This window comes from Gymnogyps californianus, chromosome 3 (genome assembly GCF_018139145.2).
Source record: "Gymnogyps californianus isolate 813 chromosome 3, ASM1813914v2, whole genome shotgun sequence".
NCBI lineage: Eukaryota > Metazoa > Chordata > Aves > Accipitriformes > Cathartidae > Gymnogyps > Gymnogyps californianus.
In genome coordinates this window covers 54,005,381-54,066,328 of record NC_059473.1, presented here as the reverse complement: position 1 = coordinate 54,066,328, position 60,948 = coordinate 54,005,381, and the positions used below count along the sequence as shown (strand labels likewise).

General features: G+C 37.5%; 1 protein-coding gene across 3 annotated transcripts; it reads left to right on the top strand.

Moving 5' to 3' along the window:
- Nucleotides 1-1,853: 1,853 nt before the first annotated feature.
- SHPRH (SNF2 histone linker PHD RING helicase) lies at nucleotides 1,854-57,926 on the top strand. Of its 3 annotated transcripts, none has more exons than XM_050893148.1 (30): nucleotides 1,854-1,961; nucleotides 3,546-4,218; nucleotides 4,619-4,748; nucleotides 10,195-10,410; nucleotides 10,736-10,814; nucleotides 11,605-11,755; nucleotides 14,266-14,371; nucleotides 14,866-15,122; nucleotides 15,557-16,252; nucleotides 18,917-19,168; nucleotides 19,969-20,047; nucleotides 22,022-22,185; nucleotides 22,275-22,531; nucleotides 25,368-25,489; nucleotides 28,220-28,308; nucleotides 30,068-30,160; nucleotides 32,579-32,686; nucleotides 33,693-33,835; nucleotides 36,670-36,843; nucleotides 37,179-37,241; nucleotides 38,383-38,608; nucleotides 41,773-41,916; nucleotides 43,212-43,313; nucleotides 44,166-44,237; nucleotides 46,010-46,198; nucleotides 51,538-51,630; nucleotides 52,192-52,278; nucleotides 52,740-52,918; nucleotides 55,011-55,091; nucleotides 56,332-57,926. In XM_050893148.1, the coding sequence occupies exons 2-30, from the start codon at nucleotides 3,577-3,579 to the stop codon at nucleotides 56,426-56,428; spliced, it is 5,091 nt and encodes a 1,696-aa protein (XP_050749105.1). In that variant the 5' UTR covers nucleotides 1,854-1,961; nucleotides 3,546-3,576; the 3' UTR covers nucleotides 56,429-57,926. The 3 variants fall into 3 exon arrangements, with proteins under 3 accessions (XP_050749105.1, XP_050749103.1, XP_050749106.1); XM_050893146.1 differs by having other exon boundaries at nucleotides 10,195-10,413; XM_050893149.1 differs by lacking the exons at nucleotides 51,538-51,630; nucleotides 52,192-52,278; nucleotides 52,740-52,918; nucleotides 55,011-55,091; nucleotides 56,332-57,926 and having other exon boundaries at nucleotides 10,195-10,413; nucleotides 46,120-46,192.
- Nucleotides 57,927-60,948: the final 3,022 nt, after the last annotated feature.

Sequence of the window (60,948 nt, the reverse complement as noted above, 5' to 3'; positions counted from 1 at the left end):
TACACCATGATTTTGAGCAGCACCACTGAACCCACAGGGGCCTTAACCTTCCAAAAGGGCTGAAAACGGTGGAAAATCAGACACAGACAAGTAATTAATTCATTTGTAAAGACTAATATTAACAAACGGTTGAAAGGATTGCTATAAGATAAAAACCTTCTTATTGTAAATGGCTTACCACTTTGTGTATTTACAGCTGTTTTAAGTCCCCAAGTGTGGATCTGCATACTTCACAAGAAGATAAAATGTTTTCATACTTTGTATTGAAGTGGTATTTGTCATTAAAAATTCATTGGACTAATTTTGCCTTTTTGCAGTGCTCATGGCCCAGAAATCCACTCTTTAAAAAAATCACTCATCACGTGACTTAACGGACCTTTGCGTGCCTCTCTTTTCTCTCGACAGTGTTTCACCTCATGGATTGCATCAAGGTTTCCACGATCACCACTGCTTTGAGAAATCATTTCTCAGTGTTACCGTTCCCCTGTGTGTGACTGGCCACGGAAACAAGATGGCACCTCCTCTGCTCCGCGACAGTTTCTAAACCCGACAGACTTTTTAAAGCAAGGACGCAGGCACTGTCGGCACACGCGCTCATGCTTAAAATCACTCGAGCCAAAAGGTTTTCATTAGTTTCCTCCCAAGTGGACTTTCTTCCATCACCCGTTACACAAACACCTGTTGGGGAAACCTGAAACACCTCACAAACCCAATGTGGGGCTTTAACCTACCCAATACCCTCCAGCCTCGTTCTTCACGGGTGTAACCCAGACCATTCCCCCCCCCGCCTGCCTGCCTCGTTACGTCAGACGGCTTTGCCTAGGGAAGACGGACCGACCCCCGAGGCCGCAGGCGGACACACAGACCCGCCACGCCACCCCCTCTCCCACAGCCTGCTGCCGCTGCGCCTGCGCACGCCGCCAATGGCGTTCCAGCCTCGTTCTTGATCCTCCCTCAGCCACGCCCCACTGAGGGCGAACACCGGTTTCCCCGCCCCCTTGCCCAGGAGGCCACGTCTGCGCCTGCGCCGCTCCCGTTGCTTTTTCCGCTGGCCTGCGGGGCGGGGAGAACTGTCACCTTCCTCGGATCCCATTGGTCGCCGGCCGGGCCAGGGCGGGTGCGCGCGCATCCCCGTGCCCGCCTACCCCTCCACTGCCCGGGAGGTCCTTCCGACTTTGCCAGCGGCGGAGGGGTCGCGAGCCCCCTCCCGCCGCCGCCGCCGCGCGGGGGGGCCTGCCCCGAGCCGGGAAGGAGCCGCGGCCGCGAGGGCAGCCGCAGCGGCGTTCCCCCTTCGGTACGTTGGTGGCGCTTGGCTCTGCGCCCCCTTCCCCTCACACCCCCCACCCCCGGGGCCGCAGCGGGGGGCCGCCCCCCGGGCTCGGGAGGGCGGCGGCCGGCCAGTCTGCCTGCCCGCTCGCCCTCCCCGCCCGGCGACCTACTGGGCGTAGCGCGGCGGGGCGGCCTTGCGTTGCCGCGGCCGGCTGCGGGGTGACGGTACGGCCGCGGCGGGGCTGGGCGGCCCGGGGGCCTGTGCGAGTGCCCCGAGGGAGCGGTGGGTGCCCCCGGCCGGCTGCTCGTTTCTCGCCTGGCCTCACGGGCCGCGTGGTAACCGGGGGGTTGCGGCGGTGGGTAGGCAAGCGGCAGCCTCTTTGACCTCTCCGGGTAGCAGGTGTCGCGGGAGGTAAAATACTGATTGCCGAGGAGCGCGCTCATGCGCTGCTCGCGTCTCCTTTCCGAGTTTCAAGTAACTTTCCTCGTTAGGGACGAGGAGACCTGTCCGCGTCCCGGCGGCGGGCGGACGACGACGGGGAGGCAGCGGCACCGAGGGGGTCACGGCCGCGGGCTGCTTGGTGTGGCGTTTGCAGGTGGGCCGTTACGCAGGCCCCAGGGCCGGCGCTGGCATCGGCGCCGCGTTACCTCTCCGGACCGCCAGAGGTTACTTCGCGTGCTTCTGTTCGCAGGTTTGTTGCTTCACGCTGTGGACACAGTCGTCTCCTGGCCACGGGAGTTTTAAACAGATCTACTCCAACAGAGCGGTTCTCTCTAGTTTGTGCATCAGAGTGTGATGCTGAAGTTGGTGTGCTCATGCAGACCTGGTGATGCAGGGATCCTTCTTTCTTTGGTTTAAGTGCAGTGTTATGATATGTGTGCTCGCCGGTGGGGTTTGCTTCGTTTACTGTCAGCAGCGCTCTGTGTGCATGAGTATTATTTTGAAAAACTCATGTTTCCTTTCCTTAATGCTGTTGTGTTTGAAATTCAAACACAGCAAGATTTGTATATTCCTGGATGTTTCTTTTGACTTTAATGAATTATAAAATTCAGGGTTTGTTTGGTTTTTTTCATAAGACCCTTTTAAAATTATTCAGAATTCTAGGAATTCTGCCCTGTTCCAGCATAAACCCCTTTAACATTAGGATGTGGGATACTGGATTTAGTACCTTAGAATATTTGCCTCTCATCTTCCTACATTTCTTTAAAAGTTGTATGCAGAAGATGAATTGACATGGATATCTAAATATTTTCCTGTGTTTGCTGACAAAGACAGTGCTGTAATATGAGGTCATAAATCGATTGCTGTGTTCAGGCTCCTTATAAAAACAGTATCTTTTTTTAAAAAAAAGGTTACTACTTGTTTGAGTATTTAAGTATGAGTATGTAGTTATTAGTTTCCCAGATGGGTCTAATATTCCATAATCTGCTTCTTCATGTGTATTGTTTAGCACGTGTACTTTATTTTCTAGTATTTTATCCACAAAATCTGTTTACTGCCCAGGTTCAGTCAAGGAGTTGGACACGTATCTTGACTTAGTTTTGCAGTTAGTTAAAATCAGTAAGATTACACATTTAGTTTGCTGATTGGTCCCACTGAAACGCACAATAGAATAAGTAAGGGCTTCTCTGCAAGCAATTTGTATATCCAGGTCCCAGGATGCACAGTTTCCTGGGAAAATAAAGTATTCAATACTAGTAGGAAGGTCATTAGGGACTTCTAAGGACAGAACTTGATAGCTTAGGCTCTAAACCATATTTTATGTCGTGGCAGCTTCAGACTAGCCCTGTGTCAAGTTTGCTTAAAGTTTCATCTCAAAGTAGGCTTTGAAAGGAAGGAAGAATTTTGTGTGTGTATTTTCCCCACACCTGCCCCCAAATCTCCTGTACCTCCTGCGCTTTTGTTTGTGGAGTTTGTTTTGCCATCTCCCTCCACCCCTGCCTTTGAGGGATTCCACTGCTGCTCGTTTTAGATCTGTCCCACAAGATTCTGAATAACAGCTGTGAAACGTAGCATTCTTGTTGATCTGTCTGTAGCTGTCTGGCAAAATGATAAGATATAGTACAAGGCAAACGCTTCATGTCCGGCTTTGTGTGATAGCACAGGGACAGGAGGGGCTCTGTAAAACTACGTCTCTTTTGAACAGTTAGATTTCTTAGTGCATATGTCTGTGTCTAAACCTTTTGCAAGTTTAGCAGCTACTGCACAGTGAAATTTCAGTGTGGGCATTTGATTTTTTAATACTTATTGCTGACTAATTTACTTCATCTCGCAGAGACTGAAAATACTGTTGAGAAAACGACAAAATGAGTAGTCGTCGAAAACGTGCACCTCCGTCAAAAATAGATGAGGAGAAGAAGAAAAAGCTCTGCTGGAATATGCATGAAGACCGGAGAAATGAGATGATAACATTAGATGATAAAATGACTAATGAGGACCATGTTCCAGGTCCAAGCACTTCTTCTGCATCCTTCATCGTTATAAATGATGATAGCACTGACGAAGATCTCATTCAGAAAGAAAGCAGTGGCTCAAAGTCTGTTAAGTTTTTGACAGTTAACGATGAAGAAGACTCTAATTCCATCTTGACTCCTGTGTCAGTACAGCTAAATATTATAGTCTTGCCATACCGTGCAGATGGGTCCTGGAAAGCTTTGTTGGGAGAATTTGCTCTTCATCTTCTTTCTGAGCAAATTCTAACTGACGAATTCCATGAAAGGAGCTTTACTTTGATGAGAGGAGACTCTGATGATCAGCTGCAGGTCTGTGTTCATGAAAGAAGTGAAGAAGAGTACAGTAATGAAACAAAAGAATACCTCGGTGCTTATGAACAACGTATTTTGGTGGAACCAACTTTAGATGGTGAAATATTGGAAGGCTTGAGATGGTTGCAAAAGAAAAAGATAATTGGACTTTACCAAAGACCTGGAGAGGCTCAAGCTTTAAAGGTATGGTTTCATATATTTGTTTTGCATTTTAAAAGTTTATTTTTGTTTGAAATATAAAATAAAAACCTCTGAACAATGAAGTCTGGCACCTACCATATATTTTTATAATGTGATGAAAATATATAGCTTCTGCATGCTTTTGTAAATGTTTTCAGTGTGTTTTTTCCCTAAAGATTTCTTTTTACTGTTGCACCATTAGTAATGCATTACCCGAAGGAATCACAGACGCTTTTAGCTGCAATGTATTGTATCCTCTATATGGTGATTTTAGTAGATTTATTATGCCTATCTACATCTGCTAATTTTCAAAGCACTGTTGTTATTTTCATACTCTTCTGTTTATAATATTCTTGTCACTCTAACAGTTAATTAAATGATTAACTGTATAACCGTTTCACAGGTTGGAATTTACCTTCTGGAAGCTGGGCTAAGTAAACCAGAGTTTCTCAGTGATGGAGGTGGAAGACCCAAAAAAGCTAATCAGCTGATTCAAAAACTCATGGAAAAGTTCTACAGTTTTTTAATTCCAGGTACTGCGATTCAGTTGAATGTTGAATAATTTTTGTTATTAAAGTGTGTCTTTTTCTATTAGTTTTAAATGTAAGGGAAAATAGCGAGTTATTCCTGCCATCCAGAGCAACTTTATTTTCAAGGTGATATTATTAGGTAATTCTCTCCATATTATTATCTGACCATTAATCATATGCTAATTAGTTTATGGTCAAATTACAGGTGATAATGTTCCTTCTCTACAGATAAAGCACTGAGGCACAAAGAAGTCTGAGTCCTTACCTTTTTGGGAGTAAATACAGTTTTTACTGATTCGTGTGGGTTGTTTGAACAGATCTACAGTAGCTTGTCCGAGTTACACGAGAACTGTTTAAAAGAACCAGGAATTAAATTTGGAAAGCTTTTGTTCCTAGTTTGGTGCCTAACACACAACTGTGGCAACAGAATTTCTGTTTGGTTTATATTGTAAAACAGTTATAATGTAAACTACTACAAAATGCACCTTTATGACAGTTTTAAGAATACACCAATGCAAATTTACAAACATGGGCCTTGTCATCATTTTGGAATTGAAGATACATTTGCCAGATTATACTCAGTAGTGATACAGCTTTTTAGGGTGATCAATGACGACTTCATGGTGTTATGGCTTAGGAAACTCTTAAAAAAACCAACCTTGGTCTTGTTCCGGAGTGTAGGATGGATTCAAAATATTAGTTGAAAACTGACTCAGTAACAGTGACCGTAATATACTGAGTTTCAGTGTTTTCGCAGAAGCAACAGAAGCCTAGCACCCCCTGTATAATTGTACTTAATTTCAAAAGGCAGAATTGTATAAAAAATTAGGCAACTTGCTAAAGAGAAGCTAAAAGGAAGAGCTAACAGAGTAAAATCTGTGCATCCATGCCTGCTGCAAAGAACAAACGTGCCACTGTCAGAAAAGACTTGAGAGATATCAGGAGAAGGGCCAGTATAACTAAGTATGTGGGGAAGGGAAGATATTGCACATAAGAAGTCACCCTTCAAAAAACTGAAGTAATCTGACTGAAGCAAATTTGTCAGTTTAGGTTTAAAAGCACAATAAAGCACATCCAAAAAGAAGTCTGAAGAATAACTGGTTAAAGATGTAGAAATGAATAGTAATGTTTTTAAATGCATTAGGAGAAATACATTATCATAAATGCATTAGAAGCAGAATATCTGCCAGAGAATTCATAGACTTGAGATGACTTAAGGTACGAAAGAGTTCTCAAATAAAGTAATGCTATAGCAGGAAGCACAATTTTCTTCTCTGCATATCTTCTTATTGTGGAAGAGTTGGGGAAAGAGATGACAAAATGAACAGTGACCTGTTTTGAGATCCAAAATAATTTTCTGCAAGAACTTGGGGCATTTGTCCTCAGTACGCTGAAGGATAGATTTTTATGGACTACATGGTTCAGTGTAGCTTACAGGTGAAGAGGCAATATAGCTTCTGAAAGGGAAGACATGCCACTCAAAAGTTACTGGAGCAAGAATGTGGACCTGAGTGATTGGGTTGCTATGCCTTAACTTACCTTTTCAGAAGCCATGAAACCAGCTCAGGTTCATAAAGGAGCTGTGTTGCCAACTGGTAAATTTTCTGACTATTTTTCAGCATGTACATTTTGATGTGGTGTAAAATAATAATATAGTCTTGATTCTACGCCAATGAATGCCATGTAAATGACTAAGTAAAACAGAGGGTGCAGAGAATAAAAATAAAAGGTTGTTAATGTGTATGAGGATCACCAGTCAAGTCCTACAAAGGCATGTGCAGCTTAATGTATTCCTAATGCTTTGGGAAATAATGATTGGTGAGATGGTATCATCAACAAACTTCATCTCTATTATGCTGAATAATACATTTAAAGAACAACTGAAAGCTTGCAAGCAGACTAGGCAGTGGAGATTCAGTATAAATTCAATATAGATAAATATAAAACAATGCAGAAGAAAAAAATTCTTATTTTACATTAGAGAAGAATGGTAGCCTCCTTGCTAACTGTTGCAGCTAGGGTTGTAGTTCAGTAGATAGGTGTATAGCTCAGTAAATGCATAAACTTAGTGTTCAGTGTCAGTCAAACCAAATCAAAGGTAAAGAATTGTCCTGAAAGTATTAGAGAACAAAACAGGCTCATTAAACTACTGTATAAGTCCATAGTGTGTGTTATGCTATGCTCCAAATTCAGAAATAAAGCATGTCACAGAAATGGAAAAGATTTGGGAGGGAAGACCCCAGGCAGTTACACACTGTGAAACTGGTTACATTTTCTAACAGTTTTTAAGCACGTACTTTTTGATGTAGCATAAAATAATATAGCCTTGATGCTATGCTGATGAATGCATTCCTCTTAAGCGTAAATTGATTCCCATTTCTAACAACTTAATCTGTGTTTGAATTTCACCTGTTTTTAAACAGAATTAATTGAAATTTTTGTAGAACTGCATGTAAGTATGTATTTTAACAATTGTCAATATCCATCTAAAATGAACTCTACGCAACGATGTTCCAAGATGAGTCCTCTTGTTCTCCCTATTGATGAGCAAATTCTTGTGTTGATGGAGGTTGCGCACAAAGATTTACACCAACAAGGGACATGACCTCTCTATCCCTACATTTAACTTTTATATATTTGTTTTCCTCAATGTATTTATCCCGTTAATGTCCTTCTAAATGGTTTTGAGACTTTGTGGCAGGAATTCCATCTCCAGTTATGGCAAGCATAGGATAGATACATTAATGAATTTGCAATAGAGTGACAAAATATTTAATATGCAGAAGCTTCATGAGTTTTGAACATTAATTTCAGAGCTAACCACTTTTCTGAGAAATTTGTTTACAGAGATTTCTTTTGCTTGCTTTAATAAATTGCTGGTTTTATAACAGCTTGTATCCTCTATCTGCTGTATAATATTACATGTCACTTCTTGTTGCTTCAGTGAACACATAGGCATAGATCACTTATCCAGCTAGCTGCTTTCTTAATATGACAAAACCCATAGTCTTTATAATTAAAAAAAAATATGTCTGTTTAATTGCTGTTTGTTCTAGTGAATAGTAAATGTTTCGGAGTTTATTACAGTAGCATGGCAATAGCATATACCATTTTCCTTCAATTTTCTTAAGAAGAATAAATTCTTTGTACAAAGAGGAGTTTTTTGGTCTTTGTGTGACATTTTTAAAATACATTTGGGTATGACATTTTAAAATACATTTCAAATATGAAGCAACAAGTTTTCCATTAATCTAGAATAAAGGGGGAAAAGATTACATTTTCATTGATGTAGATATTCTTATACAGCAATCTGGAAACTGCCCTACAGATAAGATGGAAAGATCCTACTGCAGAACTTTAGTTCAGTCATTGAAGGAATTAAGGAGAATACTTGATTATGAAACATATCAGAGAAACTGAATTTTTAGGTAGTACAATACCATCTGCTTCTCAAAGGTAAAAAGTATTAAGATGAAAGCTGTGTAGCTGAATTACATTTTGAAATGGTTGAAAGCATAATTAAATATTCACTGTTTAATAAGTAACTGAGAGAGGAGTAAACTTCCTTAGCACCCTTTTAAAAATCCCTGTGGTACATAGAACCATTTAATCAGAAAAAAAAAAAAAATCTTTGAGAGAATGAACAAAACAAGAAAGGTGTGGACAAAACATATCCAATTGTATGAAAAAAACATTTTAAAGTATATTGTAGTCTTTGCTCCCCTGTAAAATTCTGGTCAGACTTAGTTTATACAGAAGTCAATTTATTATGCTCTGAAATGTGAGATTTGAAAACTGTTATTTTAGCAATGATAGGTGTCATTATAGATGGGCTTCATTGATCAAAGTTATACTGTGCAATCACTCTAATTTCTCTGTTCTTTCCATGAAGTGAGGAATGTGTGTGAGAGGATCCCTTGGAACAGTTTTTGTAGTATATAAAGCTGCATGCTCTGCTTGGTGCTTTTCATTTGGCTGAAACACTAATAACCCCACATGTGCACTCTGGTTGCCTTCTTTACATTACAAGTCTTTATATATACAGTTTTCATGAATTTATAGAAACTTAATGTCTTTCAGAATTCTCTTTTCCCTTCTGAAGCACTCGAATTGTTCCATTGACTTAAAAGGATTAGGGGAGGGCACTGATGGCTGCCATACATAGGCACATCATTTCCTGCTGTCTGTTTTGGAAACCATTCTTCACCTTCACCATTCATTTGAATGAAAGAAGCTTTTGCTTTCCGTGAAAGGGAGTCCTAATAGCAGCCCCCAAACGTTATACTCTCTGGTGTTTGTGCCAGGTGCATCTCTTCTTTGTTAGTGCAAGGCATCGTAATTATAATTTGATTTAATTGTGCCTGCCATTACCTGTTTTCTCTTTTTATCAGTATATTATACTTTTTAAATACACCTTAAGGTCACTTTGTGCTGAAAATGCTGACCTTGACTTGCTTCTAAATTTTTTTTTTTTTTTTTTTTTGAGAAAAATTCTGCAGGGTGGCTTTATCTCCAATACTAGCTAGGGTTAGTATCTTTCTTTGAACTGTAGAGTTGTACAGCTGTTTTACTGGTGCCGATGTTTTTAATTTGAGACCTGAAACACTGTTAAAACTTGTCCGCTAAGTCTTTTGTTCCCTCATCTTATGTCAGTTTCCTAAAATGCTGACCCTTGAATTTTTCATGAATTTTTGTTCTACAGTGCTTAACTTCTGTGTATGCCCATATATCCAAATTATGTGAAAAATATATAAGTACAAGGCCTTCTGTCCTAGAGGGTAGAAAAGAAAGATAGGCCTTCTGTCCTAGAGGGTACATACTTCTCTTGAGGTGGGATTTTAATTTCTAAAGTATGCCTTGTCTGAATTTTTGCAATGATGCAAATGGTGAGAATTTCATGTTGTCCTACTGCTACAATTTTCTTATCCAGATGCATAATTTAAAATTAACATGAAAGGTCACTGAAGAGAATCTCCTGTTGTTTTTTTTAAATGTTATTTTATCAAGAAAGGCTTTATTTCATGAAAAGTGTGCAAATCCCTGACAACCCACTGTGTTTTTCCCCTTTCTATAAGATCATTGACCCATGTTAACATTTAAATCTGAAATGTGAGTTATTTGTGGTTCTGTATCAGTTGGAAATGTTAGTGGAAGGTCTTTATTATATAAATAAGGTCTGGTCATTCTATCCCTAAATTCTAAAGGAAGAGCTTTGCTGATTATGTATACCTCTGTGATCACCATAGCATGTTAATCTTAACATTCAGGAAAGTAGTGCTCATTGTTTCCTGCTCCTGCTAGCTGAGGCAGGTGCCTCATGACATATGTTTAAACAACGTTTTGCTTTGCTTGCTTTCACGTGTTAACTAAATAAGTTGCAGCAAAATTTACTGAAATGTTGACCAAAGTTGATTGATAATGCGTGTCTTGAATGACTTGGTGTATGCAGATGAGCTGGACGAAGATGAGGAAGAATCTGACATGGAACTAGAGCGACAAAATATTGAAGAGCTTTATGACTTTGTAAGGCACACCCATCAGCAGGATATCCAGTTACTGAGAGAGGATGTGCAGCATCCTGCATTAATTCCTATTCTGAGGCCGTACCAAAGTGAGGCTGTGAACTGGATGCTTCACCGAGAGAACCTCACAAGCACTCCAAGCAGTGGCAAGTATATGGGTCTGGAAAACTGGCGTAATTGGGGAAAGTGGCATTGTATTGTCAGCAGTAGTGTTTTCTTGCTGTTTGATTAGAAGCTTTGTTAATTATTTCATTACTATTTTTATAAAAGCTGTTGTTTGGGTAGTACACTAAATGATAAACTAAACTTTGCTGAACGGCAGTTGATTGTATCTTGTTGGTCATGAAGCACTGTGGAGATAGATGTCTGCTTTTTGTCTCTAAATATCACAATAAGGCTGAGCAATTCTAAGCAGTGTGCTGTTTATAGAGAAACTTCATAATAGTAACATGAACTCTTTCTCCGTAGAAAATGCACTGCACTTCTTATGGCGGGAGGTCATCACTCTGGATGGAGTAAAAATCTACTATAATCCATTTACTGGCTGGTATGTTTTTATAGTTATCTGAGAACACCTCAAGGTTGTACTTTGTGAAAACCTTATTGGCAAGTTTTACCTGGAGGATATAAGATAGCCCATAACTGTCATTTTTCAGTTAGCAACTAAAGAATTAGAACAGTGATATCTTTAATATGGAAAAAAAAGGCAAACTGGAGTATATAATGCACAGGTAAATATGTAAATATCGAGTTGAAGATATAGTTCTTCAAGCTTTTTTTTTTTATTTCAATGCAAATTTCTGGGTTTAAGATTAACATTTTTTTAAATTAGAGCATTGGGGGCTTCGACCTCCTGGTCCAATGTTTTTAAAATCTAAAGGAAGGAGGCAGTATAATGCTTTTTGTTAATGTTGGGTATTGCATTACTAGTTCTGTTGCACTTTTCTCATTAATTTGGTTAGAATAGAACCTTTTGATTGCTAGTTTGCTTTTTATTTTTTTTCCCTATATAACTTTCAGATCTTTAACACGTATGAATATAAATATGTTTCAATTTTTTGGAGACTAATGGTACGCTAAAATTAGCAAGGCAAGGCCTGTTAGGAGGGGAAAAAAAATCCAAAAACTTCTGGCATACATATTCATCTTGGTCAGGTTTGTACACCCAAAAAGCTTGGTAGCTTTTGTCAATCTCGGCTTATCTAATGAAAGATATTGCCTCACCTTATAAACTTTTCCTTGCTGAAGCTATGCTCTATGTGTCCCTGAACACGTGCTTCTCTGTCACACCATTCTATAGTTACTGACTTTCATTTGGGAATGTACTTGAATTTTAGTATTATCCGTGAATATCCAGTTGCTGGACCCCAGTGGCCTGGAGGTATTTTGGCAGATGAGATGGGTCTTGGAAAAACAGTAGAAGTGTTGGCTCTTATTCTGACTCATACTCGACCAGATGTTAAACCAGATGATCTGACATTACCTGAGGTAAGAAAACCAGGATAACATTTAGTACGAAGAAAATTTCAGAATTAATGGAAATGCACTTCTTCTCTTGAGTTTATTGCTTTCTGTTTTATAGAAGTCCAGATTTAAAGCTGGATTACAGTACAGTGAAAGTTTTTGCTTTGTAGGATGTGATACTTGGTGGCATAAGCACAAATACAGGCTGGGCGATGAGTGGATTGAGAGCAGCCCTGCAGAGAAGGACTTGGGGGTATTAGTGGATGAAAACTGAATATGAGCCAGCAATGTGCGCTCGCAGCCCAGAAAGCCAGTTGCATCTGGGCTGCATCAAAAGAAGTGTGGCTAGCAGGTCGAGGAAGGTGATTCTCCCCCTCTACTCCGGTCTCATGAGACCCCACGTGGAGTACTGCGTTCAGCTCTGGGGGCCCCAGTGTAAGAAAGGCATGGACTTGCTCAAGCGGGTCCAGAGGAGGGCCACAAAGATGACCAGGGGGCTGGAGCACCTCTCCTATGAGGACAGGCTGAAGGAGTTGGGGGTTGTTTAGCCTGGAGAAGAGAAGGCTTTGGGGAGACCTTATAGCAGCCCTTCAGTACTTAAAGGGGGCCTACAGGAAAGATGGGGAGGGACTCTTTATCAAGGAGTATAGTGATAGGACGAGGGGTAATGGTTTTAAACTGAAAGAGGGTAGATTTAGATTAGATATTAGGAAGAAATTCTTTACTGTGAGGGTGGTGAGGCACTGGAACAGGTTGCCCAGAGAAGTTGTGGATGCCCCCTCCCTGGAAGTGTTCAAGGCCAGGTTGGATGGGGCTTTGAGCAACCTGATCTAGTGGAAGGTGTCCCTGGCCATGGCAAGGGAGTTGGAACTAGGTGATCTTTAAGGTCCCTTCCAACCCAAACCATTCTGTGATTCTATAAATAGTGGAATGGTTTGCGGGAGAAGCAATTGATAATTTGCCATTGTTGGAGGGTGTTACCAGGCAACTGCGCTGTTAAATAGGCTGTTGGTAGTTTACACGCACTCCCGGAGTGTATAAATAAGTAATTTAGTCTACTATGTTGGAAATCATTCTCCCCTTCACTTCATTGTATTGGTGAGCGTCAAACATCCATTAGACATAGGTTCTGTGCTAAAATAGGGATGATTTAAACTCAGTGAACAAAGATTTCTGCTCCCCCTCTATTCTATATAATAAATGGGCTTATTTAGCAGCAGTTTTCCATCTTTTCACTTTCCTCATCATGTATCCTGTGAAAACTTAGCACGTTCACTAAAACCAAAAATTCTTTCTGAAGGGAGAGAACCTTTATCCTTGAGTAAACTCTTACCACTTCTGTGGGTTCCATCCTTTTGAATTCATGGCAGCCAGTTTCATTGTACATTTATTCATAACGATCTCCTGCTTGCTTGTAATTTTATCAGTTAAAAAGACCCAATTCTCAAAGAGAGAATAAGATTCTTGTTAAATGTGTCAGAGGGTCAGCACTGAGGAGTGTGAAGAGGGGAGTATTAGCACTAAAGCATGTGGACATCAACTGGCAACAATAGCTAGAGACCATAGCTTTTGGAGGGCTGGAGTTATGAAACTGTTTCATGATGAGTAGCTGGGACAGACATATTAGCTAATATTTTGGGATCTTTATGAACAGAATTATATGACATTGCCTGTGGTTAAAAGGCATTATTCTACTTATCCAGAAGGCCCCTTATCATCTGTATTTTTCTTGTCTTCAAATATAAAATGTCTTTGTATGATGTGCTGAAAAAAAACCAAAACAAAAGTGCTTTATTCCAACAGAGACTTTCTGGATGACTCCTGGCTTGTGTAAGCCAATGTCAGAGTTACTCCAAGTATTTCAGCTCACTGTAGGGCTCAAACAGTGTCTGGAGTTTCATTGCAGTTACTGTTAAGAACTCTGCAAAGCAACCAGTTGGACAGGGCAGAGTGAAGTGTCAATGAATACGGCTGTAAAACAGTTAATTATAGAAATATTGGCACTGCATTTGTTCCAGCTTTGGGATTCTTTTTTATATCCCTGTTCTTGAGTATACGTCTCCTTGAATTAAATCACTATTCCTGAATCACTAATAATAGAGTAAATTTTTGGGAGGCAATCCCTCAAGAGAGAAACTTACTTGTAATACAACTAACTAGGGCTTGTCAATCTATGTTGCTTACCTCCTTTTGTGTTTCTAGCTATATATTAAATATATATTTTCTTGCCCCCATCAGTAACCTAAGTCACTTACAGCTATAGATTCCTGCAACTTAATTCTGAGGTAGTGGAGGACCCAAGCAGCTTTCAGGGCTGCTCTTTCTGTTACCAGTGTAGGGTGCTGAACACCGTTTGCCGAGAAACTGAACTGAATGGGCTATCGCTCTGTACACTAAAAATGAGCTATCTGAGCAAATTAGTGAGATCAGAGTACACATCTATAGCAGCTGATGCTTATTTTCAAATGTGAAAAGATTAATGAAGTTCAGAATTGCTGTGAAGAAACATGACTATTAAATGTTGTCTGCATTAGGGTAAGCTCGTGAACTTCTTTGTTCCACCTCAACCTTTAGAAGGAAATAAAAAGAAAAAAACAAGGGAAATGGAACTTAAATTGAAGGAAAAAATACAATATCCCAGTAAGTATTTCTGATGACTTTTTTTAATACATTTTGCTTTTGGCATAAGTCTTATATTGGCCACTGACTGTGTTCAAGGCTGCTCTTCACTTTGGTAGAATGAAATGATTCTTTTGCTGAGCGCTGTGATGTAGGATTGCATGCTACAAACAAGTGATCCACACTTAAAGTTACCAACTCAGATCTCTGTGCTACAGAGCTCCATGTAACTAAAGGCTGTTGTAAGAGTTTATGCATTGAACTGAAATACACTGTCTTTTTATAAGCTTCAGTAAGAAAACTGAGTGACTTATTTCTATTGCTACTCAATATTTTCTTAGAACCACTGAAAAATAGTGAATTGTAGGGCTACCTCAAGTAAAGCATTGTCAAAACTGCTGCCTGTCTTTTTTTTTGCATTTTTTAGATGAACACGGTGTTTAGAGTTCCCTTAATATGCATTCTCCAAGGTAACTTTCATTTTCTGAGTTTTTTTGCTTTGATTCTACATATAGGCTTACGAGTGATGATATTAGCAGCTGTAAAGGAAATGAATGTGAAGAAAGGAGCATCCATTATTGCAATATTTAAGTACATCAGTGCTATATATAGGTATGACATACAGCGAAATAGACGGCTTCTCAAAAGAACTCTAGAAAAACTAATTGCAGAACAAGTAGTAGAGCAAGTCAAAGGACATGGTCTGGCTGGGTCTTTCAAGCTGGGAAAGAATTACAAGGAACAGAAGAGGCGAGAAAGAACCAAAGAGCAGGTAAAACATGCTGCCATAGTTACTTTAAAGAATGTTGCAAAGGCAGATCTTATTTCTACCAATTGTTTGCTACTCTCAGCTGTGTTGTCTGTGTGCACTAGTTCAGTGACGCTGGCTTATTGATAAAAATGAAGAAGACTGCGGCATTTGCTTTGACATTCATGAACAAAGAAGCAGAAATCATAAGTAGATCAAATTTGGGGCTAAAATATTAACTACATCTGTCATAAATCTTTCAAAATATTGCGGCGGGGGCTGGCAGATGTATTGTTTTTACTGTGAAGTTGTCTTTTAAACACTGGTAAACATTAACCAAATGCTCAAACTGGAAATTGATATAAAATCTTAGTAACTATGTCTCGATGTGTTTATACGATCCAAAAAAAAAAAAGTGAGGAGAAAGTCTGACATTCTTGGTTAATTTTACTTTGTAGATAGCAAGTACTTCAGAAAGCATTCAGAAGAAGCAGTTGACTGATGCTAAAACTCAAACCAAAGAATCAAGAAATAGTGATGTCACTTCTGAAAATGTCCTTAAAACCCCTTTACGGGTGCATATCACCATGGAAGAACATGATTATTGTACAACTAGCAAAAATAACAGGAAATCTGAAGCAGATCATGAGAGCTCTGTAAAAGAGAATAATCTTCAGCAGGAAGCTGTGGTCCCAAAGTCTCCTGATTTGCATGGCAACCTCCTTGTCTCCAGTGATGTGAGCAGTCATCCCGATTTTGATGTTTCTAAAACTACACCTGATGTCCAGCAGGAAGTCCCAAAGGACCAGTCCTCACATTCCCAAGAACATTCCGGCAGTAGCGTACAACATACCAGTTCTGTATTTCCATTTAATACCTCTGAATATCGTTTTGAATGCATCTGTGGTGAGCTTGGATTGGCTGACTATAAAGCTCGTGTGCAGTGCCTGAAATGTTACTTATGGCAGCATGCAGAATGTGTAAACTACAAAGAGGAAAACCTGAAGATCAAGCCCTTCTACTGTCCCCATTGTCTCGTGGCAATGAAACCCGTTTCCACAGGAGCAACTCTGATCATTTCTCCGAGTTCTATTTGTCATCAGTGGGTAGATGAGATCAACAGGCATGTAAGGTCATCTTCTCTTCGAGTTCTGGTAAGGTTATATAGCTTCGTATTCTGGAGAGTTGTTTTTATCAAGGCTCGGGGCTTCCTGTCTGGCGCTCGGTATCACGTAAAGTTCAGGGGTTTCTTTGTCATCTGTGTCAGAATTCTACATTTCTTCCTATTAGACCTATGCTTTGGCACCACACGGTGTATTTGTGTCCTAGAAAGACTGCATTTAGTTCTTCATTTTTTCCTTATTGGTCACTGGGAGATGATACAGTGGACTAGATATCTTTATCAAATGGAAGCAAATTTTGAGCAGTTGCAACAACAGGTGATTTCTGAGAGGGAAGGCTGTTTGTAGTTTGGTTTTTTTTTTTTCCTGAAAGGTTACCATGGAACTTAGAAAGGCCTAACTATAGGTGTTTTGGCAGTGTCAAGTCTCACTGTACATTTGCACCCAAGCAGCTCTCTGACAGTTGCTTCTAATTTCGCTCCAGATAAAAACAAATGTTTCAGTAGGTAAAGAGTGTATTTTTGAATTTCTGGTTCTCAGGCTTTACAAAAGACGTCTTGGGCCTTGGTGTTTACTGAGAATAACACCGTTACAACTTGGGCATTGTCTCTATAACATCTGCCATATTTGTTAGGATGTTGTTTATCTGGAGACCTTGTATTGTCCTTTTACTTGATTTCTAATAGCTTTATCACTAAAATAAACCTAATTATACATAGAGTAACATGACTATACAGGATTTTTTTGAATATAGCTGTCACAGTATTCAAGGGTAGCCATTGTCTTTTATTAATGATGTAGTCAAGTTTTGTCCATATTTTTAGTAGGCAAGAACCTTTGTAATGATAAAGTGCTTTGAGAACCTTTATATTTTGAATAAAATAACAGTAGTAGTAGGTTGATAAAGAGAGGAAGCTTTGTATTCAGGGATATATCCAATACCTTCAGCTATCCTGCACAGACGCCCAAGTATAAATTAATTCTAGGCCTCCAGTAAGCCATTTGTGTGAGCAGTCTAATTAGCTTTAGTGCAGCAACTAACAAATGTGTAAAACTTGCACAGTTTTTGTAGGACCCAGTCCAAGTTTTATACCAGCTTTGATGAAAACTGTCAGAAATAGATTTACATGGTAACAGTAAAATAGCTTAAATACTGAATGTCAGTACTTTAAGCTGTGACACCTTCCATTCTAAGACACTGTTTTCATTTTCTTTTAACTGCCAACTGTAAGTCATCCAGACTTGCTTTCAGTGTTGCTTCAAAATGAAAATTTGTTGGATTTTTTTCTGCAAAGTTAAAACGAAAATAGTGCAGATGTTTCAAAGAACCAGTTTCCCATGTTAACAGGGTTTGCATTGCATGTGAAGGGTGTTTTTTTTTATTCTTCCAGCTGCTTACAACCCATGGGAAATTCTAATGGGTTTATGTAATAGAACAAGAAATTAAAATTTATCAGTAGGTCTTGCTTTGTGGCAGGTTGTCTTTTCCTGCTGCTATGAAAACAACCAAAACTTGGCCAAGTTATAAACCTCCATAAAGTCTGTTCATAAATACTTGGAAGAGATCATTAGACTTCGACAGCTATTTTTTCTTCTTAACAGTTGCTTCAGTGAGCGTGTCCTTTTTTTTTTTTTCTTTTTTCCCCCTCCCGTTCTCCCTCTTTAGTTCATGTGCATTGACCTGGTTACACATGCTCTGTTGTCACACTCAGGCTGAACAGAAATTTTCTGCAAGTGTTTCTTTCAGTTGACAGAAACACTGTTGCCATATGCACAAATGTAGAGGAAGGTTATTACTGGAAGGAAAAGTACAGTAACAGTGAAATTAACAGTGAAGTCGTGCTGATCATCAAGGGGTAAAGAGGGGGGAAATCAACTAAGGTTTTATAGAGTCACCTTCATTTTGGTATTTTTAACTATTAGTTGCATGAATTAAGAGAACATTAAAGTTTGTGACACTATGAGAGACTGGAGAGACAGTGATTTTCTTAAATGGTAAAAGTGTCTGTAGGTAGTTATAGGTAAGAATGGACCATCTTGGTTAGTGTTTCTATAATAAATCATGAATGTCAATATGCAAGGTTTATAATAATATTCTGTTGGTGCACAGGGATTGTTTCTTACTAGAGTATTCTTTCTATTTCATGAGTCTCTGTAGAAATCCTTTTTGTAGATAAAACATTACCCAGAGTATAATTTCTGTTTTTTAAATATTTTGCTACATACTTCTGTCTTTGCCTAATCATCCATGGAATTCTTGGGATGGCGGGGAGAAAGGTAATACATCTGCGGTAAAGGAGAGGAGAGGACAGGACATGTAACACTGACTTACATAATGTTGCTCTGTACAACATTACAGAATACTTAATCTTGCATACAAATGTTGCAACAAATAACTTGTAGCAAATACTGAAGTCCCCTTTTCTTCAAAGGAGAAAAAAAATGTTTTGCGAAGATATAATACTTATACATAAGTTTTGCATCAATGTCTGTATTGCATTTATTATCTGTGTTACTTGTATGGATTTCCCACCATGCTACTATATGAATACAGGTTTTATGAACGATTTCATATTATATGAGGAACACTTCTAAAAGCATGCACGTATTAAGCTGTACTGGTATTTTTGCATTTTTATTAAAGTGTCTCTTACCTTCATTCTTTGCTGTTGTGCATTTGAATACAAATCTGTGTAGGTGTATCAAGGTGTGAAGAAGCATGGCTTTTTGCAGCCACACATGTTGGCAGAGCAGGAGGTGGTTATCACCACATATGATGTCCTCCGCACTGAACTGAACTATGTAGATATACCCCACAGTAACAGCGAAGATGGGCGCCGTTTCAGGAACCAGAAGCGGTACATGGCCATCCCAAGCCCCTTAGTAGCAGTGGAGTGGTGGAGGATCTGCCTTGATGAAGCACAAATGGTTGAATGCACTACTGCAAAGGTATGACATTCCTAGTCATGCATTTATTTAACTTGAAAAGGTTTTAACAAGCTTATTGTAAATAATACAATAGACTTCCCTCTCCCCCTCTTAACGTTCAGTGCACTCAGGTAATTTGTCCTTGTAGCTTGTTCTTTAGAAGTGAATTTTGTGTTGGAGATACTTACTATTAAATGGTTCTCTTGTTGGAATTTTGGCAGACTGTGAAATATATCCAGCTCAAAAAATACTTAACATAATCTATAACGACAGTTTAAAGAACTAGGTCATCATGTTGTATATGGTGTTTGATAGTTTCAGACAACACACTAGCTTGTTCAGTGGCATGGTTCAGAGGCATAGATATGTCCTTTGGGTCTAGAAGCTAAAATAGTCAGCAGTGCGTCTACAGACTCTAGGGCTGCAGTCTGCAGAGGGAGATTATTTTAATTAGTATTCATCCAGTCTTTTTTGCCCAAAACAGGAAGACAAAAATGCTACTTACATAATGGCTTATAGGCTTTAATTTTTTTTTTTACATACAGTTTCTTTTGCTAACTATTTACCTTTTGTGAACCCTTAATTGCACTTGATTACTTGGAAGTGGATGTGGCTTTTATCAGCTTTCAGTTACCTTCAAAAAAGCTCAATAACTTTATACACATTGTTATAATATACCAATGCTGCTTATAGATCTGCTAATCTTACATACTGAAAAGATGTTCAGACTTCTTAAAAATAAGGTCCACATGTTTTCAGACTGTGTTCCACACCATCTTTGTTTTTCCTTTCCTACCATTGGTTCTATCTTCTTTTGCTAGGCTGCTGAAATGGCACTCCGTTTAAGTGGAATCAATCGCTGGTGTGTCAGTGGCACTCCTGTGCAGCGAGGATTAGAAGGTGAGAGTTTATGTAGCAGTGTCATCTGTGGGTTTTCCTTGTGCTGATAATTAGGTAGTGGTTTGAAGCAGTTAAAATGTCTGCTAGTTTTGGTCTGAATTCATTAGGTACTCTGACTTGGTAAGCCATAACCTTTAACCATGTAATAAAGCCATCAATAAATGTATCAATACAAAAATTGCAGAGCTGAAATCTTTTTATCTCCCCAAGTTAGACAAATACTTTGGGGAGTAGAGAAGCTGTATGTCAAACAGCTGACTCAAGTCTGTTCTTCAGTTTTCACTTAGCAGAGTGGGTAAATATTAACCTCTCTCTGTTGCAGCTAAAGATAGTCTGCTCCGGTTACAGAATCCTTCTAACAGTCAAATACAGCAAGCAAAGCTGTATTTGCTTTTTGCATAGCCGTGTATGAACTACTGTGGACATCAACTGCCATGAATATAAATTCTAAAAAATCATACTAATGCTTAATGAAAACTGTATTAAGTCCTTATGTAAGGACTTAATGAATTGAGATGTGTGGAGTAGGGAGCTGTATGTTAGCAGGTGTTATTTATCTTGTCTTTTTTGTGAGGTACTCAGTTTCTGGAGACAGACTTCAGATAGAGATAGAAAAAAAGAAAGGGAACTCAGTAACTTCTTTATCTCCTTGTGTTCTTCAATTTAAGTGTTCTTGATGTGCTACACATTGAGGCAAGGAGTTTGAAAATGAATAAACCAGTGTAAGCATTTGTATGCATTTGTGAACTATTGTTCAGATACCAAACCATTATAAAAGTCAATATTGTAGATTAATTCATTATGGAATTGTGGATTGAATTTATAAATACACATAATAGTTGTGAGAATGCATAGTTAATAAAGCAAACGCTATAGAAGGAAGTGATTGATTTGACCGTCACGATTAACTTGTTCAAGTCCTTATGTGTGATAGTGTTGATTTAATACATATCTGAAATGTTATATTGTCCATAATACATGTTGGCCAGGTGCTCAGGCTATACTGAGGCAGCCCCCATCACATAGGGGACAAAAACTGCTGACTAATTTGAATTTGTGCCGCCGCTGCTGTAATAAAGTGGGATAGGACCTCTGGGAAACAATTTTTTCCTGAGTAGAAATGATTCCCAGGATTTTTTTTCCTCTGGTCTATGATGTATTTGGTCAATGTCTTACAGCTCTCAAGTGAATACCAAAATTACCATAAAGCTAACAGAATAAAGAATGCAGCCACCAGATCTTTAAGAACTATCTATAAGATACCATCATATATTTCTATTTCTGCATTGTCCACATGCAGCATTTAAACATGTGCTGCTGTATTTTTCCAGTAAGAGTTAGATACAAGCTTAAAGAGTCAGTATGTCCTAAATTTCATCCCCCAAAATGATGAGTTTCTGAATTGGGCAGAATTAGCAAGCTGTATTCTCTCAATTAGGAAGAAAACAATAAAAGTGTGTTTTGTTAATTTCTTCTGCCTTAGTAGAAAAGTGAAGGTCTTCAAAATTGCAGCCCCTTTTAGGATGGTGGGCAACAGACAGTTGGTGCACAGCAGGCTGTGAAGTAATGATACTGAGCAATATTGTTTTAGAAAAACCTGGCAAACCCAGTTAACCATATGCAATCACGTAATTTCTGCCTCTCACCCCTGCTCTGAATAGGTTTAAATTCATAGCTCTGTTCTGCTAAACTTGAAATTAGGAAAGTGGCTCACAAATAGTTATATTCCAGCAAGTTTTATGAAAATCAACAACTAGCTAAAGGAGAGAACTCCCACCTTCCCCCACCCGGTCCCCTGCCTCAAATTAGCTGTTTTGGTGAGGGAGTGACTGGAAAACAAGTGGAAAAGATAATGGCCAGAATGTAGTTGCTTTATGCCTGGTAACCTTTCTATGAAAGTTAATTTTTTTGGCGGCATATTGTGAAGTATTGAAACACGAACATTGTACTAAAACACTTTTCTTTTTTTGACAGATCTGTATGGATTAATCCTTTTTCTTGGAGTTGATCCTTACTGGGTCAAACATTGGTGGGACCAACTTTTATATCGACCTTACTGTAGGAAAAATCCCCGGCCTCTCTACAGTCTAATTGCCAAGATAATGTGGAGATCAGCAAAGAAGGATGTGATTGACCAAGTAAATAAGAGTTTTGGGTTTTAAAATTCCTGAACAACATTAATCAATAGCTTTATTTGCGAATTACTTATTTTCTTTTTTAATTGCAGATTCAAATCCCCCCTCAGACAGAAAATGTACACTGGCTTCACTTTTCTCCTGTGGAGAGACACTTCTATCATCGCCAGCATGAGGTGTGCTGCCAGGATGCATTGGCAAAACTCAGGAAGATTTCGGACTGGACTCTTAAGCTTAGTAGCCTAGATAGAAGGACTGTGACTTCTATTCTGTACCCTTTGCTGCGGCTGAGGCAGGCCTGCTGTCATCCACAAGCTGTTCGGGGAGAGTTCTTGCCATTACAGAAAAGGTGAATTTCTGTCACTTCCTAAATGGCTTGCTATATCCAAAGCAAAATGCTATTTGTCCCTAGTAGTGCAAGATCTTGTACAGTTCTCAAATAAGCCTAATTCTAAGCTTCTCTAGTTAAATGTGCAACTATGCCGTACCAAGCTATCTGACCTCAGAAGCTGAATAGTATGTAGGAGTGTATTAAGTGTAATTCTTTTGTTAAAGAACATAGTACTGAGAGGCAGTTGTTTGTGTAGTAACATTTTAACCTTAGGATGCTGATGGATACTAGGGTGTTGCAGGTGACAGACTGAGTGTGAAACAAACCAGATTCTTTTTCAGTTTTAAATAAGCCCACTGATTTTCTTTTGTCTCTTACAAAACTCATGTTCATAAATGAGAACAACGAACAAAATGAATAAACAGAATGGAATAATTCTTTAATTCAAAGAAGATGTTGTTAATGTAAGGTTGCGAAATTTGTAGATCCGAACTTGAAAGCTGTTCAAATGCTTTTTTCTTTTTTTTTCTTTTTTTGCATACTTTCAAGATCATCTTCTTCACAAGTGCCCTGCAAATACCAATTTGATCTCAGCCTTTGTTAGACCAAAAGCATGTTGCTAGCACTCTGCAAAATGTAGCTGCTACTTTTTCAGTGAATTAGAGGGGGTTGTGAAAGAGCAGGCTGTCTCCATTCCAGGCTCTCAGAGCACTGTCTACGTTGTTTCTTTTTTAAGCTACAGGTAGAGAAGAACTTAAACTTTTAACACTGTCAGTGTTATTTCTACTGTTTCCTTGTCTTGTTCATCCATTCTATTCAGTCTCTTTCTATCCTTTTATGAAGTTTTGTGTCCTACTCCTTCCGCTTTCTCATACAGGGCACCTACAGTGCCTAAGCAGCTGTAACTGACTTTGCACCTACTTTAGCAGGGACCAATAGTAGGCACTGTGCTGTAGCACTTTCTGTCTAACAGTCTGCTAGTGTGGAAGCAAGGACTCAGACATGGGAGAAATCAATATTGCCACCAGCCCATACAAGATTATTTGCATTAAAATGAGCCAGTGGAGTACAAATGAAACGTGTAAACTGAGCTGAGTATGCTGGGGACAGCTTAGTAATATGTTGATTTTGGTGGAGTGGTTGGAGAGTGACAGCTGCATAGTAACTGTGGTGGAAAAAACTAGCAATGAAAATTAAATCTTTCTTAAAATTGTATGTACAAAGAAAAGTCATTCCCCAGCACTATTTACATATCTTTTTTGTGAACCAAGTTTGACTGCAGCAGTGGACATTCCCAGAACAGAGAAGATTTGGCTCCTGGCTTTGGTTATATGTAGGAGAACAATGAAGAAATTTAGTGCTAGGAACTTTGATGAGTAAGAGAAATTTACTGAAACAAGAAAGTTGATGCTGGAGCATATGGATAAGAGAAACCGGCCTGAAACAAAAAAGCTGAGTTTGGAGCATATTCTATGCTAGATGACTTTTTTCCCACCTGTGTAGTGAAGGCAGTAAACGAGAACATCTACTCAGCAAAAATATAGCCCTCAAAAAGGAGTTTTCTAGGCTCCCCTAGTTAAACTGAGTAAAAAACCCTTCTTTTTGTCTTAATTGGTAGTCTCAGGCTATGTATCAAGCTGCATACTTTGTATGTACATCCTTTTGCTTTTATAATTTTTCTTGAAACTGCTGATGGTTTTGAAAATGAAAAGTAAGTAGTAATGGTGGAAGTATCAGAGTATGAGCAGCAGGTGCTATGTGTATTTGCCAATACCTCTGCAGAATTCAGCTAATTATATATAGTGATTATATTGATTTAAAGCCTGCTCTAGTGTAACACTGTAGTCTAAACTCAAGTAACAGTTTCTGCAAGTGGAAGTGTTGTGAGGAGGGTAAAATAAAGGCCTGGTCAAGGATGCCCTTCCAGCATACCTTGGGCCCAGACTGCACAGGAGTTATGTCACCTCTTACTCTACTCCACAGCACTAAACGCCAAATAGTAAATGCTTCTCCTGAAGGTAAATGAGGCTGAGGAGCAGAGTTTCGGGGAGGAGGGTAGTGTCTGGTCTCACAGCAGCAATTGGTCATAGAAGCAGCCTCAGGTCAGCTGTTGTAGACTGTTGTTGCAGTTTACTCTCCTGTCTCTTCTCATCAGTCTTCTTCCTGCCTGGATTCTTTGTCCTTGGCCTTACTCCAAGCTATCTTTCATGCTTCTTTCTTTCTTCTTTCTGATCTCTGTTCTTGCTTCTCCCTCTTACCTCTCCATTTCCTGTATTTTTATGGTAAGCTAATTCTCTTCTGACTAAATTCCTCTCATGAATTACAAATACTACAAACAAATGTAGAAAAGAAAGTTTAAAATGATACTTGCTAATTGTCACTGTTCTCATTTCACACATTTTCCTCTTTACCTTGACACCTCATGTGTTTTGCATGTTTAGATTGGTAGCAGAGGGGAGAAATGTAGTCTCTCATAGCTGTTTTCATTTGAACAGCTTCTAGCAAAATGAGGTCTATTTTTGCTTGTTTCCAGTTTACCACTGTAACAGAAGGAGCAAAATATATTTTGCCCTGTGAAGGGTTATTTTACCTAGTTCTAATTTTTCTCTTGCTTCTTATTTCTTTCTATTTTTAGGAGACGTCAACCTCTTGACCTACTCAAGTTAGGGTAAAGGTCTAGCTGGAAGAAGAGCTGACAACTAGGGTTTTTTTAATAAGTAAATAAATCTCGAATAAACATTTGCACAGTATGTTCGATGCATGTAACAATCTTTCATGCTGCACAGCATGACAGTTTTACTTCTCTAGTATTGTGGTTTTGTTTCAAATTTGAGCCATTTGGTCTCCATTTCAGCACCATGACCATGGAGGAACTGTTAACATCTCTGCAGAAGAAATGTCGAACAGAGTGTGAGGAAGCTCACCGACAGTTGGTGTGCGCTCTTAATGGCTTAGCTGGTATCCATATCATTAAAGGTAAGACTGGATGGCTGTAGCGTATTCTTTACTCCTTTTAGTAGGCTAATTATGGTTTAGATGACACCTTGTAAAAACTGTGGCGTTTTTGAATTCAGGGAAAAAGCCATAGTGAAATCCTGGGAAACTAGAGAGGCTTGTAACAAAAAACAACATTCATTCTAGATGAGGGAGAAAAGAATAGGTGTAGTTTGGTGCATCTTTGAGATGTCTCGAGTATTTCTGGCTTTTTTGTTTTGTATTCTTTCTTGATTCTACCATCTGTGTGTACTGGGAGGATAAAAGAAGTCATACTTGTGTAATTGTACTTAACCTGCTTTTGTTTTATCAGTACTGCTTTCTGGGCTTCCTTTGTGCCCCCTGCCATGCAAGCTGCTCTGCTGACTGTGGAATCTCTTTGCTGCTGCCTGCTATACAGCTCTGTCAATGTAGATTTTGTCTGAATTAGGAGGAAAAAAAAGCTTTGAATGGGAAACAAAAATAATTATATTCATCTTGAATGTCCCATTAAATAAAATAATAATAAAATTACTTTGTCATGAATGTGAAAAAAATGCCTCTCTGCCAAGTAATAAGTCTTCTAAGGTTGACAAGCTGCTTGAATTTTTCCAGCTCATGGTAAAGTCTTCCTTCAAAGAGGAGAACAAGCAAACTACCTGTTCTGTTACTTGCCTTACAGAAAGACTACGTTCAGATTCTCTATTCTGTAGTTAGCAGGTTTGAAATACTTTGTTATGATTGCAGGATGGAGATCAAGTCTTTCAGATAGAATTAAGTGCTTAAAAAGATTTCTGTACAGATTAAATACTTCTAAAATACACTAGTAGCAAAAATTAAGTTTGGCCTTTTTTGAAAAGCAGATTGATGAAAATTGCATCTGGTGAGAAACAAAAGCAGGACTGAGGCAGAGTTCTGGTCTATAACTTCCCCCCCTCCTCCCCCCAGCATTACTGTTACACTCAGTCTTCTTTATCAGCAAAGAGGAAGCGCATCTTATTATATAAGTAAAGCCATGAATTTATTGTTAGTATAATTGAAATCTTATGGGTCTAATTGTGATTAGTCCAGATCTAATTGTTACAGGCGAAAAAAGAATAATCATACTTACTTGTTTCTACTGCTTGTCCTGCTTTTATGCTCACCTTTCTACTGCCCTTCTGGGTCCTGAGGTCAATGGTTTCATACTGGTGGTGGCAGTGCTATGGCTAGTTGTCACCACCTGGAGTTCTTCATCAGGAGGAGTAAGATGTTTGTGTTGATGGTTTCTTCTTTCTCACTCAAGGATCCAGTTAGGGTCGTTTTTATGTTTGCTAGCGCACTTTTTCTCGTTCTTCGTTGGTCTGCAGCTCCACGTTAACACCAAATTTAGTGTACGTGATGCCTTTTATGAATGTTACATGCTATTTCTTTGTTCTCTTTGTTGCCCCTAAAACCAGTTTTGTCCAGCTCTAGGTCTGCATTTCTTTGACTGTGGGTGAGTTGTTTATAGCCATGGCTTCCTTATTCACTGCCAAGCCTGTGCACCATCTCTTAGCATCACATGGCTGTACTCTACACTGCATCCAATATCTTTACTTTTCAAGGCCTCTGCTATTGTTACTAGGCCTGTATTTCTCTACATCATTGTGTTAGTTGTAAATATCTCATTCTACATGGAATAACTGCTTGTTACTGCTATCTATATAAAGCTGTGATTGTACCACACAAAGATAAACAAAAGTTTAAAAAAAAAAAAAAATTTTTAAAAAAATTAGACATAGGCACCTAGCAAATTCAAGAAATTGCTGTCACAGCTAAGCCAAATAAAAGGTCCAGGCAGGTCAAGAAAAATTCAAAGGACGCCTGACAAGCCTCAAGCTTGAGGCCTTGCAAATTCAGCACATAGCTTTTGGCCTGTTACTAGTAATGGCAATAGTATATTGCAGGACTATACCCTTACAACTGGCAACTGTTTCAATGTGAGAAGCAACAAATCTTGTTGAAATAGGGTTGTTACACTTCCAGATATATAGGAAGATGATTTTTATTTTACTCTGTTATCTGTTTTTATACATTTCATGTCCCATACTTCTCCATGTTTTAAGATTCTTCTAAGACTATTACTGGCTAAGTAAATTTCCATCGGTTGAGAAAAGAAAATAATTTTTTTTTTGCTGCTCTTCCATGTGCAACTTCAATTTTGTATTTCTTTTTTAATTTATATAATCTATTTTCTGAGAATTGATTGTGATGTTGGCAGCTTACATCAGTAGTTATGCTCCCTGCATGTAGTTAATCATTTCTGCATTTCTGAAGTATGACACAACTTTCATTGTTTTCAATGGAAGAGTGAATAATGTATTTGCAGTGCGAATTTAGTAATGCATCACTGCAGTGAGTTGTGGATGATTTTTTTTTTTTAGTGCAACGTGAGTTTTTTTGGACTTATGCAACTGTGAATACATATTTTAAGATCAAGAAGTCTACAGATCTTGCAATCACAAAAGATATTTAATTTGGAAACTGCTTTAGTCTTTGTAAAATATAATACTCTCTGTCTTTTACCAGTTGTTTTTGGGGGGGGCAGGGAGGGGGCAGAATGAATAAGGAAAGTTTGCTTGAAGACAAGCAGATTATACAGCCTCTCTGAAAACATCTTAGTATGTTACAAGTGATGGTCAGTCATGGCTGCTTGTATATTTAAAAACCAACACAATATGTGTATGTTCTTGTTACTCTTTTTTAATTCAGGAGAATATGCATTGGCTGCAGAGCTGTACAGAGAAGTGTTACGATCATCTGAAGAGCACAAAGAAAAGCTCAAAACAGATTCCTTGCAAGTGAGTGAGCATTCAAATGTAAAGAGACATAGTTAAGAACTGGAATACTTTAGATTTAATTTAACAGGTCAGTCTTCTTCCTCCCAGTGGTGTGCTGAATGACTCTTTCAGCCTGCTGTCATTATCACAGTCTTTAGATAGGAATCTGTTCAGTGACCTTCACGTTTCCTTTTTTTTTAAAGCTGCTGTTTTTCTAAAAACTTTTGCTTGTGAGTCTTCGTGATATCCCAGAAGCAGTGTATGATCTCCACCTGCTGTTCTGCAGTAAACTTAACAAGCTGAATTCCTAGACTTGTGTATGTGACTGTGACTGCTCACATTAATGGTACTATATTGCATCCTGCAAATGCAGGATGCTGGGTTTGCATTGAGAATGATATTAATGTGCCAAATGATAGAGGAGAAAAATTGTTGCACTGTAGAAGATGTTCTCTGAAAGGGCACCAAAACATGAAAAAGAATCAAAGTGAATTTTCTCTTCAGGCAATATATTAATACATTTTGAATACTGTATTAAAAATATGAATATATTTTCCTGGTGAAAAAGCAATGGTTCTCTAAGTAACATCCTTATATTTCTTCAAGAAATATCAGTTCTAAATTGACCAAAATTCTCTTAAGCATAACAAGATATTTAAAATGTTAATGACAGATAAATAAGAAGTGATCAGTTGTCTATTTCTTTACTTTGCTTGCTTCACTAATAAGTTATTGTTTGATCGTCTTGGATGTGGTCATCTGATGGCTCCATTGTGTCTTTGATCCTTCCTTCTCCTTTGTGACTTCCCAGAGGTGTTTTTCACTTAGCATAGCCAAATCAGCATAAACTTGTTAAGCTGCTCATAACAAGATTGTTAATTAAGCTGTTTTACTGGATTATGCAACCCAATAAAGCTTTTTCTTTTTCCTCAAAATGTACACTGCCTCATATTGTCTTTGTGTAATAAAACTCAACTTATGTTGAGTACTTCCCAGTTGTGTAGGCTTAGCTTTTTAAGATAATGGCAAACCACTGCTGGCCAGTGCTCTTCAGTGGCTGAGATAGTAATAGGGCAAAGGTGAAGTGAATCCAGGAGGTGAGAAGGGCACAAGTTCATGATAGTGGAGGTTGTTAGTATGGATTTGTGGGAGATACGCAGGCAGCATAATATTAGGGGTCTGGTTTGGGATAAGTAGGATGAATCTAGGGAAGAGGAATAGAGTTCCCTTATATTAACAATCAAGTTTATTTTCCCTAAAAATAAACAAAAAGGTCATGTTTTATTCAGTCATCTTTTATTTTAGAAAAGTGAAAAATATGAAAAACAATTGAAGCTCTTGGGAGCTGTTTTTTTCCTCGTACTTTATTTTGCTTTAGATAGGCTAAGTGAATTGTCTCCTTATAATATGCTGAAAGATATTTACAAAAGAATGTGCTCTGAGATAAATAATTTGTTTTCCATAATAGTCAAGGGCTGTTTTAATTAGGAGGGTGAATATGGGACAGAATCTGATGACTTGGTATCAAACTTGCCTGCTGATTTGCTTTTGAGGTGTAGAAGAAGGTCTTTTTAATGTTTCATTTCCTACCTCAGTAAAATGAGGAAAAGAATGTTTATTTTCTTTATAAGATGCTTCCAGATTAACAGAGAAAAAATAAAACTAATTTTAAATGAATACTGATTTCTTGCTGTAAGCTTTCATTGCTGTTTAAGCTTTTCCTGTCACAGATGTTGCAATGTATTTTTTCGTGATTGCTGTTGATTTTGTGTATATTTAGAGACTTCATTCTACACACAATTTGATGGAATTGTTGTTGGCAAAGCACCCAGGAATTCCCCCGACTTTGCGTGATAGCCGACTTGCAGAAGAGGTAAACATTGTTCATTTTATATAAATACATTTTGAAGAGCACCTTTTTATTTTTTATCCTTCAATATTTTCTCTAACTAAAGAAATAACATTAAATAGCTTTCAGGTTAACTACATACATTTCCTTTCAGGTTAGTAAAATCAAGAGTTGTTTAGTGTGAGATGAGAGCAGAAATATCCAGTAAAGTGCTGCTGTTCTGAATGCTTGGTGATCTCTGTTATGTTGTGAGTGTGTTTTATGGAAGTTTTAATAATTTTTATTCTTAAAATGTGATTTCGCCACCCCCACAATGTTCTTGTGGAAATAACTTACATAGATGTTACTGATAAAGAATGCATCATCCTGAATTCTTTTGAGTCCTCTATTTCCTCACATTTTCTTTAGCTTTTCTTATTTTAACTGCAGATAGTCAGAGTCTTCTCTAGGTGAAGTTTATTTTTCTTGCATAGGTGCCCTCCATTCCGAAACGCTTCCCCATCTCCTAGTAAATATAAGCTGCTACTGTCTAATGCATCTTCTCAATCATGCCTTGAAGCTGTTTTTCTACCTCTCTTTTTGGTCCTGTGTGTGGTACTGATAATATCTTTGAAACCTTCTTGGGAAGGTCCTGATTTGCAATGTTCTTCATAGCCTAAAGTTTGCCAGTGGCGTCTGTCCAGGCTCTCCCTGTATTACTTATACTCATAATGTACTCACATGTCCTACAGCAACTGGTTCACCCTTGTCACTCTTGTACTGCCTAAACATCTAGAAAGGTTGACCGTCTTTGGCCAGATGAACAAGTCACTGCATGTTACTTCCTGTGTGCATACTATATCCTTAATCTTAACTGGGGAAATATCTGGTAAGATAGGTGGGATCACTGTTCCACACTGGTTACTCGTAGTGGACATATGGACCACATTTGCAAAAGAAGATCGTTATTGTGGCATCATTTGGGTTGGAAAGGACTTTGGGAGGTCTCTACCTGAACCTTCCCATTCAGAGCAGGGTCAACACTGATTTCTGACCAGGTAGCTCAGGGCTTTATCCAATTGGGCCATTAAAACCTCCAAGGAAAGAGATTTCAAAACTCATCGGAGCAACCTGTTCCAGTACTTCATAATCCTCCTAGTGGAAAAAAAAAAAATAATCACGTAGAACCTCCCATTCCAATTTATAGCCATTGTCCCTTGTTCACTTGTCATGTACTTCAGTGAAGTGCCTGGCTCCCGATTCTTAGTCATTTCCTTCTGGCTGCTGGAAGGCTGCTATTTTGTACCCTCTAAGCTTGTCTTCTCCAAGCTGGACAAGTCCAGTTCTTTCAGCCTCTCCAGTTATGTGGTAGTGATCCGTATCTGTCTTATTATTTGGATATCTTGTGATATTTTATCATTTTTATGCAAATTCTATGCATAGGTAGCATTTTTTTCTGTTTTAATGAGACTTGTTCTCTTAAATATTTGAAGAAGTTTCTACCTGCCTTTATAGAAATACTGCCCATTTTTTTTATTGACCTGTAACTCTAGCACTTTTTTTTATATCACCTTCTCCTGACATTGTAAAGAGGAGGATCTGAAAATTTGTATTTTGCTTATAAATACAAAGCAGAGATTGTTTTTCATAGCTATCTTTTGCCAGTAGCTCATCCAAATACCTGAGTGTCCTGTCCACTCCTGGTAAATGGAGCTCCATCTGTAACAATAATATAATTATCTTGATAGTAGCAAACAAAAAGAAGAAAGACTTAAACGGACCCTAAAATGCACAAAATAAAGATATCTACTGAAATCAGAATGTAATGGTGAAAGGTACATATGTGTGTACATTACTTGTAAGAAATGTAAGTTATTTGTTCCACAGTTTTTAAAATATCAAATAAACTGGTACTGATTATGTTGTGGAGACACCTGCATACCAAGAGGGGTTTTCACTGTCAGAAGTAATTTTAAAGAAAAAATTATGTCTGATGCATCTAAAAATAATGAAAGTTAAACCTTTCTTGTTATTTTATGGATAAGTTTTATATGTAGGTAAGTTAAATTGTCCTGTTCTCAGCTTGTTCTAGGATCATTTTATTGTTTGCTTATTCAACACAATATATTTTAATGTACAGAGAAGTAAGAATTATGAGTTAAATTCCAGTTCGTTTTTGTAATGCAGTGTATTCTTATTGTGTTGTTTGGGCTTGTCCAAAAGCAAAATTGCATAGTTAGCATCTTTGTAGTCATTTGTCTTCTCAAATGTTTTTTGGGCTTACTAATAAATGCTAGGTTCCAGAGGAAAAAATTAATGCTAAATATTGCTTATGAATGAAAGTGGGTAGTACATAGGTAGCTAACCATATTAAAACATTATGGTAGCTGGGGAGTTTTTACATTTTCAATTATTCCTCATAAATATGAATTGTGCATAATTTAAGCTCTTATTTCCTTACAGGCGGAACAACTTCGACAGCATTATATGAGTAAATCCAATGCAGAAGTTGCAGAAGCCCATCAGGCCTTACAGCCAGTTCTTCAGACCATTCGGGAGCTCCAGAGAAAGGCAGGTACCTCTTACATATTTAGTCTCTGAATTTTGAGATTTTTTTTTAATATTATTTTCATCCGTTTATCCAGAACTCCAGCTGTTGATTACCTCTAACAGTTCTTTGAAGGGCTGTTTGGAATGGGACTTAGGCAGTGTGCACGCGCACACACACACAGAGCCCCAAAACATACTCTGTGTTCCCCGCATAAAGAGGCACACAGTACTTGATGAACAGATGACTAAAAATAGAAGTACATGGTGGGATGATTCTAGTAAAGTTTAACACCATGCTTGATTTTTATATTAACTGTGCTTCACCTGTAATTTAGGTGAGTTATAGGTTTTGGCCTTGAAACATTTCTGTGGTGTATCAGATGGTATTTCAGTTACTTTCAAAGGAACTGTTCTTTGATATGCATTTAGTCATTGTACTTAAGGCTTAATTGTGTTTAGTCAATATGACAATTCAGGTTTCATGGAAAGGTGCAAACCCTTAATGAATTGATGAACACCTGAGTTGAAATGCTGCTTGTCACTTGTGTAATAGTAGAGAAGTAATAAAGAAATATGGGCAAATGGCACGTGAGGAGGTAAACTTCTGCATCTTCTTTCACCTTTTAAAATTATAAGGTCACTTTGGTGTTGCTCTATTAATTTCACAGAGAGCTTGCTTTCTCTGATTAAATGATCCTTTCGCCTCTTTTTGAGAGAGAGAGAAAGAGGAAACTTTGAGATTACAATAGCTCTGTGTGGCTATTCTGTGTAGATGGCCTCGGTGAATCTAACTCTACTGAAGCACTTTGAAGGTGTGGAAGTAGATGGGAATGTAGAAAATTTCTTAATCATGTGTTCACTTAAACAGGAAAGGGGATATTTTTTTAAGCATACTCTCATCTTCCACTTTCCATGGAATTTACTAGTCCGTGTTTGAGTTGTGCCTAAAGAGCAGTATAAGCCTCTGCTGCAATGAGTAAATTGGTTTGTTGAATGTCCATGGATAATTCTGTTCTTTTGCATACAGATACATTCAGGTTCTCCTTGGTGGTTGGATGTCATCCAGACAGCAATACAGTATGCCATCGATGAGGAGCTTGTTCAACGTGTGCAAAATGAAATAACCAGCAACTACAAACAGCAGACTAATAAACTCTCCATGGCAGAGAAGTAAGAGAATAGCTAAAATAGGCTAATGAATACAGTTAAGTTTGCTCAAGTCATCTTACCAGTTTGTGCTAACAGTTGCAATTAAATAGCAGGCATTTTTGCTTCAGAGCATCTGGGCTGCAATTAAGTTTCAAAAACAGCCTCCCAAAAAGCGTAGCTAGATCGAAGACTTGGGAAGAAAAGCAGGAGAATTACAGTTTTCTCCTAGACAAGCATTCTTTTAAATGTTCCTTTGTATTATCTACTGTGGTTTTACAGTCTTCGGTACTCACGCAACTGCTGAGCAAAAAAGATTCAAAGTTTATTGCATTAAAATTGAGTAACCTCTAAAAGAAACTGACTTGCTTAAATGGAAAGTAGACAGACAATATCAGAAAACCCTTGTGTAACAGCATAAAATAGCGTCACTTTTTCTGAGGAAAGAGTTTTGATTTGGTTTCATGTTAGAGACAGCAGTACCACTGTTGTTGTGTGCAATTACAGAATAATGGATTGGAAGGGACATCTGGAGGTCCCCTAGACCAACCCCCAGCTTACAGATCCAGGCCTGTGCTCAGAGATTCAGCCCGATCAGGTTGCACAGGGATTTGTCCTGTTAAGTTTAGAGTATCTCCAAGGAGGGAGATTTCATAGCCTCTCTGTGAAACCTGTTCCAGTATTTGACCCACTTGGGGGGGGGGGAGGGGGGGGAATTAAAAATCCTTCTATCTAGTTAATATTTCCTGTGTTGCATCTTGTGTCCTTGTCTCTTGTGCTTTCACTATGCGCCTTTGAGAAAAGCTTGGCTCAGTCTTCTCTGTACCTTCCAGTTAGTTAGATATAGAAAACAATAAGGTCTCCCCTGAGTGATCTCATTTTAAGGCTGAATAAACCGTTTTCTCCCAGCCTCCTCTTGTACGTTCTGTGCTCCAGCTCCGTAAGTTCATCACAGAAAAGGGAGACACAGGAAGGAGAGTGCTCTCACAGTTTAACTTCAGGCAGTTTTCTCAGATACATGAACAATCCTTATGCTCTTAAATACAGTCTTTCTGAATCATGTTTTAGTTAAATACCTATTTTTTATATATATATAATATATATATATAAAAATATATATAGGTGTATATAAATGCATATATGTATGTATATAAATATCTAATGTGTATATAAAATGTGTATGTGTGTATAAATTTAAATATTTAATTAAAATCTGTGCATATTTTAAGTATGTGCATCCTCCACTATGACTACTCTGTTACCGTGATCCCAAAAGGTGGCAATTTCTTGCCCTTGCTGGAAGTAAGCATATCTTTTACTTTTCAGTACTTAACATAATTCTACTGAATAATCTAAATAAAGATACAAAACTTTACATCTTCTTTCTTCAAAACTCAGAATTATGCTGAGAAGGAAGAAGGAAATTCTGTCCATTCAAAATGAATATTGGGGCCACCCAGCTGGAAAGTAGCTTTACAGAAAAGGACCTTGGGGGTTCTGGTGACCACCAAGTAGACCAAGAGCCATCTATGTGCCCTTGCGGCAAAGAAGGCTAATGGTATCCTGGACTGCATTAGACAAAATATTGCCAGCAGGTTGAGGGAGGTGATCCTTTCCGTCTGCTCAGCGCTGGTGAGGCCACACCTGGAGTACTCTGTGTCCAGTTCTGGGCTCTCCAGTACAAGAGAGAGATGGACATACTGGAGAGAGTCCAACAAAGGGCCAAGAAGATGATGAAAGGACTGAAGCACCTCTCATATAAAGAGAGGCTGAGAGAGCTGGGGACTGTTCAGCAGTTCAGGGGGGGATCTCCTCAAGGTATGTAAATGCCTAAAGGGAGGGTGCAAAAAGATGGAGCCAGGCTCCTTTTACCAGTACTCAGTAACAGGACAAGGGGCAATGGGCACAAACTGAAACACAGAAGGTTGCCTCTGAACATCAGGAAACACTTTTTTACTGTGAGGGTGACCGAGCACTGGCACAGGTTGCCCAGAGAAGTTGTGGAGTCTCCATCCTTGGACGTACTCAGAAGCTGTCTGGGCATGGTCCTGGGCAACCTGTTCTAGGTGACTTTGCTTGAGGAGAGGGGATGGACAAGACAACCTCCAGAGGCCTCTTCCAACCTCAACCAGTCTGTGAGTCTGGATATGAACGTTTCATGGTTAAGTGTTATTTGAGAATAATGGCATCTCATTCTGGTCAAAATAAATTCGAGGAAAGGATTGTTTGCATGTTCACGCTGAGCTCATATGCCTATGCATCTATCTGTATGCTTGCCCATGTCATATTGGAAAAAAATTGATTGTGTGAAAAACACAATATGGAAAGTGCTTAACTGGTGTTCATGTTCCCACTCCAATCAAGAAGACAGCTAGGTTTTAATAAAATAGTTCCCTGTCATGTCCATTTAATAATTTTAAGTTTGAAAGCTAACTGGCAAAATGCAGTATATTTTTGTGGTGGGTAAATGTGTATGCTGTGAATTGCACAGGTGCACGGAAAATCAGTTTGTTGGCCAACAGATGCAAATATGATTGTAAGTATGTGCAGTTGTTTACCTTTAGTAGATTTGTGTTGTGGACCAGAATGTTGCAGGTTGGTGTTGACTGCTAATATTCAGTTGCATCTCTCAAGTCTTGGAAAGAGTCTTTCTATTCTACAAATACCAGGCATCATCTCAGGGGATACAGTGGAATGATTTCTAGCAGCATTACATCTAGTAGTAATAAGGATTTGCTTATGATATGAACTTCATATGTTGTCCTAGATTGCTATTTAGCTATTTCTCTTCAAAATACTGATTGAAGTTTGAATTCGGTGGCTCAGTGTGCGATTAGTTCCCTTTTTCTTTAAATCAGATTCCGTGACTGCAGAGGCCTTCAATACCTGCTCACAACCCAGCTGGAGGAAGTGAAGAAGTTCCAGAAGATTGTAAGAGAAGCAGTGAAAAGCTTAGAAGGCCCTCCCTCTAAGCAGGTTATTGAGGCTGCCACTATCTGCCATTTGCGACCTGTTAGACTTCCACTTAACAAGTATGTCTTGAAAATAGAAAATATACTTTAGAAGTGTATTATTAAATTTTCCTTCATTTGAAATAAGAAGAGATTAAAGTCTTTATTCTGTACTCAGGGTTTGTATGCACACAGATATCACAGATCCATTTGTTACAATCATGACCTTACTTTGGTTTTATTCTTATAAAAATCTTTTCCTGTCGGTTGTTGTATTGAGTGTACATAAGACTGTTAAATTGTTCCTTTTTTAAGGACTTTGTGTGGTTTTATATGTTGGAATAGGGAATTACAGGAATTACTTTGGTTTCTGATTAAATTCTGAGTGCTTCTGTTTTCAATCTTCTGTATTGCAGCTGTGTCTTTTGTAAGGCTGATGAGTTGTTCACAGAATACGAGTCGAAGCTCTTTTCTCATACGTAAGTTCATAGCTTTATAAAATTTTCACTATAAAAAAAGTGACAGTTGGATTTTTTTATATCTTCTACTTCAAGTTTTCTGAAATAACTTTATGAACAAATTACAGCAACTTCTTGCTGGTGGCCTTGATAGCAATTTTATTAATCAGGTTTAATTTTCTATTTAAATTTCATTTGAAAAACTTGTGTACAAGGAACGAATACATGCCACTTTTTCTCAAGCTGCTAAAATATGATGATACATTTGAAATGAAGTGTTGAAGTGTTCAGGTGTGTGTATAAATACAAGTATACTAAACACATTTTCCTGTTTGTGCAAATATTTATTTGCAGTCCAGTTGCAAGTGGTATAATACCATACTTGTTCATAGATTTGTTTTTTAATTCTGTATAATTCATAAAGTAACAAAATTTGACTAAAGGTACAATGAGAGAGGAGATTTCAGACATAAGTGCAGCTGTGAGCTGAAAGAAGGGTTGCACCAGCACGTGGTGCGAGAGAAGTATGCATAGTGAACAGTACTGAGAGGCATAGATTACAGCCCTCTGCATGCTTTCTCTTTATCTCTCATATCCCTCACAATGTCAAAATTGGATTCAAAAATCCTGAGGTCACTGAGAAAACATTTTGAAAAGTCTTTACCGGTGGGAGCTCTGTTACCTAATGATTGCTGGAATCATTAGGAAACATTAGTGTGTTTCTGAATTAGCGTTATTTGTGAAGGAGGGAACTGGGAAGCTGTAGTGTTCTTAAATAGTGCACTACACAGCAAATTTTTGCATCAGAGTTTAACTGCAACTCTTGCTGATTTAAGAAGTCAGAATTGCAAATTATTTAAATGAATGTGACATTAATCATTCATAACTAGTGAAAGATAATTAAGATGTGTAAGCCTTTACAAAAGCTATTGATGATTTTGAGCTGACAAAATGGCCTGTACAGTGATTTCATTGCTGGTACTGAGGTCACTGTTCAAAGCAATCTTTTGGGATATGAAGTAACAAAACAGCTGTTTGTATTTGTTTGATTTGCTTTATCCTTTAATCATATAGTAGAAGGCTGAAATATATGGTGAATAAGTAGAAATGGATGTGGAAGTACAAAATCAGTGATAAGTATCATGTTGGGTTTGTTTTTAAGTGTTAAAGGCCAAATGGCAATATTTGAGGAGATGATAGAAGACGAAGAAGGGCTCGTTGATGACCGTTTGCCCACCACAAGTAGAGGACTGTGGGCGACCAGTGAAACTGAACGTGCCTTGAAAGCTCTTCTCTCCTTTGCCAAAGCTCACCGAATGGATGTTAAGCTAACCGAAGAAGGCAGCGTATTTCTGGAACTCTTTGAAGCATGGAAAAAGGAATATAAGGTACAGTAAATGAGATGGTGATGAGACAGTTGTGTATTCTATTTAATGTAATAATAAACAAATTTAAGCTGAATATGAACAAATCTAAGTTGTATTCCTGAAATTCTGGTTTGCCTGCACAAAGCTTTTTCACAGTGCTTATTACAGGATTTGATTTAAAATGGTTTCTATATGATTTAAGAGTTTCTAAAAGCTATACTGGCTACTAAGCAAATTAGTAAGCAATGTAATTGCATCTATTAAGACAGTATACAGATATAATTAAATGTGTTCATCTGTTTAGTTAAATCAGAATGTAGCAGGACTCAGCAAATCAAACATTCGTCCATTCTGTAATTCAGTTTACCTTCAGTCTTGTGGTAGCTACAGGTGTCCTTTCACTATTGCTTTATTTCCTGGATCTTGTTTACTACACAATGTAACCTGAAATAATTAGTCATTGTTTGGATCAGAGAGAACTACAGGAGTATACTGTGGCTTTCTTTATGCATCCTTGTGTGTCTGTGTTTCCTTGCAGTGAATACATACAAGTGACGGAGAAGGGGGAAGAGCTGTTGCACACAAGGGTCTCATCCTGTCTTACAGCTTAGGTGTAATCAAAAGTGCTTTCTCTTGAATGCTTCTCCTTCTCATTTTTAATTAACACAGTGTCCTGGTTTCAGCTAGGACAGAGTTAATTTTCTTCCTAGTAGCTGGTATAGTGCTGTGTTTTGGATTTAGTAGGAAAATAATGTTGATAACACACTGATGTTTTTAGTTGTTGCTAAGTAGTGTTTATACTAAGTCAAGGATTTTTCAGCTTCTCGTGCCCAGCCAGCAAGAAGGCTGGAGGGGCACAAGAAGCTGGGAGGGGACACTGCCAGGACAGCTGACCCAAACTGGCCAAAGAGCTATTCCATACCATATGACATCATGCCCAGTATATAAACTGGGGGGAGTTAACTGGGAGGGGGGATCGCGGCTTGGGAACTAACCAGGCATCGGTCAACGAGTGGTGAGCAATTGCATTGTGCACCACTTGCTTTGTATAGTTTAATTCTTTTAGTATTACTATTTTCATATTATTATTATCATTATCATTGTTTTCCATTCCTTTCTGTCCTATTAAACTGTCTTTATCTCAACTCACGAGGTTTTTTTTTCCTGATTCTCTCCCCCATCCCAGGGGTGGGGGGGAGTGAGCGAGCAGCTGCGTGGTGCTTAGCTGCTGGCTGGGGTTAAACCACGACACACAGACTTCAGCTTCAGTAGAACACACTTGGTACTCTAGTGCCAGGTTTAATGACAGTCTTGTACACTCTTTTTTTTTTTTTTTTTTTTCTTTTTGGTGGTCTGACATCAGAGGAGATTCCTGTTCCTTGAAGGGTTTTCACCCCTGTGATCTTTCTCCCAGGCTTTCTGTTTCATGATTCTAGGAAATTGTCACTTAACTTGCTTTTTCCTAGGAGGTTAGAAGGTTTTGAAAAAGCAAAGATACTTCTTGCAGAAGTATGCTATCCAAGAATTTAAGCATTTGTTATTAGCTTTAGTCCACAGAAGAAGAGAAGATAGTCTAGAGAGTGATTTACTTCATGTATCTTAGATTAAGTAATGGAATTCAGTCTGTCTGTTTTTCAGCAAACTTGGTTACTGATCACCTACTTTCCACAAATTGGTAGCACTGCTTAGGAGTGAGACTTAGTCTGGAGCTGCCTGAAAAAAATTACTAGGTTACAGTGTAACACAGTGCAAAACCTTTTTAAACAAAATGACATCTCAATCAGCATTTAGGTATCTGATAGTTAAAGTTATTGAACACCTAATAAAGTTGTGCTGCTTTCGCAAAGTCAGATCACTTGCTTATGGTACAAAAATGCTGATTGGAGAATAATGACCCTAGCTGTTCTCATGCTTCATTATTTTATGTCCTCGGCCTGTAGCAGTTCACAAAAGGAGGACATAAGATAACTAGTTACCAAAGCATTGCTATGTGTTGAGGTTTTTCTGCTGCAAGAAGGGAACACAGCCTCTTCATGTCCTTTTACTTTAGGAAACAAAAGGTGGGACTAATACGCCAGTGAGAATGAAAATAGTGCCATTATTCCATCTGTTGTGACTTGGAAATACTGATTCAATTGTCCGTACTACTCTAATCTACATTAGGCTACAGGGGTGATACTCTGTAAAAGAACCCTTGAATCTAAAACAAAGTTCCCATTTCCCTGCCCCAACAAAAGTAATTTTAGCTTAGTTTCTCCCTTAGTTTAGTTTAGTTTCTTTAGTTTTGGGGGAGTAAGCTCATTGCAGTTTATTCTCTGTCCTTACCCTGTATGCCAGGTTTTATACACAGTAAGTTTATGTTTGTAATCTAGGCATAGCTCAAAACAAATGCTTCAGTAGTCTTTCTTGAGCTAAAAGAAAAACCCCAAACAAACAATCAGCGTACCCCCCAGAAACTGAGTTTTTAGAAATATCTTTACAATTGAAAAATCAGAAATCAACAAACAGTAATTTTTGGCATTTGCAAAAGGTCGTAGAATTTCAGTAAGATCACTGAAGATTTTTTGTAAAATACGTAAATAGTGGAAAGCTTGGGAAGAAACACTTTACAGTATTATCAGTAATTTAAAAATAATGTCAGTTTATATGGATAGTGTACTTCCAGGTGTAGCCATTTCTTTTGCAGAAAGCCAGAATTTACTTTTTCTTGGGAGAACGGAATCTGATGTTATCTTCACCTTGTGCTTGTCTGTGCCTTTATCAAGACCACTCAAACTGTTAACATTTCTTTAAAACATACTTTGTCTTTAAGAAGCAGTCTTAGTACTGTAATAGCCAGCTGTTTAAAATTGCTTAATCATTTTTCCTTATTTTATTCAGCATTTGTTTAGTTTTGCAAGGCATTTTGGTTTTGAACTTTTAGTTGCATTAGTTATTGTAATAGTTGTAGAAGAAATGAGACAGCTATTTGTAGTTGTTCATAAAGAGAGGCTGGAAAAGAAAGCAGGCAAGATGATCTCTATACTGTTTGTTTTCCTTTGTAATTTGTTGTTGTGGCTGAATTACTGTAAAGAACTATTATCCCTTACTCCAAAAAGATTTTCACATTATACATTGTATGGCAGAGTCATATAAAGGGAACTCAACTCAGTTCTGCTACTAATTTGTTTGGGCTTTTCTTACAGTTACTTCATGAATATTGGATGGTACTTAGGGATCATGTGTCTGCTATTGATGAACTGGCAATGGCTACAGAACGGCTGAGAGTGCGTCATCCTGATGAGCCAAAACCAAATCCACCAGTTCTCCACATCATAGAACCGCATGAGGTAAAGTACTTGGCAGGAAGGAAATCTTTTTTTTCTGAAAGAACCTACCTCCTACAAAAACAAAATTTGTATCTAGATCCATGTATAAGGTCTATAATATGCCTCTCTTTCCATTTCAGAAAGCCTTGGTGGAGTAAAGAGTTCCCATTTATTTCTACATTCAGTGTATGGGCCTTTTTGAGCTTGTGACTCTTATTTTAATATATTTTTGTCAGCCTTCTGACTGTAAGAGTGGCGTATTTCCAAAAGACTGTTGTCCTTCCAGCAGCAGGTGAATGGCTTGGGGACCTTCTCTACAATTGCCAAGTTTTCCAAGCTGGTGGAAAATTAAGTTGACCTGATTTCTCACCCATATTGCTACTTTCCACAAGGACCTAAAAAACAGCAGTGAAAACCTAAAAGACAAATCTTTTTTCAGTGTCTTGGAATTTCTGAGCCACCTCTGAGGCACTTTCTGTTCGTGAACATAGAGAAAATGCTGGGTTGACTTAACCTCTTAATTTTTTTTTTTTGCACCAATAGAAATATGTTTTCAATAGAAACATTTTGTGCTTTTTTTCAGTGAGATTCAGTGTTAGATAACAGTGCTTCTTTTCTTTCTGTAGGGAAATAGCTATTTTATCTGTGTATCAAAGTAATTTTTAAAATGGAGCATTTTGCTTAACAAATGTTTAACAAAGTCTAAGATTTATGTATGTACTTGCAACGATAAAAGAAACATCCATTACTTTGGCCTTCATCCTTCGGGTGCTTGCCTCTTCTGCAGTATTAGTAACTACACTGCTACCAACTGTAACCTAAAAAGCAGTCAGCGTGATGTTTCTATCTTTGCATAGGTTAAATGAAAAGTGAAAGCTTCTAAGAAGTATAAAGAAAGTAATTAGTTGTTTCTTACACATTGTTTTTGGAACCAGCAGTAGAGTCTAGGATCTATTTGGCTGTAAGAAGATATGTGATAAATTGAATGAAATTTGAAAGAAACTTTTAAAAAAAAATTTTTAAATTGGTTTTCTCTCTGGAAGGAACCAATAATGCAAATAAAGCATTAGAGCAAGTTTGTATACTTCCTGGGTCTCAGCCCATTCACAGTACTGTGTTCATACTGTGTACAGGAAAGGAATAGATAATCAATTTTGCTTGGGGAGAAGCACATCTTAAATTTACAGCATGAGCTGTTCTTCTGTCTGTCCCCAGTAAATTATTCAGTTGAATTTTGCCAAAAAATTAATTTAAGCCATATTGTAAAACTTAACTATTTTTTTCTTTTTTTTAACATGTTAATATTGTTTCCATAGGTAGAGCAAAATCGAGTGAAACTTTTGAATGACAAGGCAGTTGCCAAATCACAGCTTCAAAAGAAATTAGGACAACTTCTGTATCTCACTAATCTGGAGAAAGTAAGGTTTACGGTTCCTTGGTCTTTACCAAAGTGATGTACTCTATTTACCCAGTGAAAGAAACCTACCGTTATTTTTATTTAAAACTTACATTTTAAAGAAAATGTATTTTTTGTAAGGATTCATTACATGTTGAAATTCAGTGTGGTGTTCTTTGTGTTGCTGCGTAGCCATGAAGTTATTTATTACATTATATATTTTGGCTCTTTGCTTAATTACACAGTTATAAAACTATGAACTAGTTTTAGATGGTTAAAACTTTCGTTAAAACTAACTGGGCCATGTTTAGTAGAAGCCTTGTAAAATTATGTACCTCTCTGCGTACCCTTGCTATTTTACAAAGAGTTTACCTTCTTAAACAGAAGGACAAGCAGATCTGTAGGTTAAATAAGTGTAAAAAAAACCCAGACAAACCCCATGTATGTTATGTTATTTTAATCATAGTGTTCAAGTAAGTACAATTATGCTTACGTAAGCATAGTTAAGCATGATTAAGTATATTTAAGTGTTTTTACAACAATGTGAAGCTGATAGAAAATATGAGGAGTTTCTTGTTTGAAGCTTGTCTTTTACTAGGATTTTTCAAAGCTGTAGTAGAGATGCAGATGCTATCTGAAGGACTGCAGTATGAACAGTGCTCCTTTTACTTACCATAAATTACATATTTTTTTTAACTCTTCAAGATAGACTTACTTATTCATGGATGATGTTTTTTAATTTGCTCACACAGGGTTTTTTTTTTTTTTTTTAAGGACTTCATTATTCATTTTTTCTAGAAGCTTGTTTTAAATATAGAATAACTTTTTATTTGTTGAAACACAAAGTTGTTTTTTTTCTTTTTCTACCTTATAGTCTCAGGATAAAACTACTGGGGGAGTTAACCCAGAACCATGTCCAATCTGTGCACGTCAACTGGGAAAACAGGTAAGATATTTAGTCAGCAGGTTTTGGTTTTAGAATGTCTTTACCTAGATCTGAGTCAGTTGTGTGTCAAATTCTCAACATCTGATTTTAAATGAACATTGTATTGAAACAGGGGAAATAAGCCCTTTCCTGTAATGTACGAACCAGCGTCTCCCCTGAAATAACATCTTGGTCAGATGCAAGCACCTCTACTGCCTTTAGCTGTTGACATCAATGCTTAAGTGTTTCAACAAAAGTGTTCCAAAAATGTGCTGCTGTTTTATAACTCTGAAGTTTTGCTTTCATACTTTTGTCAGAAACTTCTTTGCCATTTAAGCTAAAAGAATGAAGAAATATATAAGCTTCTGTAGTATACTATTGTACTTTACTGTAACTGCTCTTATTGATAGTATTTTTTTTTTCTTCTGAACTTTAAAGAAATGGATATTAGCTACTTAAATAGTAGTAAAAACCAATAGAATAAAGACTGGCAATCTGCATTTCTTTCCCCACCACTTACCTGCTGAACTGCAGGAGTTGAAACTTAAGTCAGATTTCGTCAAAACTGATCTATATCATAAAGTACAAAGCCATAGTTTATACTTTACTTACCATGCATTAGGTAAAAACATATAAGGACTCCTGTACAGTCAAACTAAATTGGCTCTTTTTTTAGGGTAGCTATTTTAAGGTGTTTTAGCTTCTATTAGCTTTATAGACGCGTGTAAGCATTCCAAAATCCCCTCTGCACTCTTCTTCCAAGGGTGATACAGGTTTTTACAGAAAACAGTTGTTTGCCCTGTTAACTGCCATTATGCTTCATCTCTGAGCTGGAGGGGCTCACTGAAAGGAAAAATAATCTTTCCTTTAACTTTGGCCGAGACTGCCGCTTTAGATGATAGTAGCCATCATGTTGCAAGGAACTTTTAAAATGCTTTGCGTCCCGTTTCTGCATGATTGAAAGAACCTTACAAAGCCTAAAAGATCTTTCGCGTGATAATCAGTCATTTAGTCAATTCCCTCTGCTACTTGGACCCATGAAAACTGTTTTATTTTTTCCTCTTAGAATGGCCTATAGAACAGACTAGTAGGGAGTAAGACACTATTTCTAGGTGCAAAAACACTGGTTTACAAATTAGTTTTCTTATGGAAGGTCACAGCTGACACGTAGATGTTCTAGGCCCACAAAGGAAGGACAGCTTCTGCAAGGCAATCTTTTGTTTCTAATGCATTCTGTCAAAAAAAGATTAAGCCTCTCTGTTCAAAATCTTTCTTTTTAAATCCAAAGAAGTTATCTAGGACTTAACAATAGGTAAATATTAAAGCACTTTCTTTAGGACTTTTTTAATAAAGACTGATCTAGTATGAATGTATAGATAAAGACTTTTACAGAAGGCCAATAGAAACATTTGTGTAATTTTTAAAAAAAATGATGTAAATACTTAATCTGTGTACTTAACCTATGCATTAAGAATCATAATTTGTAAAAATGAAAGACTGTAATGTCTTTCCTCAAGTTTAAAACTGGGAAAATGCAAAAAATTAACAATAAATGCAGAGAACTTCTGTGGATCATGAATCTTTCTGTGCTGGAAAACTTTGAAATCCAGGCTTTTTAGCAGCTAGAGTGCTAAAAATTCTAAAATTCTTCAATTTTAATCTGATGAGTTTAATGAAAATGAAGTAATGTTTCTATGAAAACGTGATTTATCATGTATTAGTACACTGTTTTTCTTTTGCATTGATCCAAAACTGATACTGTGTTGTGTTGTTTTTTTTAATTCCCTGCATAGTGGGCAGTGCTGACATGTGGACATTGTTTTTGTAATGAGTGTGTAGCTATCATCATAGAACAGTACAGTGTTGGCACCCGCCGGAGCTCAATTAAATGTGCCATTTGCAGGCAGACAACATCTCATAAAGAAATATCATATGTCTTCACTGCAGAAACTGCAAATCAGGAGGATGATATTCCTGTAAAGGTACGTTGTTTATATGAGCTTTGTGGCCCAAACTTTCAGCAGTGCATATTTGTTTTGTTGCATACTGCATTTAGGCCAACAAATCTACTTATATAGTTTTATAAGTAGGTTCACTTTTATAATTTGCTTTGTTTATAACAGGTATAGCTCTTTTTCTTTTGAATTGGACATGATGTATATAGGCCTTTCTTACAGTGTTTTTGCATCCTTCCCCAAGGAAGGATACATGTTTTCCTGTCAAGTAGAAGGTTTCTTGGGTTTTTTGTTTGGTTTAGGTTGTTTTTTTTTTTAACTTACCCTTTTCATAACTTTTAAGAGGTTTGTAAACAAAACTTGAAAGGAAACGGTGTGAAAGAGGATGTCTTTTTAACACCTACTCTTTAAATGTGCCTGAGGAAAGGCCTTGTAGATGGATTACAAAATTACACGTGTTAAAGTAATGCTGTCTTGAGGTGTGGGGGGGAGGGACGGCTTTTACTAAGCTTTAGTTATGATTATTTTTTTTTTTTAAGCATTTGACGCTGGGTAGAAATCAGTGCTGTTTGTATGCAGATGATTGTTGTTGTGGTGGTGTTTTTGGCTTTTTGTAGCTAAGGAGACATGAGGCTTTTTGGAGGCACAGTTTTGCTATGTTTGCTTGAAATGAGTAGTTTGAGAAAGCTGCCTGTACAACAAAGCTGTTAGGATAATGTAAATATTTTAAATTGATAAGTCTTCATTGTTAGCCAGAGAACGTAAATCCTGATTCTGAACTTAAGATTAGTCATCTGGAATGTTTCTTGAGCTACCTGAGAAGTAGAATAGTTATTTTGCATTTTGTATATCTATGTAATGTTGTCTGCTATACAAACCATAATTAGGAGGGAAAAAAACGACTACTTTTTTAATAGGGGTAAATGAACATTAAAAACCTGAAGGGAGATATATCTATGGTTCCTCCATCTAGCTTGCCCACTAATAAATTCATGGACAGGTTCTAATGAGTGTATTCAGTAACTTGACCCAAACTTTATTCAGTAATAAATCAAATCACAGTAGAGAAAATAGAAACATTTTAATCCTGTAAAATATTATTTATCAAAAACAATGCTTTTCACTGGAACCTGTTGACCATGAATTTGTTCTTTGGAGAAAGGTTTCTCTGGTGTGATGTTGGGGACATTCTCTTTTCTTTTCCCTGCAAGTGTATCATCAATAACATGGCTGTGAGGCCGCTCTCTTAAAGCTCATCCCCAATTCTTTTGATCTAGTTGTGTGGTGTAAGCTTTTTCTCTGTATTCTAGATGAGTGTTGATTCTGTGCAGCTGGATACTCTGCAAGTATTCTTTCTGGATTTTTTTGTTTGTTTTTGTTTGAAAAATCAAAAGGAAAACTTTGGAAAAACTATTTAGTGCTTCTTGCCTATCTGCATTTTAAACTTGTTGGTATTTGGTTAAAGCCTCACTGAGTGGATACATATACCTACTGAAAAGGTGATTGTGGAATAAAGAGTGACTTTTGGTCTTAAAACAGTTCCCTGCCTGGGCAATTTCTTTCTCAAGGCTTTCCACTGACAATGTACAGCTCTGTCGAAGACTGGTAGCTGTATTTGCCACTGTGACTTTCTGTGTTTATTCCTTTTAGCCTGGCTTTCTGAGGAGACAAGGTCTTTTCATTGTACTTAGACTTCTCCCTTAATTTAGCAACCCATTAGATCATTTCAAACAGCTTGACAGAGAGTCTGAATTTCAGAGGTAATTAATTTTCTACAAGTCTTATTAAAATAGCCATACACATAAAGTATGTCTCCTACTTAGCAAAATACTGTGGTTTGACTTTCCCCTTACTACAAAAGATATCTTAAAGTTCAAGTCTGTGGGGAGACTTTATTTGTAACTTGTCTGCCTTCCTAATGACAAAAGTTAATGAACCTCTAGACATAAATGCACTGTTTTATCTACTTTTCTTGGTAACAGAGGGTTTTCATTGGGTTGAAGGCATGGGTGGTGGAAAAGACAGCATCTCCACGAGTCTTTAGCAATACTGACACATAGGTAGTGCATAGGTACATTTTTGCTTTGCACAAATAGAATAGCATTAAACCAAAAAACTGTGGTTATTGCAGCTGTGGAAAAAATAGAGGATTCTGGACTAAAATGCAAAGGTAAAAGACTAATATTGGTAATATTTTGATTTAGATGATACTGCTATCTTTAATTAAAATATTATTATAATACAGCTGGACATACCAATCATAGTTTTAATCTCGTTAGTATAGTTAAAAGAAATAAGGAAATGTGCTGACAAAGACTTCCATGGTATCTATGCAAGTCTCCTTGAACCTTGCGGGTATGCTAGGGTTGCTGGCCTGTACTGAAGTCAATGCTACCACATTCACACTAGTTATGTCAGCCTCCCTGGGCAACTGGAATTCCATTTTATGAGTTAGATGCTTCCTAACTCAAATTATTAGATTTGAAGTAGTTGACAGCATGTAGCACCAGGGGGAGTAAATAGGCTATATATTTGAAGTGCTAGTTATTAGGACCTCACTTCATATGTGTTTTTTAACAGATTATTTCCTCACGGTTTAGAGATATCACCTGTTTCAAACAAGAAAATTTCAAATGTGTTTCATAGATAACATTAAAAAAATAAGTAGAATAACTAAATTTCATAAATAAACCACAGAAGGAACATGTCATCTACCGTCCTGTGTAAAGGGTTGTAGTGTTTTCTTGAAGTATTTCTGCATCAAAAACTTCAGGCAAAGCAAAAATATGAATTCTGTGTGAATTTGCATGTCATCTTGAGCAAGACCCATTCTTATTTCATGAAAAATTAACAATTTATACTGTAGCTTCACTGTATGTACTATTAAAACAAGCAGCATTGTTAAAAATAAATTTCTACCTCATATTCCTTTAAGGACAGTTAACAAAGAAAACTAACTTACTATGGTTTCTATAGAATACTGAGGTTAAGATCAGTATCTTGCAGTAGACATATGAAAACTGCGTGATTTATTCAGCATTTATATTTTCATCTGAACTTTCTCAGTCCCACTGGTTTCTTTCAGTATTCAGTACCTCTCTTTTTTTTTTTTTCCTTCTGTTGTGTTGTATACATCTTGCTCTTAATTGTACCAGCACTAGCCATCTTAAGTTAATGCCTTAGATGCAAAAGGACTACTGTAAATGGGAGCATTTTATACTGACAGAGATTACTGGCATCCCTGCATGGTTTGGTTCTGTAAAAGCTTCCAGTGTCTGGTCAGTATTACAACGGGTATTGCCAGACTGTCATCTGAGACAGGAATTGTTTGTTAGAGGGTAGCTTTGATTCTAATGTGTGCTGTTCCATAATTAATTAGAACTAGCTAATCTGTTTATAAATACTCATCTGGATAGTCAACAAAATGACAAACTCAAGGTGTATGGGTAATGAGTGGGGTAACATTTTTTTAAGACAGACTGAAAACCAAGAACTCATAATAGCAAGGGTACTTCTATCAGTTTCATCTCTCCATAAATATTGAGAACAAAATTGAAATTCTTTGTGTGCTGTGAACCAAAGCTTTAGTCAATTGTTAGTTCAATGACAAGTCTAATATAGTTTGTCTAATATAATGTAAGCAGAGGGATGGAGAACTTTGCACACTTAGTTATCTTGTTTAAAAAGTAGAGCAAAAAGACTGTAATCACTTTGATCATTCTGCTGTTCTTTTCTTCACCATAGTTCCTCTGACTGATCTTGTACAAAGTGACATTTGTAACACCTGGGTCACAGGAAGTCTGAAGGGTGGAAGAATCAACAACAGTGGCTAAAGCTACTATTTCTTATAGCAGGGAAAAATAGGACCTATGGTAAGGTCCAAAAGAAGTCTCTGAGGAAAAGACAGAGCAGATTAGCCAGAATTGTCGTAATTGAATCAGAGATGGATGGTATCAGAAAAGCACATAAATGACCATGTAATATATAGGAATTACCAAAAGTTAGTCTTGGATCTCCTAACTGTAGGTGGTTATGATTGGCAGGCAGCTGCTGTAGGGCTGCAAATGTGTCATTCATCCTTGCAGATCATAACACCTACTGACATAAGCATTTTTAATTGTCTGACTTTTGGAAACAGTGTAATGTCTACCAGGTGCAACAGAGGTGACGTGAAAAAAACTTGTTTATTTCTATGTCTACGACACAGAGTTGGAATCACTATGGAGGACCCTGGGAAATAAAATGGTACTGCTTATTGCAGCATTTGGTAAAACAGTCTGCGGAAAGTCTTTTACATGTATTTCTGGAGCATTCATTTAGCTGCATAACGTATGAATGATCAAGCAGCCCAGCATTGGTTCCCAAGTTGTGCTTAGACTGCTGACATCCTTCCCCACCAATTCTGCAAGTAGCATAACTTCAGTAAATTTGATCTGTCATTGTAGTAAGCCAACATAGTTAATTCAATGTTCAGAGGACAGGTGCAGACAGAAATAAAACAATATTTGTCCCACTGAATCTAGTGCAGCTTGAAATTACTATGCATGTAAGAACTAGTAAGGAATTAAATAAGGGCTTCTTAAAAAAACATTAGGTAAAATTGCTGTAATACAAAGTACATACTGAAGGAAATAGCGGGAAATACTAAAGAACTGTTTCTCAGAATCCTCTTCCCGACTTAGGGGGAAAAGCAAGAGTACAGAAATCAAAGTGGACAAGAAGTAGAATGTAGTATTGGATTCATTAAGCACTGAAATACTTCTGAATGCAGAGTATGAAGACTTTTTCATTGCAGCACGCAATCCTTCAAGAATTAATTTAATTATATTTACCAATTTCTTATTATTTTAAATATAATTAACAAGCTTCATAGTACTGAGCCTAAGTTTGGTGTTGCCAGAGTGAGAAACAAAAGCAACAGAAATAGCGTTCAGGTAGGTTTTTTCATTACCAGTTTTCAAGAGGTGTGAAGGGAGGGAAATTTAAATGTGCATTTGGAAGATTCTTTAAAGATTGTGCCACTAAGTTAAACCTCAGGAGGCCTAACTGGCATGTTTGGTGCAACTGCACTGCTTGGGCTATCCATTCTGCCTCATGCAGAACTAGATCGGTGTATCAGTATGGCACTTCATTCTTCCATGTACTGTGCATGCTGTAATACACCACTGATCCTATAGCAGTGCATTATAAGGGAGATATAAAAGCAGTTCAGTGCTACTTAACCTGCCCTTCCTCTGGGTTGCTAATTTTTAAATTTGTGTAAGATATGTCAGAGTCCTAATATAACATTACTTAATAAAGCAATGAATGTGGAAGGAGTTGTTTAATATCCTACTTTACTAATACTATTTTTTAACTTTTCAAAGGGAAGTCACTCCACCAAAGTGGAAGCTGTGGTCCGAACACTGAAGAGAATTCAATTTAAAGATCCAGGGGCTAAATCCTTAGTTTTCTCAACGGTATTAATCACCATTTTCTGTCTTGTCTTTGTATGTGTGAGTTTTAAAGTGGTCATAATATTTTCAGGAATTAGTTTAGCTACCAAAATGTTGAATCACTCTGTACAGCCACTTGCTTGTTTTGAGAATTTGTAGGACAATTCATGTAACTGAGATGTGAACAATGATCGTAGTCAACAGATGTAAAAGCTTGTTTCTTTAAAGGGCGAACACTTAGGGTTATATGGCAGCATTAGAAATTCTAGATATTTTTAAATGTAATGTCCAGATTTTTTTGACACATTGTAAAACTGGTTCTGTGATGGTTACCAATTTCTTTCATTCAAGCTGATCTTTTTAATTACATTTCTTATTTAGTTTTATGAAAGATTCGGTTCCTGGCACACAAATCTTTTTTTTTTTTTCTTTTTTTTTAAATTGCAAATGCAAGTATTTTGAAAGGCCTTTTTATCTACTCTTTCTTAGGGAAGTTAATTAGTATATTTTAGTTGTCATTGCTATTTGTAATCTTGAGTTACTTTTATTGTGTTGTGTGGTTTTGTTTGTTTTTTTTTTTTACAGTGGCAAGATGTGTTGGACATAATTTCAAAAGCTTTGTATGACAACAACATGATTTTTTCTCAGATCAATGGAATTAGTAAATTTCAGGTACATAAAGGATGTTTTTCTTAAAATTATTTTCGGGGGGGAAATTACAGTTCATAGAAGTTAATTTGATCCTTTTACTTCATTGCTTCATTTGAGAAACTGGAAAGCAGCAAATTTGTTTGGCAGAAGCTTTAATCTCTAACTCATTAATTCTAAAAATCATAATCACAAAAAGCCACAATGTAAAGCCTTTGGAGATAAATAGTACATTCACTTTTGAGAAAGAAGCATTGGCATGGATGTTAAGGATGAGACACACTGATCAGTGTTGCAAGAATTTCTTGCCTTCTTGATATCTGTCGAGTATCCATTCTGGGATGACAGGTCTTGGATCAGTCAGGCTGCAAGATTGTCACTCTGGGGCCTGCAGTAGCTGCTATAATTTCCTGAAAACCTAGAGATGTCCCCCACACCCTTTATTGAGGAACTTTTGTCACGCTGCTGTGATGTTTGCCTTTTAGGAAAATCTCTCGGCGTTTAAATACGATCCCAACATCAATATTTTGCTGCTGCCTCTTCACACTGGTTCCAATGGACTAAACATCATTGAAGCAACTCACGTTCTGCTTGTGGAACCCATTCTGAATCCTGCACATGAGCTACAGGCTATTGGCAGAGTACATCGTATTGGCCAAACAAAGTAAGAGTTAAAATTGTGTTGAGTGGTTTAGATATGGTCCAGAATAGAACTGCATACTGTAATCAGAATAAATCTAGTTCACTGAACTTCTCAATTTTGGAGATGGGGGTATTCATAGGAACCCTATTTTTAAAGATGATCATATAAGGGACAGAAAGATTAAAATAAAACAAAAAGGTTGCTGAAAATACACAATGTGTATTTCAGGGAGTTCTTTTGTGCTATGGGGGTAAGATGCAGAAGCAAATCGCATTTAGGAAGAATGTAGGCTCTTGAGTCCAAAACCCTGAAAGACCTTGTTCAGCTGCTGCCCTATTTTATGTGTGCCGTTGATGCCCTAGTTTTTAACTTTGAAGTTCTGCTTGTAAGCATGTCCAGAAATGTCTTAGCTTTGCAGGTCTGAGCAACTCACCATTTATGTCATATGTGGCTAAGCTCAGGCATGGCCCTTCCTAGTTTCCTTGAGAGGCTCCTTCTAGCTGGGCATTCCCACCTGCAGATGAGGAGCTGCGTAAGTTGTTGGAGGGTTTTCTGGGGTGTTTTTTTGGTTGGTTTTTTTTTCCCCAGAAAGAAAGTTATAGCACACACTCTTTAGAACTGAATTAGTTTTTAAATCACAGTTCTGCCCTCACCCCTGTCTAGATCTTTTTGAAGACATTAATGAGTTTGCATATCTTTTGTTTCAGTGTTGTCGATTTTACATGGGTAGTACTGAACACTTAACAAAGATTTTGGAAAGTTTGTCCTGAATAGATAAGATGTATATGTTTTTCCTTAGGTTTCATGTCACTTGAAAAAATAATTAAAAACCCCTGTACATGAAGATGAAAAATAGCTGGAATCAATTCTGGAGTAATAATATTCTAGAATAATAGTGGGGTTTGTGTTCTGGAAATGGAGGCAAAGCGAGAGGGCATGAATGAGCATGTATGTGAAAGAATGTTTATGAACAGGTGGATATTTGGGTGTGTTGGTAAAGATTTTTGAATTAACTGTGAGGGCATAGGAAAGATTGATTGCAACAGCCTGCATTATAATTTTACATGATGCTGGCACAATAGGTCTGGCAAAAACCTTGCAATAAAACCAGCAAGAATGTGTGCCGTACTTCTTAAGAATAAGACTTCAGCAAGGCTTATTGAAAAAGGGCTGTGTTCAATACACTGAGCATAAGGGAATACTCTGTTTAGTTTCACTGGTACAACTATTAGCAGTTCAGTTGAGTTCTTAGTTACTTCTCTTTTTTTGGGTAGACCTTTGCCTATGAATCAGAAAATATTCCCTCAGCATTCCTCTGTGTAATGTTGCCTGCCAAAATTTCAACTTAAGATCTGAAAACCATCCAAGCACTTTGAACGGTTCATGTCTTGAAAAATGTTTATACTGGGGAGCCTGGAGTGATTTTTCATTTTCATCTTTGGAGCTGACTCTTTTCCATTTCACTTTCTTGTGCCTGACATTTCTTTTTTTATTACAGCTTTCTTTTTTAAATTTTATGTCGTAAATGGAGTTCTCATTTTGGTTTATGTTTATTGACATTTTGGTTTTTATGTTTTACTGGTGTTTACAATTTCATGTTTACTGACTTTTAAAAAAAAAAATGTATAGTATTTTGCCATCTTCAAGAACAATATTGTTAAAACTCTGGGCATGAGCTTTAATTAACTATCACACTGACCTCTGTCTCTTGGACTGACTTGTGACAATGCAGTATAAACATTGTATATAACCAGTGGGCCAAAGACATTTCTTTAAATGACAGGCTAGGCTCTTGAGGACTGTTTGTTTATAGTAGGGACACAGAAAGCAGAACTTTGCCCAGCATCTGCTTTAGGATTTTAGTTACTAAATGAATATAAGCTGTATTATGGGATCCAGCCAAGTGGAAGTGTGTGCTCTGGGAGGCACTAAGCATCCTTAAATGTCAGTGAAAGTTGTTAATCACCTTGTAAGATTTCTTCCTTAAAATACAGAGGCATTTTTTCAGCGCTCTTACAACAATTAGTATGAGACAAAAATGTGGTCTTGAACTTTGACAGTAACAGCATAACTTCTGCTCACTTCTGGTCTTTCTTTTTTTAAACACATTCAGATCTACCATTGTTCATAGGTTCCTGATAAAAGCAACAATAGAAGAGAGAATGCAGACTATGCTGAAAACTGTAGATAGAAGGTACGTGTTGAATTTTTTTTAAAACATCATTATTGCACTGAAAATGAAAAGGTGGTTCTCAACCATACTTTTATTACAGTTAGGTATGCATATCTTACTTATAAACTCCAACTATTCTCCTTCAAATTGTTTTGATTGACAAAAGTTTTAAGACTTGAAAAACTGATCTTTTAACCTGATTCCAGTAACTTGAAGCTTAAGGTATTTTAATTCTCTGGAGAATATTTTGGTTATATTTTATTTCATAAAAACCCGATTAATTAATAAATTATGTGTTATGATTTATCTTTTCAGTTTACTTAGTTCCATTAGTATAAAAGCATTGCAATTAATGGAGTAATACTAAGCCTGCCACTGGGGTAACAGCATATGTTATAAGCTCTAATATAGAACATTAATTCTTTCTTTCATTATTTTTAAATTCTACAAACCTAGTCTGTCAGTGCTGTGTCACACTGGTTGGTTTTGCAGTCTGCGCAAGAGTTGTCCAGATGCTAGCTCATAAGTCAGTCTGGTGTGCAGACACAGGAAGCAGTTTTCACTGCATTTATCTCTTCAAAATCTATAAGCAATGATGGACTGGGAGTGGAACAAAAGTGGTATTTACATTCTTTATGCAGAAAGTATAAGAGTTTTGTACCTCTTTAGCTGTATTGTATACACATAACAAATCTAGGAGGAGGCCTCAGTTTAAGAAAATCAGTTATTTCTCCAGTTTTTTGGCTGTTACAAATTATGAGACTAAAAATTTACATGCATATCTTTGGCTGTAGTTATGAAAGATTTCAGCTTTAGCTTTGAAAGAATGATTTAATCAAGTTTCTGTATCTGTAAAGTAGCACTACTTTTGCATATAAAATTCAGATAAATATAGAGTGGTTGAATGATCCAATGAGGGCTAATGTTTTGAAAGTAATATCAAACCTTATGCTTGGAAGCTGAAGCCAATCCCTTAAATGTTAAGAGGGCAAAGCAGATTATCCCATGTTCTGCTGCCTCTGCAGTGTTTGGTGTTGACTACTGTTCGGGACAGTAGATGGACTTTGTATCTTACTCAGAACGTGCAAGAGAAGTAGCTGATCAGTGTATGTATTTTCCCTGGTCGAAAGTGTGTTTTCCTGCTGAGCTACAAAGCTGAACAGTTATTGGACTCTGAACCATGTGGTCTGTCTTCAGTGCAAACAGCTTGTTACTTAAGTTGATTCCTTCTCTGATGTCTGCATGCAACTTTTTCCCACAGCCACACGAGCTCTTCCATGAAACAGTCAGAAGCCTCAGTTCTGACAGTGGCAGATTTGGCTGACCTTTTTACAGAGGAAACTGAAGAACTTGAGTAAAAACATTGGTTTGGCCTAATGAAATCAGAAAGTACGTGACCTAATAAGCACCGGTATATAATCCACTTGATCTGTCACTCCTGTAAACATCATCTAACGTTTGTCTGTAACAGAGCTATTGGAAATTGAAAAGTCTTAATTGTTACTGTTTTATTCTGTGGTGAAGTTCTTAGCAGCACACACTTCTGATAGCACTGGAGAAAACTTGCACTTTGCACATTATACAAAACCATGGATTTTATTCCCAAAGAGCGTTTGAGCTGGATGCTAAAACTGAGATCTTGGACCCTTGGTTGAGAGGATTTTTACCATCAGGTTTGATTGACTAGTAGCTCAGTCTGAGAGCAAAACTGTGTGGGTGGTTGGGTGGGAAAGGGAAGCAGAAAAACACAAATCTAATTTTTTTTATTGTACAAAGAATTGTTAGAAAGAATGACTGTAAATTAATATTCTTCTAGAAAGGGCTTGTTAGCATTTAATGCAGAGTTACTGAACGTCTTATTGGTAACACTTTAAATGACTAATCTTTACTAATAATTTGGATATTTGTATTAGGCTTTTAGATATTCATAAAGACTTGTGACAGTTAAAAATTTCATTGTTAATGCTTACTCACTGCAAATTGATGATAATTAAATTATGCTTTTTGTATGTGTGTTCGTCTGGTAGTCAGTTAAATACTTGAACTTACTGTACATGTTTTCACTTATTCTTGAAGCCATGACTAATTTAGTGCTTTGTTTTAAAAAAAAAAAAAAAAGTATTTGTTACAGAATTTTTAAAAAACTAATTGGTTAAGCTGCTCATCACTTTATAATCATTTGGTGCTTGTGTACATTTTCTCACCCTGATTTTTTTGTCTAGTTCTCCCCCTAAAGATGCAGCAATCTAAATATTCAAAATAGATGAAATTAAGGTAGGCAGCCTAATCATTAGGTACCTAGTCTAAGTTAGATAATCAGTGGAGAGAGATGAAACTTTTGTGAAACTTCATCCTTACAAATGCGAGATCACCCTACCCCATCTCTATTGACAGTAGAGAGTTTAGAAAACAAATCTAGGCTAACTTTTAGACTGCTGAAAGTAGGCAAGATAAATTCTAAGCCTTTTGGCATAGGTTGTGGATACACATTTACATAACATCATTTCTGAAGGTATTACAGAAGCAAGCTCAGTTACGCAGTTGATGTTAAACACAATTTTGTGTTTAGAGACTGGGCAAACATATATGCATAAGTGACAGGCTGCTTCCCTCAAATTACAATATTTACTGTTTCAGTAGACAATGTGTTTTGTGTATTTTAGAAATCTTACTTGAGGTTGAAATTAAAATGAGTCCTTTAAGAAATCTCATCTCAGAATTTTTACTCTAATCATGTCTGCTAAATAGATTTGCCATATAGTTATTGAGCTTCTTGAGTTCTGTTTTGAATCATACTGCATTGAGTTGCACTGTTTGGGTATTAAGCCTATCCGCATGGCAGACAAGTTTTCCACTGCTGACAACAAATGTGAATAGAATTTACATGAATAATATTGTATCAATAAGTGGTGTTTTGGCATTTATAGTCTGTTGTCCTTCTGGGCCAATTAGATACTTTGTTCTAAAGACTATTTGAGTAGATTTGCAGACAATGTATTTTTATTTCCCATATTTGTAATATGTATTAGTCTTACTTATACATTTTGTTTTGGAGAGTACTGATTTTTTTGCAGATTACAGTTTGCAGCAAGGGAAACAGAATAGATAGTAGACTTTTTTTAAATAAGATTGATCAAATGGTTTGCACAGAGACTCTGACATCTCCATCCTTGAACGTATTGGGAACTCAAATGACCCCAAGCAACCTGATCCAGCTTCAAAGTTGGCCCTGCTATGAGTGGTGTGTTGGACCAGATGACCTCAATGGATCCCTTCCAGCCTAAATTATTCTACAGTGTCCTGGAGATCATGCTGTACAGACACTCCAGGAACTCTGAGGGCAGCAACATTCCAGTTTCCTCATCATTCTCAGAGAATTTTAATATTGTACAATGTAATGTGACTGAACAAGGAGCTGCTGTTCACTCTGAGAAATGAGATATGTTAAAAACTGTGGAAGCACATAGTGTTTACATTCATAGCTCCCATTTTAAATAACTAGATGTGGAAATAATCGTTGTCAGTGAATGTGAAGACAGAGAAGCAAACTGGAAAATATCTGCTATGAGAGGTTTCCCAAGCTCTGCAAGCATTTGGCTTATTTGTATAAAGATGGTTGTTTCAGTGTTTGTTTACAAAAATGTGGCTTTTGGATTCCTAACCAAAAGCATAGCTTCTCATCAAGCAGTGCATGAGTCTTTTAGTCCTGCCTTTTTTTTTTTTTTATGTTCGCATAACGGCATGGAATGCCAGAGATCTGGTTCTAGGCACTCTCCTGACTGCCCTGGAGCACCAGGACCTAGAGCTCTGGCGGTGTAATGTTAAAATGTGTACATTAGTTGTGTTAAAGCACCTCTTGAAATTGGAAGGTTGAACCATTGGAGTAATAGCCTGTGTTAGTAGTAAAATGGATTCTTTAAGTTTCACATAATACTAAGTACAGAGACTAAATTTAAAGAATTATTTTGAAAAAGAAGTCAGACTGTAATTTACTGCTTTTTGCCATTCTTTGCAACATTTAGTTTCTTTGACAATGGTTTTCTTTCAGACATCTTAAGACACCTCATGAGGTGAACGCGCTTTTTTTTCCTTTTTTTTTTTTTCCTGCTAAGGGTGCAGCTTATACATCTGCAGTGCTTTTCTCTTATCAAAGCACAGTAAGCCTGTTGTCACAGTGCTGCCATGGTTTTGCACTCTATCAGGAGAACACTCTTTTGAAAGACAGTATCTTAGCTGAGAACAAACTTTGCCCTATTGTAATAGTTCCAATATGATGGAAATGTCATTTTCCACAGAAGACAGAAATCTATAAATACTGACTGCAGTGTTTACATAATATTTGTGTGGACATACCCAGTCATATACCAGATTCTCATGTGTTCTCCTGCTAAAACACGTAAACATGATCTGAGTTGACAGTATTGTTTATCCAGTGAACTCAGTCCCTTTAAAAATGAGGCTTGAACTGATTCCAAAGAACTCAGTGCTGACCTTTCATCTCTTTCAGTTCCATGACAAATAATGTTGGGAGTTTTTTGACTGTAGTTGGTGAGGATTTCAGGACAGGTTTTTCTCCCTGTATATAAAAGTTCAGTGCCTTGTAGAACAGAGCTGTCATCTTATTTAGGTATCTGTAAAAGGTTGATGCAAATAGTAGACTTCCTTGAACCACACAATATGATCGTGTTGGAAACTAAGGATTGGATTCCCTTATGGTGTTAAATTGAGCTCTGTGAATTTCACTGTGGATCTTTAAATGAGTTTGTAAGTTAAGGTCCTCTTTGCTCTCTAAATCAGTCTATGCCAGGAAAAGGTTTTCATCTTAACCTGTTAGGTAACTTGTTAGCATACTAATGAAAGTCTGGGATACACTATCGTTTTCATGCAGGTCAGATACTACAAAAGAATATTTACCTCAGTCTTCTCATGCATGTTAAAGTTGCATATTAAGGAATGGATGTAAGAGTTGATGATGCTTTTTGTGAGATAGGTCTTCCAAAACCACTTTTCTACCAATATCTGTAGATGTATTCAAGTTGTCTGCCAGCAGCGCACCCTCTGCTTCAAAAGTAACTGTGCTTCAATACAAATGTGAGTGGGATCCTACAGAAGAAAAAATGCATAGTTGTTTCTGGTTAAAACCATAATTAGACATACTTCCTCCTGTAAGATTCTGTCTGGGTTAGTGGCTGAGGACCAGTTAACAACTCTTTACCACTGTCTTTTCTGACACAAACAGTGCTGTCCTCTTTCCATCCCTTTTTGCAATCCTGATGACTACATTATATTTTCCAGGGGTCCCAGAATTATTCATTTAATTAGCAACTGTGCTTCAGTTAAATTGGAGGGGGAGAAGTCTGTATTGGTCAATCTTGCATTGACCAATGTAAGAAAAATTAACCTTGAAATTTATTGCTCCCCCAAGGTAAGGAATTTCTAAAGGAGAATCTGGGTTTTTTTCTAGCTATAAATGGAGCCTGTTTCTGAAGCTTAATCTAAAGACTTACTGCTTAAACTCTGTATGATAAGCTTTTCTATAGACTGAAAGGCTAGTTGCAGAGCCACTGTGTGTGTGCTTTTCTTCCTTTTTTGGTTGCCTGAAACAAGTAAGGTCTTTACAAGATTATATACTATAAATGTAGGTTAAAGGAATTTCATAATGGAGAAAAAAGGAGGTCCAAGACATCCCTGTCTCTCCCTCTCCGTCTGTGTGTCTCCCTTTCTCTGTGTCTGTCCTCTCGTCCCCACCCTCCACCCACCCCCAGCTCACTCAGTTTGTTACAAAGAATATTTGTGTTTGGTCAGCAGAAGTAGAGTAAAAAAGTCGTAATCCATAAAATGGCTACAGTAAAACTAGCTTATAGTTAGAGGAAAAGTG

Coding starts and splice junctions, on each gene's coding strand:
- SHPRH (XM_050893146.1), top strand. CDS start 3,577: ATGAGTAGTCGTCGAAAACGTGCACCTCCGTCAAAAATAGATGAGGAG. Junction 38,609..41,772: donor CATGGAAAAAGGAATATAAG/GTACAGTAAATG, acceptor CTTTTCTTACAG/TTACTTCATGAATATTGGAT. Junction 51,631..52,191: donor AATCCTTAGTTTTCTCAACG/GTATTAATCACC, acceptor TTTTTTTTACAG/TGGCAAGATGTGTTGGACAT.